The following is a 57,362-nucleotide window of genomic DNA, read 5'->3' on the forward strand; positions in this document are numbered from 1 at the left end:
AACCTTCTCCCGAATCCTTTTCTGACCTTCTCCCAGCTGCTCTGGGCTTTGCTCCCTTTTCCCTGGGTCCACGGGACAGTCTTCCCGGGTCCGGGGTTGGACGTATTGGATTCGGGAGTCCTGTGCTCCTGGCGGGAGTTCCCATTCCCTTTCCTCCATCACTTCCCCAGCTCCATCTCGAACAAACGCGGAACAGTCGCCCCGGACAAGGAGGCCATTTGGACCCATCCTGTCCATGCTAGCCCTTTCCTATCCCACCTCCCTGGACCCAGCCCAGTCCTGTAGCTCACAGCACTTGAGGTGCCGATCCAGGGACCTTCTTAAAAGGGTTCCTGCTTCCAATACCAACTTGGGCAGCGAGTCCAGACACCCACCCCTCCGCATAAAAAAACGGCTCTTCCCCATGTCCCCTCTACACCATCCACCACTCAGCCTGAATCTATATCATAGAACATAGAACATTACAGCGCAGAACAGGCCCTTCGGCCCACGATGTTGCACCGACCAGTTAAAAAAAAAAAACTGTGACCCTCCAACCTAAACCAATTTCTTTTCGTCCATGAACCTATCTACGGATCTCTTAAACGCCCCCAAACTAGGCGCATTTACTACTGATGCGGGCAGGGCATTCCAATCCCTCACCACCCTCTGGGTAAAGAACCTACCCCTGACATCGGTTCTATAACTACCCCCCCTCAATTTAAAGCCATGCCCCCTCGTGCTGGATTTCTCCATCAGAGGAAAAAGGCTATCACTATCCACCCTATCTAAACCTCTAATCATCTTATATGTTTCAATAAGATCCCCTCTTAGCCGCCGCCTTTCCAGCGAAAACAATCCCAAATCCCTCAGCCTCTCCTCATAGGATCTCCCCTCCATACCAGGCAACATCCTGGTAAACCTCCTCTGCACCCTCTCCAAAGCCTCCACATCCTTCCTGTAACGTGGGGACCAGAACTGCACACAGTACTCCAAGTGCGGCCGCACCAGAGTTGTGTACAGTTGCAACATAACGCTACGACTCCTAAATTCAATCCCCCTACCAATAAACGCCAAGACACCATATGCCTTCTTAACAACCTTATCTACTTGATTCCCAACTTTCAGGGATCTATGCACACATACACCTAGATCCCTCTGCTCCTCCACACTATTCAAAGTCCTCCCGTTAGCCCTATACTCAACACATCTGTTATTCCTACCAAAGTGAATTACCTCACACTTCTCCGCATTAAACTCCATCCGCCACCTCTCGGCCCAACTTTGCAACCTGTCTAAGTCTTCCTGCAAACTACGACACCCTTCCTCACTGTCTACCACACCACCGACTTTGGTGTCATCAGCAAATTTGCTAATCCACCCAACTATACCCTCATCCAGATCATTAATAAATATTACAAACAGCAGTGGCCCCAAAACAGATCCCTGAGGTACACCACTTGTAACCGCACTCCATGATGAATATTTACTATCAACCACCACCCTCTGTTTCCTATCCGCTAGCCAATTCCTGATCCAATTTCCTAGATCACCCCCAATCCCATACATCTGCATTTTCTGCAGAAGCCTACCATGGTGAACCTTATCAAACGCCTTACTAAAATCCATATATACCACGTCCACTGCCTTGCCCCCATCCACCTCCTTGGTCACTTTCTCAAAAAACTCAATAAGGTTAGTAAGGCACGACCTACCTGCCACAAAACCATGCTGACTATCACCTATCAATTCATTACTCTCCAAATAACTATAAATCCTATCCCTTATAATTTTTTCCAACATCTTGCCGACAACAGAAGTGAGACTCACCGGTCTATAATTCCCGGGGAAGTCTCTGTTCCCCTTCTTAAACAATGGGACAACATTCGCTAACCTCCAATCTTCTGGTACTATACCAGAGGCCAACGACGACCTGAAGATCAGAGCCAGAGGCTCTGCAATCACTTCTCTTGCCTCCCAGAGAATCCTTGGATAAATCCCATCCGGACCAGGGGATTTATCTATTTTCAGACCCTCCAGAATATCCTGCACATCCTCCTTATCAACTGTAATACTGTCTATTCTACTCCCCTGCAACCCAGTGTCCTCCTCAGCTATATTCATGTCCCCTTGCGTGAACACCGAAGAGAAATATTGGTTCAATGCTTCACCAATCTCCTCCGGTTCCACACATAACTTCCCTCTGCCATCTATAACTGGCCCTAAACTTGCCCCTGGTTCTAGAATTCTGTAAGACGTCTCACAACACCAGGTTAAAGTCCAACAGGTTTATTTGGTAGCAAATACCATAAGCTTTCGGAGCGCTGCTCCTTCATCAGATGGAGAGGATACCTGCTCTCAAACAGTGCACAGAGACACAGAAATCAAGTTACAGAATACTGATTAGAATGCGAATCTCTACAGCCAACCAGATCTTAAAGGTACAGACAATGTGGGTGGAGGGAGCATTAAACACAGGTTAAAGAGATGTGTATTGTCTCCAGACAGAACAGCTAGTGAGATTCTGCAAGCCCAGGAGGCAAGCTGTGGGGGTTACTGATAATGTGACATAAATCCAACATCCCGGTTTAGGCTGTCCTCATGTGTGCGGAACTTGGCTATCAGTTTCTGCTCAGCGACTCTGCGCTGTCGTGTGTCGTGAAGGCCGCCTTGGAGAACGCTTACCTGAAGATCCGAGGCTGAATGCCCGTGACCGCTGAAGTGCTCCCCCACAGGAAGAGAACAGTCTTGCCCGGTGATTGTCGAGCGGTGTTCATTCATCCGTTGTCGTAGCGTCTGCATGGTTTCCCCAATGTACCATGCCTCGGGATATCCTTTCCTGCAGCGTATCAGGGAGACAACGTTGGCCGAGTTGCAAGTGTGTGTACCGTGTACCTGGTGGATGGTGTTCTCACGTGAGATGATGGCATCTGTGTCGATGATCCGGCACGTCTTGCAGAGGTTGCTGTGGCAGGGTTGTGTGGTGTCATGGTCACTGTTCTCCTGAAGGCTGGGTAGTTTGCTGCGGACAATGGTCTGTTTGAGGTTGTGCGGTTGTTTGAAGGCAAGAAGTGGGGGTGTGGGGATGGCCTTGGCGAGATGTTCGTCTTCATCAATGACATGTTGAAGGCTCCGGAGGAGATGCCGTAGCTTCTCCGCTCCGGGGAAGTACTGGACGACGAAGGGTACTCTGTCCACTGTGCCCCGTGTTTGTCTTCGGAGGAGGTCGGTGCTCTCATCCATGAACCCGTCCAAGTTTTTCTTAAATGTTAAAAGTGACCCCGCATTTACCACTTTATCCGGCAGCTCATTCCACACTCCCACCACTCTCTGCGTGAAGAAGCCCCCCCTAATATTCCCTTTAAACTTTTCTCCTTTCACCCTTAACCCATGCCCTCTGGTTTTTTTCTCCCCTAGCCTCAGCGGAAAAAGCCTGCTTGCATTCACTCTATCTATACCCATCAAAATCTTATACACCTCTATCAAATCTCCCCTCAATCTTCTACGCTCCAGGGAATAAAGTCCCAACCTATTCAATCTCTCTCTGTAACTCAGCTTCTCAAGTCCCGGCAACATCCTTGTGAACCTTCTCTGCACTCTTTCAATCTTATTTACATCCTTCCTATAACTAGGTGACCAAAACTGTACACAATACTCCAAATTCGGCCTCACCAATGCCTTATATAACCTTACCATAACACTCCAACTTTTATACTCGATACTCCGATTTATAAAGGCCAATGTACCAAAGGCACTCTTTACGACCCTATCCACCTGTGACGTCACTTTTAGGGAATTCTGTCCCTGTATTCCCAGATCCCTCTGTTCAACTGCACTCTTCAGAGTCCTACCATCTACCCTGTACGTTCTACTTTGGTTTGTCCTTCCAAAGTGCAATATCTCACACTTTTCTGCGTTAAATTCCATTTGCCATTTTTTAAAAGATAAAATTGTACCCGCCTCTACTACTACCCCTGGCAGCTCGTTCCAGACACTCACCACCCTCTGTGTGAAAAAAATTGCCCCCTCTGGACACTTTTGTATCTCTCCCCTCTCACCTTAAACCTATGCCATCTAGTTTTAGACTCCCCTACCTTTGGGAAAAGATACTGATTGTCGGAAAAACCCATCTGGTTCACTGATGTCCTTTGGGGAAGGAAATCTGCCGTCCTTACCCGGTCTGGCCGACCTGTGACTCCAGAGCCACAGCAATGTGTGGTTGACACTCAACTGCCCTCCAAGGGGCAACTAGGGATGGGCAATAAATGCTGACCCAGCCAGCGACACCCGTGTCCCATGGATGAATTTTTAAAAACTGGTCAATTTAGAAACATAGAAAAACTACAGCACAAAACAGGCCCTTCGGCCCCACAAGTTGTGCCGAACATATCCCTACCTTTTAGGCCTACCTATAACCCTCCATCCTATTAAGTCCCATGTACTCATCCAGGAGTCTCTTAAAAGACCCTATTAGAACATAGAACATACAACATAGAACAGGCCCTTCGGCCCACAATGTTGTGCCGAGCTTTATCTGAAACCAAGATCAAGCTATCCCACTCCCTATCATCCTGGTGTGCTCCATGTGCCTATCCAATAACCGCTTAAATGTTCCTAAAGTGTCTGACTCCACTATCACTGCAGGCAGTCCATTCCACACCCCAACCACTCTCTGCGTAAAGAACCTACCTCTGATATCCGTCCTGTATCTCCCACCACGAACCCTATAGTTATGCCCCCTTGTAATAGCTCCATCCACCCGGGGAAATAGTCTTTGAACGTTCACTCTATCTATCCCCTTCATCATTTTATAAACCTCTATTAAGTCTCCCCTCAGCCTCCTCCGCTCCAGAGAGAACAGCCCTAGCTCCCTCAACCTTTCCTCATAAGACCTACCCTCCAAACCAGGCAGCGTCCTGGTAAATCTCCTCTGCACTCTTTCCAGCGCTTCCACATCCTTCTTATAGTGAGGTGACCAGAACTGCACACAATATTCCAAATGTGGCCTCACCAAGGTCCTGTACAGTTGCAGCATAACCCCACGGCTCTTAAACTCCAATCCCCTGTTAATAAAAGCTAACACACTATATGCCTTCTTCACAGCTCTATCCACTTGAGTGGCAACCTTTAGAGATCCGTGGATATGGACCCCAAGATCTCTCTGTTCCTCCACAGTCTTCAGAACCCTACCTTTGACCCTGTAATCCACATTTAAATTAGTCCGACCAAAATGAATCACCTCACATTTATCAGGGTTAAACTCCATTTGCCATTTTTCAGCCCAGCTTTGCATCCTATCTATGTCTCTTTGCAGCCTACAACAGCCCTCCACCTCATCCACTACTCCACCAATCTTGGTGTCATCAGCAAATTTACTGATCCACCCTTCAGCCCCCTCCTCTAAGTCATTAATAAAAATCACAAAGAGCAGAGGACCAAGCACTGATCCCTGCGGCACTCCGCTAGCAACCTGCCTCCAGTCTGAAAATTTTCCATCCACCACCACCCTCTGTCTTCGATCAGACAGCCAGTTACCTATCCAATCGGCCAACTTTCCCTCTATCCCACACCTATTGAGTTTGCCTCCACCACCACTGACGGCAGCCGATTCCACTCACCCACCACCCTCTGTGTGAAAAAACATTGCCTCCCAGTGTTGGGGAAGTTGTAATCGCTGTTATTCCATTGGGGTTTTTTTTTTGCGGGAGGGATTCGGATTGGCTGCGGATTTCGGGGATTGAGATTTCGGTCTGCCTTGGGCAGTTTGAGCTTGAATCAGACGATCTGAGTCTGTGTTATATCCTGTGTCCCCCTCCAGGAGATATCATGAGCTCTGCGATGGAGAATCTGGATAGTTTACTCAGACTGCCCACAGGGAGTGGAGACCAAAACATGGTCAAATTCGCCCCGAATGTCTTTGTGCAGAGATACCTGAATAAGACCCACCAGATCACGGCAGAAATCCAGGAAAAGGCAAATCGTCTACTGCGAATTGGTACATCAAAGTTTCCACTTGATTCCCAACTCAATTTGCTGATAAACTGTCCAGGAGTCTGTGTGTGTGCGTGTTACACTGTGTGTGTTACACTGTGTGTGTGTGTGTTACACCGTGTATGTTACACCGTGTGTGTGTGTGTGTGTGTTACACCGTGCGTGTTACACCGCGTGTGTGTGTGTGTGTTACACCGTGTGTGTTACACCGTGTGTGTGTGTGTGTTACACTGTGTGTGTGTGTGTGTGTTACACCGTGCGTGTTACACTGTGTGTGTGTGTGTTACACCGTGTATGTTACACCGTGTGTGTGTGTGTGTGTGTTACACCGTGCGTGTTACACTGTGTGTGTGTGTGTGTTACACCGTGCGTGTTACACTGTGTGTGTGTGTGTGTTACACCGTGCGTGTTACACCGCGTGTGTGTGTGTGTGTTACACCGTGTGTGTTACACCGTGTGTGTGTGTGTGTTACACTGTGTGTGTGTGTGTGTGTTACACCGTGTGTGTGTGTGTGTTACACCGTGTGTGTTACACCGTGTGTGTGTGTGTTACACCGTGTGTGTTACACCGTGTGTGTGTGTGTGTGTGTTACACCGTGTGTGTTACACTGTGTGTGTGTGTGTGTTACACCGTGCGTGTTACACTGTGTGTGTGTGTGTGTTACACCGTGCGTGTTACACCGTGTGTGTGTGTGTGTTACACCGTGCGTGTTACACCGTGTGTGTGTGTGTGTTACACCGTGTGTGTTACACTGTGTGTGTGTGTGTGTGTGTTACACTGTGTGTGTTACACTGTGTGTGTGTGTTACACTGTGTGTGTGTGTTACACTGTGTGTGTGTGTGTGTGTTACACTGTGTGTTACACTGTGTGTGTGTGTTACACTGTGTGTGTGTGTGTGTGTTACACCGTGTGTGTTACACTGTGTGTGTGTGTGTGTGTTACACCGTGTGTGTTACACTGTGTGTGTGTGTGTGTTACACCGTGCGTGTTACACTGTGTGTGTGTGTGTGTTACACCGTGTGTGTTACACTGTGTGTGTGTGTGTGTTACACCGTGTGTGTTACACTGTGTGTGTGTGTGTGTGTGTTACACCGTGTGTGTTACACTGTGTGTGTGTGTGTGTTACACCGTGTGTGTTACACTGTGTGTGTGTGTGTGTTACACCGTGTGTGTTACACTGTGTGTGTGTGTGTGTTACACCGTGTGTGTTACACTGTGTGTGTGTGTGTGTGTTACACCGTGCGTGTTACACTGTGTGTGTGTGTGTTACACCGTGTATGTTACACCGTGTGTGTGTGTGTGTGTGTTACACCGTGCGTGTTACACTGTGTGTGTGTGTGTGTTACACCGTGCGTGTTACACTGTGTGTGTGTGTGTGTTACACCGTGCGTGTTACACCGCGTGTGTGTGTGTGTGTTACACCGTGTGTGTTACACCGTGTGTGTGTGTGTGTTACACTGTGTGTGTGTGTGTGTGTTACACCGTGTGTGTGTGTGTGTTACACCGTGTGTGTTACACCGTGTGTGTGTGTGTGTTACACCGTGTGTGTTACACCGTGTGTGTGTGTGTGTGTGTTACACCGTGTGTGTTACACTGTGTGTGTGTGTGTGTTACACCGTGTGTGTGTGTGTGTTACACCGTGTGTGTGTGTGTGTTACACCGTGTGTGTTACACTGTGTGTGTGTGTGTTACACCGTGCGTGTTACACCGTGTGTGTGTGTGTGTTACACCGTGCGTGTTACACCGTGTGTGTGTGTGTGTTACACCGTGTGTGTTACACTGTGTGTGTGTGTGTGTTACACTGTGTGTGTTACACTGTGTGTGTGTGTTACACTGTGTGTGTGTGTTACACTGTGTGTGTGTGTGTGTGTTACACTGTGTGTTACACTGTGTGTGTGTGTTACACTGTGTGTGTGTGTGTGTGTTACACCGTGTGTGTTACACTGTGTGTGTGTGTGTGTGTTACACCGTGTGTGTTACACTGTGTGTGTGTGTGTGTTACACCGTGCGTGTTACACTGTGTGTGTGTGTGTGTTACACCGTGTGTGTTACACTGTGTGTGTGTGTGTGTGTGTTACACCGTGTGTGTTACACTGTGTGTGTGTGTGTTACACCGTGTGTGTTACACTGTGTGTGTGTGTGTGTTACACCGTGAGTGTTACACTGTGTGTGTGTGTGTTACACCGTGTGTGTGTGTTACACTGTGTGTTACACCGTGTGTGTTACACTGTGTGTGTGTGTGTGTTACACCGTGTGTGTTACACTGTGTGTGTGTGTGTGTGTTACACCGTGTGTGTTACACTGTGTGTGTGTGTGTGTTACACCGTGTATGTTACACTGTGTGTGTGTGTGTGTTACACCGTGTATGTTACACTGTGTGTGTGTGTGTGTGTTACACCGTGTGTGTTACACTGTGTGTGTGTGTGTGTTACACCGTGTATGTTACACTGTGTGTGTGTGTGTGTTACACCGTGTGTGTTACACTGTGTGTGTGTGTGTGTTACACCGTGCGTGTTACACTGTGTGTGTGTGTGTTACACCGTGTGTGTTACACTGTGTGTGTGTGTGTGTTACACCGTGTGTGTTACACTGTGTGTGTGTGTGTGTTACACCGTGCGTGTTACACTGTGTGTGTGTGTGTGTTACACCGTGTGTGTTACACTGTGTGTGTGTGTGTTACACCGTGTGTGTTACACTGTGTGTGTGTGTGTGTGTTACACCGTGTGTGTTACACTGTGTGTGTGTGTGTGTTACACCGTGTGTGTTACACTGTGTGTGTGTGTGTGTTACACCGTGTGTGTTACACTGTGTGTTTGTGTGTGTTACACCGTGTGTGTTACACTGTGTGTGTGTGTGTGTTACACCGTGTGTGTGTGTGTGTTACACCGTGTGTGTTACACTGTGTGTGTGTGTGTGTGTTACACCGTGTGTGTTACACTGTGTGTGTTACACTGTGTGTGTGTGTGTGTGTTACACCGTGTGTGTTACACTGTGTGTGTGTGTGTGTTACACCGTGTGTGTGTGTGTGTTACACCGTGTGTGTTACACTGTGTGTGTGTGTGTGTTACACCGTGTGTGTTACACTGTGTGTGTGTGTGTGTTACACCGTGTGTGTTACACTGTGTGTGTGTGTGTGTTACACCATGTATGTTACACTGTGTGTGTGTGTGTGTTACACCGTGTGTGTTACACTGTGTGTGTGTGTGTTACACCGTGTATGTTACACTGTGTGTGTGTGTGTGTTACACCGTGTATGTTACACTGTGTGTGTGTGTGTGTGTTACACCGTGTGTGTTACACTGTGTGTGTGTGTGTGTTACACCGTGTATGTTACACTGTGTGTGTGTGTTACACCGTGTATGTTACACTGTGTGTGTGTGTGTGTGTTACACCGTGTGTGTTACACTGTGTGTGTGTGTGTGTTACACCGTGCGTGTTACACTGTGTGTGTGTGTGTGTTACACCGTGTGTGTTACACTGTGTGTGTGTGTGTGTTACACCGTGTGTGTGTGTTACACCGTGTGTGTTACACTGTGTGTGTGTGTGTGTGTTACACCGTGTATGTTACACTGTGTGTGTGTGTGTGTTACACCGTGTATGTTACACTGTGTGTGTGTGTGTGTGTTACACCGTGCGTGTTACACTGTGTGTGTGTGTGTGTTACACCGTGTATGTTACACTGTGTGTGTGTGTGTGTGTTACACCGTGCGTGTTACACTGTGTGTGTGTGTGTGTTACACCGTGTATGTTACACTGTGTGTGTGTGTGTGTTACACCGTGCGTGTTACACTGTGTGTGTGTGTGTGTTACACCGTGTATGTTACACTGTGTGTGTGTGTGTGTTACACCGTGCGTGTTACACTGTGTGTGTGTGTGTGTTACACCGTGTGTGTTACACTGTGTGTGTGTGTGTGTTACACCGTGCGTGTTACACTGTGTGTGTGTGTGTTACACCGTGTGTGTTACACTGTGTGTGTGTGTGTGTTACACCGTGTGTGTTACACTGTGTGTGTGTGTGTGTTACACCGTGTGTGTTACACTGTGTGTGTGTGTGTGTTACACCGTGTGTGTTACACTGTGTGTGTGTGTGTGTTACACCGTGTGTGTTACACCGTGTGTGTGTGTGTGTTACACCGTGTGTGTTACACTGTGTGTGTGTGTGTTACACCGTGTGTGTTACACTGTGTGTGTGTGTTACACCGTGTGTGTGTGTGTGTTACACCGTGTATGTTACACTGTGTGTGTGTGTGTGTGTTACACCGTGCGTGTTACACTGTGTGTGTGTGTGTGTTACACCGTGTGTGTTACACCGTGTGTGTGTGTGTGTTACACCGTGTGTGTGTGTGTGTTACACTGTGTGTGTGTGTGTGTTACACCGTGTGTGTTACACTGTGTGTGTGTGTGTGTGTTACACCGTGCGTGTTACACTGTGTGTGTGTGTGTGTTACACCGTGTGTGTTACACCGTGTGTGTGTGTGTGTTACACCGTGTGTGTGTGTGTGTTACACTGTGTGTGTGTGTGTGTTACACCGTGTGTGTTACACTGTGTGTGTGTGTGTTACACCGTGTGTGTTACACTGTGTGTGTGTGTGTGTTACACCGTGTGTGTGTGTGTGTTACACCGTGTATGTTACACTGTGTGTGTGTGTGTGTGTTACACCGTGCGTGTTACACCGTGTGTGTGTGTGTGTTACACCGTGTGTGTTACACTGTGTGTGTGTGTGTTACACCGTGTGTGTTACACTGTGTGTGTGTGTGTGTTACACCGTGTGTGTGTGTGTGTTACACCGTGTATGTTACACTGTGTGTGTGTGTGTGTTACACCGTGTGTGTTACACCGTGTATGTTACACTGTGTGTGTGTGTGTGTTACACCGTGTATGTTACACTGTGTGTGTGTGTGTGTTACACCGTGTATGTTACACTGTGTGTGTGTGTGTTACACCATGTGTGTTACACTGTGTGTGTGTGTGTGTTACACCGTGTATGTTACACTGTGTGTGTGTGTGTGTTACACCGTGTATGTTACACTGTGTGTGTGTGTGTGTGTTACACCGTGTATGTTACACTGTGTGTGTGTGTGTGTGTTACACCGTGCGTGTTACACTGTGTGTGTGTGTGTGTTACACCGTGTGTGTTACACTGTGTGTGTGTGTGTGTTACACCGTGCGTGTTACACTGTGTGTGTGTGTGTGTTACACCGTGTGTGTTACACTGTGTGTGTGTGTGTGTTACACCGTGTGTGTTACACTGTGTGTGTGTGTGTGTTACACCGTGTGTGTTACACTGTGTGTGTGTGTGTGTTACACCGTGTGTGTTACACTGTGTGTGTGTGTGTGTTACACCGTGCGTGTTACACTGTGTGTGTGTGTTACACCGTGTGTGTTACACTGTGTGTGTGTGTGTGTTACACCGTGTGTGTTACACTGTGTGTGTGTGTGTTACACCGTGCGTGTTACACTGTGTGTGTGTGTGTTACACTGTGTGTGTGTGTGTTACACCGTGTGTGTTACACTGTGTGTGTGTGTGTTACACCGTGTGTGTTACACTGTGTGTGTGTGTGTGTGTTACACCGTGTGTGTTACACTGTGTGTGTGTGTGTTACACCGTGTGTGTTACACTGTGTGTGTGTGTGTGTGTTACACCGTGTATGTTACACTGTGTGTGTGTGTGTGTGTTACACCGTGCGTGTTACACTGTGTGTGTGTGTGTTACACCGTGTATGTTACACTGTGTGTGTGTGTGTGTTACACCGTGTATGTTACACTGTGTGTGTGTGTGTGTTACACCGTGTGTGTTACACTGTGTGTGTGTGTTACACCGTGTGTGTTACACTGTGTGTGTGTGTGTTACACCGTGTATGTTACACTGTGTGTGTGTGTGTGTTACACCGTGTATGTTACACTGTGTGTGTGTGTGTGTGTTACACCGTGCGTGTTACACTGTGTGTGTGTGTGTGTTACACCGTGTGTGTTACACTGTGTGTGTGTGTGTGTTACACCGTGTGTGTTACACTGTGTGTGTGTGTGTGTTACACCGTGTATGTTACACTGTGTGTGTGTGTGTGTGTTACACCGTGCGTGTTACACTGTGTGTGTGTGTGTGTTACACCGTGTGTGTTACACTGTGTGTGTGTGTGTGTTACACCGTGCGTGTTACACTGTGTGTGTGTGTGTGTTACACCGTGTGTGTTACACTGTGTGTGTGTGTGTGTTACACCGTGCGTGTTACACTGTGTGTGTGTGTGTGTTACACCGTGTGTGTTACACTGTGTGTGTGTGTGTGTTACACCGTGCGTGTTACACTGTGTGTGTGTGTGTGTTACACCGTGCGTGTTACACTGTGTGTGTGTGTGTGTTACACCGTGCGTGTTACACTGTGTGTGTGTGTGTGTTACACCGTGTGTGTTACACTGTGTGTGTGTGTGTGTTACACCGTGTGTGTTACACTGTGTGTGTGTGTGTGTTACACCGTGCGTGTTACACTGTGTGTGTGTGTTACACCGTGTGTGTTACACTGTGTGTGTGTGTGTGTGTGTTACACCGTGCGTGTTACACTGTGTGTGTGTGTGTTACACCATGTGTGTTACACTGTGTGTGTGTGTGTGTTACACCGTGCGTGTTACACTGTGTGTGTGTGTGTTACACCGTGTGTGTTACACTGTGTGTGTGTGTGTTACACTGTGTGTGTGTGTGTTACACTGTGTGTGTGTGTGTGTTACACCGTGTGTGTTACACTGTGTGTGTGTGTGTTACACCGTGTGTGTTACACTGTGTGTGTGTGTGTTACACTGTGTGTGTGTGTGTGTTACACCGTGCGTGTTACACTGTGTGTGTGTGTGTTACACCATGTGTGTTACACTGTGTGTGTGTGTGTGTTACACCGTGTGTGTTACACTGTGTGTGTGTGTGTTACACCATGTGTGTTACACTGTGTGTGTGTGTGTGTTACACCGTGTATGTTACACTGTGTGTGTGTGTGTGTTACACCGTGTATGTTACACTGTGTGTGTGTGTGTGTTACACCGTGTGTGTTACACTGTGTGTGTGTGTGTTACACCATGTGTGTTACACTGTGTGTGTGTGTGTGTTACACTGTGTGTGTGTGTGTGTTACACCGTGTATGTTACACTGTGTGTGTGTGTGTGTTACACCGTGTGTGTGTGTGTGTTACACCGTGCGTGTTACACTGTGTGTGTGTGTGTGTTACACCGTGTGTGTTACACTGTGTGTGTGTGTGTTACACCGTGTGTGTTACACTGTGTGTGTGTGTGTGTTACACCGTGTGTGTTACACTGTGTGTGTGTGTGTGTTACACCGTGTGTGTTACACTGTGTGTGTGTGTGTTACACCGTGTGTGTTACACTGTGTGTGTGTGTTGGATTGTGTGTGTGTTGGACTGTGAGTGTTAGTTACACTGTCCGTGTTACACTGTGTGTGTGTGTGTGTGTGTGTGTGCGTTAGATTGTGTGTGTGTTGGATTGTGTGTGTGTTAGACTGTGTGAATGTTAGTTACACTGTCCGTGTTACACTGTGTGTGTGTGTGTGTGTGTGTTACACCGTGTGTGTTACACCGTGTGTGTGTGTGTGTGTTACACCGTGTGTGTGCGTTAGATTGTGTGTGTGTTGGATTCTGTGAGTGTTAGACTGTGTGAATGTTAGTTACACTGTCCGTGTTACACTGTGTGTGTGTGTGTGTGTGTTACACCGTGTGTGTGCGTTAGATTGTGTGTGTGTTGGATTGTGTGTGTGTTAGACTGTGTGAATGTTAGTTACACTGTCCGTGTTACACTGTGTGTGTGTGTTGGATTGTGTGTGTGTTGGACTGTGAGTGTTAGTTACACTGTCCGTGTTACACTGTGTGTGTGTGTGTGTGTTACACCGTGTGTGTTACACCGTGTGTGTGCGTTAGATTGTGTGTGTGTTGGATTCTGTGAGTGTTAGACTGTGTGAATGTTAGTTACACTGTCCGTGTTACACTGTGTGTGTGTGTGTGTTACACTGTGTGTGTTACACTGTGCATTACAGTGTGAGTGTGTGTTGCTCTGTGTGTTACATTGTGTGTCACACTGTGTCTCTGTGCGTGAGTGAGTTATCTTGTGTTACTCAAGTCTGTGGGTCTGTGTAACACTGTGTGTGTTACTCCATGCGTCAATCTGTGTGACACTGGGCGTGTTACTCTGTGTGTGTGTTACTCTGTGTGTGTGTTACTCTGTGAGTGTGTGTGTGTGTGTGTGTGTGACACTGTGTGTGTGTGTGACACTGTGCGTGTGTGTTACTCTGTGTGTGTGTGTGTGTGTGTGACACTGTGTGTGTGTGTGTGACACTGTGTGCGTGTTACTCTGTGTGTGAGTCTGTGAGACTCTCTGTGCCCTGTTTAATCATCATTAACCCTCCCTCTCCCACACAGGATATCAGAACCAGCTGAAGTACAAACATAGTGATGGATCCTTCAGTGCGTTTGGAGCGAGTGACCCTGAGGGAAATACCTGGTACAGAACTTAATTCCTGTCCCTCTCACTCCTGCACCAGCCAGGACTTACTGGGAAATAGTGATCATAACACGGAGAGAGAGAGAGAGAGAATCGCACACACACACAGATTTACTGGGAAATAGTGATCATAATACCGAGAGTGAGAGAGCATCGCACACACACAGAGATTCACTGGGAAATAGTGATCATAATACTGAGAGAGAGAGAGCATCGCACACACACAGAGATTCACTGGGAAATAGTGATCATAATACTGAGAGAGAGAGAGCATCGCACACACACAGAGATTCACTGGGAAATAGTGATCATAATACCGAGAGAGAGAGCATCGCGCACACACAGAGATTCACTGGGAAATAGTGATCATAATACCGAGAGAGAGAGAGAGAGAGAGCATCGCACACACACAGAGATTCACTGGGAAATAGTGATCATAATACCGAGAGAGAGAGCATCGCACACACACAGAGATTCACTGGGAAATAGTGATCATAATACCGAGAGAGAGAGAGAGAGCATCGCACACACACAGAGATTCACTGGGAAATAGTGATCATAATACCGAGAGAGAGAGCATCGCACACACACAGAGATTCACTGGGAAATAGTGATCATAATACCGAGAGAGAGAGCATCGCACACACACAGAGATTCACTGGGAAATAGTGATCATAATACCGAGAGAGAGAGAGAGAGAGCATCGCACACACACAGAGATTCACTGGGAAATAGTGATCATAATACCGAGAGAGAGAGCATCGCACACACACAGAGATTCACTGGGAAATAGTGATCATAATACCGAGAGAGAGAGAGAGAGCATCGCACACACACAGAGATTCACTGGGAAATAGTGATCATAATACCGAGAGAGAGAGAGAGAGCATCGCACACACACAGAGATTCACTGGGAAATAGTGATCATAATACCGAGAGAGAGAAAGAGAGAGCATCGCACACACACAGAGATTCACTGGGAAATAGTGATCATAATACCGAGAGAGAGAGCATCGCACACACACAGAGATTCACTGGGAAATAGTGATCATAATACCGAGAGAGAGAAAGAGAGAGCATCGCACACACACAGAGATTCACTGGGAAATAGTGATCATAATACCGAGAGAGAGAGCATCGCACACACACAGAGATTCACTGGGAAATAGTGATCATAATACCGAGAGAGAGAGAGCATCACACACACACAGAGATTCACTGGGAAATAGTGATCATAATACCGAGAGAGAGAGAGAGAGAGCATCGCACACACACAGAGATTCACTGGGAAATAGTGATCATAATACCGAGAGAGAGAGAGCATCGCACACACACAGAGATTCCCTGAGAAATAGTGATCATAATACGGGATATCGATAGTCAAAGTGAGTGGGCGAGGGTCTGGTAGATGGAGCACAATGTTGGTAAATGTGAGGTCATCCATTTTGGTAGGAATAACGGCAAAATGGACTATTATTTAAACAGTAAAAAATTGCTGCTGTGCAGAGGGACCTGGGTGTCCTTGTGCAGGAATCTCAAGGAGTTGGTTTGCAGGTACAGCGGGTAATTAAGAAGGCAAATGGAATTTTGTCCTTCATTGCGAGAGGGATGGAGTTTAAAAACAGCGAGGTTATGTTGCAGCTGTATAAGGTGCTGGTGAGGCCACACCTAGAGTACTGGGTACAGTTTTGGTCTCCTGACTAGAGAAAGGATATACTGGCACTGGAGGGGGTGCAGAGGAGATTCACTAGGTTGATTCCGGAGTCGAGAGGGTTGGCTTATGAGGAGAGACTGAGTAGACTGGGGCTATACTCATTGGAATTCAGAAGAGTGAGGGGGGGATCTTATAGAAACATATAAGATTATGAAGGGAATAGGTGAGATAGAAGCAGGGAGGTTGTTTCCACTGGCGGGTGAAACTAGAACGAGGGGGCATGGCCTCAAAATAAGGGGGAGCAGATTTGGGACTGAGTTGAGGAGGAACTTCTTCACACAAAGGGGTTGTGAATCTGTGGGATTCCCTGCCCAGTTGAGGCTCCCTCGGTGAATGTTTTTAAGGCAAGGATAGATAGATTTTTGAAGGAATTAAGGGTTATGGTGAGCGGGCGGGTAAGTGGAGCTGAGTCCACGAAAAGATCAGCCATGATCTTATAGAATGGCGGGGCAGGCTCGAGGGGCCAGACGGCCCACTCCTGATCCTAGTTCTTAGATTCTTATGAGGCACAGGCACACTCAGACTCACTGGGAAAGAGTGATCATAACACGCACACACACACACACACACACAGACACACACACACACACACAGAGGGTGGGAAATATCACACAAACACAAATGAATTGACTGGGAAATCGATAATAGAGTGGTTACAGAGTGACAGACTGAGACAGGGAGAGAGAGAGGGAGTCAGAGACAGAGAGAGAGTGACAGACAGAGACAGAGAGAGGGTGTGAAAGAGAGAGAGAGACAGAGAGAGAGAGGGGGGGAGTGAAATATCTGGAGAGGGAAGGAAGGAGAGAGTGTGGAAAGGACAGGATAAAGGGATGAACTGCTGTTCCCATCCTCTCTCACACTCCTTTCTCTCTCTCCCTCTCTCAGGCTAACAGCATTTGTATTAAAATCATTTCTCCAAGCGCGTCCCTACATCTTCATCGATGAGAAAATCATCAGGGAAGCTGCCAGATTCTTCCAGAGACATCGAATGGAATCGGGCTGTTTCGGCAGCCTGGGTAGTCTGTTCAACAATGCCCTGAAGGTCAGAGGGCAAAGGGCAAGAGGGTCAGTGCTGAGGGAGTGCCGCACTGTCAGAGGGTCAGTGCTGAGGGAGTGCCGCACTGTCAGAGGGTCAGTGCTGAGGGAGTGCCGCACTGTCAGAGGGTCAGTGCTGAGGGAGTGCCGCACTGTCAGAGGGTCAGTGCTGAGGGAGTGCCGCACTGTCAGAGGGTCAGTACTGAGGGCGTGCCGCACTGTCAGAGGGTCAGTGCTGAGGGAGTGCCGCACTGTCAGAGGGTCAGTGCTGAGGGAGTGCCGCACTGTCAGAGGGTCAGTACTGAGGGAGTGCCGCACTGTCAGAGGGTCAGTGCCGAGGGAGTGCCGCACTGTCGGAGGGTCAGTACTGAGGGAGTGCCGCACTGTCAGAGGGTCAGTGCTGAGGGAGTGCCGCACTGTCAGAGGGTCAGTGCTGAGGGAGTGCCGCACTGTCAGAGGGTCAGTGCTGAGGGAGCCCCGCACTGTCAGAGGGTCAGTGCTGAGGGAGCGCCGCACTGTCAGAGGGTCAGTACTGAGGGAGTGCCGCACTGTCAGAGGGTCAGTGCTGAGGGAGTGTCGCACTGTCAGAGGGTCAGTACTGAGGGAGTGCCGCACTGTCAGAGGGTCAGTGCTGAGGGAGTGCTGCACTGTCAGAGGGTCAGTGCTGAGGGAGTGCCGCACTGTCAGAGGGTCAGTGCTGAGGGAGCGCCGCACTGTCAGAGGGTCAGTGCTGAGGGAGCGCCGCACTGTCAGAGGGTCAGTACTGAGGGAGCCCCGCACTGTCAGAGGGTCAGTGCTGAGGGAGCGCCGCACTGTCAGAGGGTCAGTACTGAGGGAGTGCCGCACTGTCAGAGGGTCAGTGCTGAGGGAGTGCCGCACTGTCAGAGGGTCAGTACTGAGGGAGTGCCGCACTGTCAGAGGGTCAGTGCTGAGGGAGTGCTGCACTGTCAGAGGGTCAGTGCTGAGGGAGTGCCGCACTGTCAGAGGGTCAGTGCTGAGAGAGTGCCGCACTGTCAGAGGGTCAGTGCTGAGGGTGTGCCGCACTGTCAGAGGGTCAGTACTGAGGGAGTGCCACACTGTCAGAGGGTCAGTACTGAGGGAGTGCCGCACTGTCAGAGGGTCAGTGCTGAGGGCGTGCCGCACTGTCAGAGGGTCAGTGCTGAGGGAGTGCCGCACTGTCAGAGGGTCAGTACTGAGGGAGTGCCGCACTGTCAGAGGGTCAGTGCTGAGGGAGTGCCGCACTGTCAGAGGGTCAGTACTGAGGGAGTGCCGCACTGTCAGAGGGTCAGTGCCGAGGGAGTGCCGCACTGTCAGAGGGTCAGTACTGAGGGAGTGCCGCACTGTCAGAGGGTCAGCGCTGAGGGAGTGCCGCACTGTCGGAGGGTCTGTGCTGATGGAGTGCCGCACTGTCAGAGGGTCAGTACTGAGGGAGTGCCGCACTGTCAGAGGGTCAGTACTGAGGGAGTGCCGCACTGTCAGAGGGTCAGTACTGAGGGAGTGCCGCACTGTCAGAGGGTCAGTGCTGAGGGAGTGCCGCACTGTCAGAGGGTCAGTGCTGAGGGAGTGCCGCACTGTCAGAGGGTCAGTGCTGAGGGAGTGCCGCACTGTCAGAGGGTCAGTGCTGAGGGAGTGCCGCACTGTCAGAGGGTCAGTGCTGAGGGAGTGCCGCACTGTCAGAGGGTCAGTGCTGAGGGAGTGCCGCACTGTCAGAGGGTCAGTGCTGAGGGAGTGCCGCACTGTCAGAGGGTCAGTACTGAGGGAGTGCCGCACTGTCAGAGGGTCAGTACTGAGGGAGTGCCGCACTGTCAGAGGGTCAGTACTGAGGGAGCGCCGCACTGTCAGAGGGTCAGTGCTGAGGGAGTGCCGCACTGTCAGAGGGTCAGTGCTGAGGGAGTGCCGCACTGTCAGAGGGTCAGTACTGAGGGAGTGCCGCACTGTCAGGGGGTCAGTGCTGAGGGAGTGCCGCACTGCCAGGGGGTCAGTGCTGAGGGAGTGCCACACTGTCAGAGGGTCAGTGCTGAGGGAGTGCCACACTGTCAGAGGGTCAGTGCTGAGGGAGTGCCGCACTGCCAGGGGGTCAGTGCTGAGGGAGTGCCGCACTGTCAGAGGGTCAGTGCTGAGGGAGTGCCGCACTGTCAGAGGGTCAGTGCTGAGGGAGTGCCGCACTGCCAGGGGGTCAGTGCTGAGGGAGTGCCGCACTGTCAGAGGGTCAGTGCTGAGGGAGTGCCGCACTGCCAGGGGATCAGTGCTGAGGGAGTGCCGCACTGTCAGAGGGTCAGTGCTGAGGGTGTGCCGCACTGTCAGAGGGTCAGTGCTGAGGGAGTGCCGCACTGTCAGAGGGTCAGTGCTGAGGGAGTGCCGCACTGCCAGGGGGTCAGTGCTGAGGGAGTGCCGCACTGTCAGAGGGTCAGTGCTGAGGGAGTGCCGCACTGTCAGAGGGTCAGTGCTGAGGGAGTGCCGCACTGTCAGAGGGTCAGTACTGAGGGAGTGCCGCACTGTCAGAAGGTCAGTGCTGAGGGAGTGCCGCACTGCCAGGGGGTCAGTGCTGAGGGAGTGCCGCACTGCCAGGGGGTCAGTGCTGAGGGAGTGCCGCACTGTCAGAGGGTCAGTACTGAGGGAGTGCCGCACTGTCAGAGGGTCAGTACTGAGGGAGTGCCGCACTGTCAGAGGGTCAGTGCTGAGGGAGTGCCGCACTGCCAGGGGGTCAGTGCTGAGGGAGTGCCGCACTGCCAGGGGGTCAGTACTGAGGGAGTGCCGCACTGTCAGAGGGTCAGTGCTGAGGGAGTGCCGCACTGTCAGGGGGTCAGTGCTGAGGGAGTGCCGCACTGTCAGAGGGTCAGTGCTGAGGGTGTGCCGCACTGTCAGAGGGTCAGTGCTGAGGGAGTGCCGCACTGTCAGAGGGTCAGTGCTGAGGGAGTGCCGCACTGCCAGGGGGTCAGTGCTGAGGGAGTGCCGCACTGTCAGAGGGTCAGTGCTGAGGGAGTGCCGCACTGTCAGAGGGTCAGTGCTGAGGGAGTGCCGCACTGTCAGAGGGTCAGTGCTGAGGGAGTGCCGCACTGTCAGAGGGTCAGTGCTGAGGGAGTGCCGCACTGCCAGGGGGTCAGTGCTGAGGGAGTGCCGCACTGCCAGGGGGTCAGTACTGAGGGAGTGCCGCACTGTCAGAGGGTCAGTGCTGAGGGAGTGCCGCACTGTCAGGGGGTCAGTGCTGAGGGAGTGCCGCACTGTCAGAGGGTCAGTGCTGAGGGTGTGCCGCACTGTCAGAGGGTCAGTGCTGAGGGAGTGCCGCACTGTCAGAGGGTCAGTGCTGAGGGAGTGCCGCACTGCCAGGGGGTCAGTGCTGAGGGAGTGCCGCACTGTCAGAGGGTCAGTGCTGAGGGAGTGCCGCACTGTCAGAGGGTCAGTGCTGAGGGAGTGCCGCACTGTCAGAGGGTCAGTACTGAGGGAGTGCCGCACTGTCAGAAGGTCAGTGCTGAGGGAGTGCCGCACTGCCAGGGGGTCAGTGCTGAGGGAGTGCCGCACTGTCAGAGGGTCAGTACTGAGGGAGTGCCGCACTGTCAGAGGGTCAGTGCTGAGGGAGTGCCGCACTGCCAGAGGGTCAGTGCTGAGGGAGTGCCGCACTGCCAGGGGGTCAGTGCTGAGGGAGTGCCGCACTGTCAGAGGGTCAGTGCTGAGGGAGTGCCGCACTGTCAGAGGGTCAGTGCTGAGGGAGTGCCGCACTGCCAGGGGGTCAGTGCTGAGGGAGTGCCGCACTGTCAGAGGGTCAGTACTGAGGGAGCGCCGCACTGTCAGAGGGTCAGTACTGAGGGAGTGCTGCACTGTCAGAGGGTCAGTACTGAGGGAGTGCCGCACTGTCAGAGGGTCAGTGCTGAGGGAGTGCCGCACTGTCAGAGGGACGATGCTGCCGGTGTTCTTTCCGTGTTGAAGTTTCTCTCTGTCTGATCTCTCCGTGTTGTCCATCCACAGGGAGGTGTCGATGATCACATTACCCTCTCGGCGTACGTGACCTCAGCTTTACTGGAACAGGGGAATAACGATCGGAAATTGGTGAGGAAGCTTCCTCTTCACTGAGGGTGAATCTCAGGAGCGGAGAGGGAGAGGAGAGATCGAGGAGGGGGAGGAGTGATCGGGGGAACAGGAGGGACAGACTGGTGTGAGAGAGACAGGAGGGACAGACTGGTGTGAGAGAGAGAGACAGGAGGGACCGTCTGGTGTGAGAGAGAGAGAGACAGGAGGGACAGACTGGTGTGAGAGAGAGAGAGACAGGAGGGACAGACTGGTGTGAGAGAGAGAGACAGGAGGGACAGACTGGTGTGAGAGAGAGACAGGAGGGACAGACTGGTGTGAGAGAGAGAGACAGGAGGGACAGACTGGTGTGAGAGAGAGAGACAGGAGGGACAGACTGGTGTGAGAGAGAGACAGGAGGGACAGACTGGTGTGAGAGAGACAGGAGGGACAGACTGGTGTGAGAGAGAGAGACAGGAGGGACAGACTGGTGTGAGAGAGAGAGACAGGAGGGACAGACTGGTGTGAGAGAGAGAGACAGGAGGGACAGACTGGTGTGAGAGAGAGAGACAGGAGGGACAGACTGGTGTGAGAGAGAGAGACAGGAGGGACAGACTGGTGTGAGAGAGACAGGAGGGACAGTCTGGTGTGAGAGAGAGAGACAGGAGGGACAGACTGGTGTGAGAGAGACAGGAGGGACAGTCTGGTGTGAGAGAGAGAGACAGGAGGGACAGACTGGTGTGAGAGAGAGAGACAGGAGGGACAGACTGGTGTGAGAGAGAGAGACAGGAGGGACAGACTGGTGTGAGAGAGAGAGACAGGAGGGACAGACTGGTGTGAGAGAGAGAGACAGGAGGGACAGACTGGTGTGAGAGAGAGAGACAGGAGGGACAGACTGGTGTGAGAGAGAGACAGGAGGGACAGACTGGTGTGAGAGAGAGAGACAGGAGGGACAGACTGGTGTGAGAGAGAGAGACAGGAGGGACAGACTGGTGTGAGAGAGAGAGACAGGAGGGACAGACTGGTGTGAGAGAGAGAGACAGGAGGGACAGACTGGTGTGAGAGAGAGAGAGACAGGAGGGACAGACTGGTGTGAGAGAGAGACAGGAGGGACAGACTGGTGTGAGAGAGAGAGACAGGAGGGACAGACTGGTGTGAGAGAGAGAGACAGGAGGGACAGACTGGTGTGAGAGAGAGAGACAGGAGGGACAGACTGGTGTGAGAGAGAGAGACAGGAGGGACAGACTGGTGTGAGAGAGAGAGAGACAGGAGGGACAGACTGGTGTGAGAGAGAGAGACAGGAGGGACAGACTGGTGTGAGAGAGAGAGACAGGAGGGACAGACTGGTGTGAGAGAGAGAGACAGGAGGGACAGACTGGTGTGAGAGAGAGAGACAGGAGGGACAGACTGGTGTGAGAGAGAGAGACAGGAGGGACAGACTGGTGTGAGAGAGAGAGAGAGACAGGAGGGACAGACTGGTGTGAGAGAGAGACAGGAGGGACAGACTGGTGTGAGAGAGAGAGACAGGAGGGACAGACTGGTGTGTGAGAGAGAGACAGGAGGGACAGACTGGTGTGAGAGAGAGAGACAGGAGGGACAGACTGGTGTGAGAGAGAGAGACAGGAGGGACAGACTGGTGTGAGAGAGAGACAGGAGGGACAGACTGGTGTGAGAGAGAGAGACAGGAGGGACAGACTGGTGTGAGAGAGAGAGACAGGAGGGACAGACTGGTGTGAGAGAGAGAGACAGGAGGGACAGACTGGTGTGAGAGAGAGAGACAGGAGGGACAGACTGGTGTGAGAGAGAGACAGGAGGGACAGACTGGTGTGAGAGAGAGAGACAGGAGGGACAGACTGGTGTGAGAGAGAGAGACAGGAGGGACAGACTGGTGAGAGAGAGAGACAGGAGGGACAGACTGGTGTGAGAGAGAGACAGGAGGGACAGACTGGTGTGAGAGAGAGAGACAGGAGGGACAGACTGGTGTGAGAGAGAGAGACAGGAGGGACAGACTGGTGTGAGAGAGAGAGACAGGAGGGACAGACTGGTGTGAGAGAGAGAGACAGGAGGGACAGACTGGTGTGAGAGAGAGAGACAGGAGGGACAGACTGGTGTGAGAGAGAGAGACAGGAGGGACAGACTGGTGTGAGAGAGAGAGACAGGAGGGACAGACTGGTGTGAGAGAGAGAGACAGGAGGGACAGACTGGTGTGAGAGAGAGACAGGAGGGACAGACTGGTGTGAGAGAGAGAGACAGGAGGGACAGACTGGTGTGAGAGAGAGAGACAGGAGGGACAGACTGGTGTGAGAGAGAGAGACAGGAGGGACAGACTGGTGTGAGAGAGAGACAGGAGGGACAGACTGGTGTGAGAGAGAGAGACAGGAGGGACAGACTGGTGTGAGAGAGAGAGACAGGAGGGACAGACTGGTGTGAGAGAGAGAGACAGGAGGGACAGACTGGTGTGAGAGAGAGAGACAGGAGGGACAGACTGGTGTGAGAGAGAGAGACAGGAGGGACAGACTGGTGTGAGAGAGAGAGACAGGAGGGACAGACTGGTGTGAGAGAGACAGGAGGGACAGACTGGTGTGAGAGAGAGAGACAGGAGGGACAGACTGGTGTGAGAGAGAGAGACAGGAGGGACAGACTGGTGTGAGAGAGAGACAGGAGGGACAGACTGGTGTGAGAGAGAGAGACAGGAGGGACAGACTGGTGTGAGAGAGAGAGAACAGGAGGGACGGACTGGTGTGAGAGAGAGAGACAGGAGGGACAGACTGGTGTGAGAGAGAGAGACAGGAGGGACAGACTGGTGTGAGAGAGAGACAGGAGGGACAGACTGGTGTGAGAGAGAGAGACAGGAGGGACAGACTGGTGTGAGAGAGAGAGACAGGAGGGACAGACTGGTGTGAGAGAGAGACAGGAGGGACAGACTGGTGTGAGAGAGAGAGACAGGAGGGACAGACTGGTGTGAGAGAGAGAGACAGGAGGGACAGACTGGTGTGAGAGAGAGAGACAGGAGGGACAGACTGGTGTGAGAGAGAGAGACAGGAGGGACAGACTGGTGTGAGAGAGAGAGAGACAGGAGGGACAGACTGGTGAGAGAGAGAGACAGGAGGGACAGACTGGTGTGAGAGAGAGACAGGAGGGACAGACTGGTGTGAGAGAGAGAGACAGGAGGGACAGACTGGTGTGAGAGAGAGAGAGACAGGAGGGACAGACTGGTGTGAGAGAGAGAGAGACAGGAGGGACAGTCTGGTGTGAGAGAGAGACAGGAGGGACAGACTGGTGTGAGAGAGAGAGACAGGAGGGACAGACTGGTGTGAGAGAGAGAGAGACAGGAGGGACAGACTGGTGTGAGAGAGACAGGAGGGACAGACTGGTGTGAGAGAGAGAGACAGGAGGGACAGACTGGTGTGAGAGAGAGAGACAGGAGGGACAGACTGGTGTGAGAGAGAGAGACAGGAGGGACAGACTGGTGAGAGAGAGAGAGACAGGAGGGACAGACTGGTGTGAGAGAGAGAGAGACAGGAGGGACAGACAGACAGGAGGGACAGACTGGTGTGAGAGAGAGAGACAGGAGGGACAGACTGGTGTGAGAGAGAGAGACAGGAGGGACAGACTGGTGTGAGAGAGACAGGAGGGACAGACTGGTGTGAGAGAGAGAGACAGGAGGGATAGACTGGTGTGAGAGAGAGAGACAGGAGGGACAGACTGGTGTGAGAGAGAGAGACAGGAGGGACAGACTGGTGTGAGAGAGAGAGACAGGAGGGACAGACTGGTGTGAGAGAGAGAGACAGGAGGGACAGACTGGTGTGAGAGAGAGAGACAGGAGGGACAGACTGGTGTGAGAGAGAGAGACAGGAGGGACAGACTGGTGTGAGAGAGAGAGACAGGAGGGACAGACTGGTGTGAGAGAGAGAGACAGGAGGGACAGACTGGTGTGAGAGAGAGACAGGAGGGACAGACTGGTGTGAGAGAGAGAGACAGGAGGGACAGACTGGTGTGAGAGAGAGAGACAGGAGGGACAGACTGGTGTGAGAGAGAGAGACAGGAGGGACAGACTGGTGTGAAGAGAGAGACAGGAGGGACAGACTGGTGTGAGAGAGAGAGACAGGAGGGACAGACTGGTGTGAGAGAGAGAGACAGGAGGGACAGACTGGTGTGAGAGAGAGAGACAGGAGGGACAGACTGGTGTGAGAGAGAGAGACAGGAGGGACAGACTGGTGTAGAGAGAGACAGGAGGGACAGACTGGTGTGAGAGAGAGAGACAGGAGGGACAGACTGGTGTGAGAGAGAGAGACAGGAGGGACAGACTGGTGTGAGAGAGAGAGACAGGAGGGACAGACTGGTGTGAGAGAGAGAGACAGGAGGGACAGACTGGTGTGAGAGAGAGACAGGAGGGACAGACTGGTGTGAGAGAGAGAGACAGGAGGGACAGACTGGTGTGAGAGAGAGACAGGAGGGACAGACTGGTGTGAAGAGAGAGACAGGAGGGACAGACTGGTGTGAGAGAGAGAGACAGGAGGGACAGACTGGTGTGAGAGAGAGAGACAGGAGGGACAGACTGGTGTGAGAGAGAGAGACAGGAGGGACAGACTGGTGTGAGAGAGAGAGACAGGAGGGACAGACTGGTGTGAGAGAGAGAGAGACAGGAGGGACAGACTGGTGTGAGAGAGAGAGACAGGAGGGACAGACTGGTGTGAGAGAGAGAGACAGGAGGGACAGACTGGTGTGAGAGAGAGAGACAGGAGGGACAGACTGGTGTGAGAGAGAGAGACAGGAGGGACAGACTGGTGAGAGAGAGACAGGAGGGACAGACTGGTGTGAGAGAGAGAGACAGGAGGGACAGACTGGTGTGAGAGAGAGAGACAGGAGGGACAGACTGGTGTGAGGAGAGAGACAGGAGGGACAGACTGGTGTGAGAGAGAGAGACAGGAGGGACAGACTGGTGTGAGAGAGAGAGACAGGAGGGACAGACTGGTGTGAGAGAGAGACAGGAGGGACAGACTGGTGTGAGAGAGAGAGACAGGAGGGACAGACTGGTGTGAGAGAGAGAGACAGGAGGGACAGACTGGTGTGAGAGAGAGAGACAGGAGGGACAGACTGGTGTGAGAGAGAGAGACAGGAGGGACAGACTGGTGTGAGAGAGAGAGACAGGAGGGACAGACTGGTGTGAGAGAGAGAGACAGGAGGGACAGACTGGTGTGAGAGAGAGAGACAGGAGGGACAGACTGGTGTGAGAGAGAGACAGGAGGGACAGACTGGTGTGAGAGAGAGAGACAGGAGGGACAGACTGGTGTGAGAGAGAGAGACAGGAGGGACAGACTGGTGTGAGAGAGAGAGACAGGAGGGACAGACTGGTGTGAGAGAGAGAGACAGGAGGGACAGACTGGTGTGAGAGAGAGAGACAGGAGGGACAGACTGGTGTGAGAGAGAGAGACAGGAGGGACAGACTGGTGTGAGAGAGAGAGAGAGACAGGAGGGACAGACTGGTGTGAGAGAGAGACAGGAGGGACAGACTGGTGTGAGAGAGAGAGACAGGAGGGACAGACTGGTGTGAGAGAGAGAGACAGGAGGGACAGACTGGTGTGAGGAGAGAGAGAGACAGGAGGGACAGACTGGTGTGAGAGAGAGAGAGACAGGAGGGACAGACTGGTGTGAGAGAGAGAGACAGGAGGGACAGACTGGTGTGAGAGAGAGAGACAGGAGGGACAGACTGGTGTGAGAGAGAGAGACAGGAGGGACAGACTGGTGTGAGAGAGAGACAGGAGGGACAGACTGGTGTGAGAGAGAGACAGGAGGGACAGACTGGTGTGAGAGAGAGAGACAGGAGGGACAGACTGGTGTGAGAGAGAGACAGGAGGGACAGACTGGTGTGAGAGAGAGAGACAGGAGGGACAGACTGGTGTAGAGAGAGACAGGAGGGACAGACTGGTGAGAGAGAGAGAGACAGGAGGGACAGACTGGTGTGTGAGAGAGAGAGAGACAGGAGGGACAGACTGGTGTGAGAGAGAGAGAGACAGGAGGGACAGACTGGTGTGAGAGAGAGACAGGAGGGACAGACTGGTGTGAGAGAGAGAGACAGGAGGGACAGACTGGTGTGAGAGAGAGAGACAGGAGGGACAGACTGGTGTGAGAGAGAGAGACAGGAGGGACAGACTGGTGAGAGAGACAGGAGGGACAGACTGGTGTGAGAAGAGAGAGAGACAGGAGGGACAGACTGGTGTGAGAGAGAGAGACAGGAGGGACAGACTGGTGGAGAGAGAGAGAGACAGGAGGGACAGACTGGTGTGAGAGAGAGACAGGAGGGACAGACTGGTGTGAGAGAGAGAGACAGGAGGGACAACTGGTGTGAGAGAGAGAGACAGGAGGGACAGACTGGTGTGAGAGAGAGAGACAGGAGGGACAGACTGGTGTGAGAGAGACAGGAGAGACAGACTGGTGTGAGAGAGAGAGACAGGAGGGACAGACTGGTGTGAGAGAGAGAGACAGGAGGGACAGACTGGTGTGAGAGAGAGAGACAGGAGGGACAGACTGGTGTGAGAGAGAGAGACAGGAGGGACAGACTGGTGTGAGAGAGAGAGAGACAGGAGGGACAGACTGGTGTGAGAGAGACAGGAGGGACAGACTGGGGTGAGAGAGAGACAGGAGGGACAGACTGGTGTGAGAGAGAGAGACAGGAGGGACAGACTGGTGTGAGAGAGAGAGACAGGAGGGACAGACTGGTGTGAGAGGAGAGAGACAGGAGGGACAGTCTGGTGTGAGAGAGAGAGACAGGAGGGACAGACTGGTGTGAGAGAGAGAGACAGGAGGGACAGACTGGTGTGAGAGAGAGACAGGAGGGACAGACTGGTGTGAGAGAGAGAGACAGGAGGGACAGACTGGTGTGAGAGAGAGAGACAGGAGGGACAGACTGGTGTGAGAGAGAGAGACAGGAGGGACAGACTGGTGTGAGAGAGAGAGACAGGAGGGACAGACTGGTGTGAGAGAGAGAGACAGGAGGGACAGACTGGTGTGAGAGAGAGAGACAGGAGGGACAGACTGGTGTGAGAGAGAGACAGGAGGGACAGACTGGTGTGAGAGAGAGAGACAGGAGGGACAGACTGGTGTGAGAGAGAGAGACAGGAGGGACAGACTGGTGTGAGAGAGAGAGACAGGAGGGACAGACTGGTGTGAGAGAGAGAGACAGGAGGGACAGACTGGTGTGAGAGAGAGAGACAGGAGGGACAGACTGGTGTGAGAGAGAGAGACAGGAGGGACAGACTGGTGTGAGAGAGAGAGAGAGAGAGAGACAGGAGGGACAGACTGGTGTGAGAGAGAGACAGGAGGGACAGACTGGTGTGAGAGAGAGAGACAGGAGGGACAGACTGGTGTGAGAGAGAGAGACAGGAGGGACAGACTGGTGTGAGAGAGAGAGAGAGACAGGAGGGACAGACTGGTGTGAGAGAGAGAGAGACAGGAGGGACAGACTGGTGTGAGAGAGAGAGACAGGAGGGACAGACTGGTGTGAGAGAGAGAGACAGGAGGGACAGACTGGTGTGAGAGAGAGAGAGAGACAGGAGGGACAGACTGGTGTGAGAGAGAGAGACAGGAGGGACAGACTGGTGTGAGAGAGAGAGACAGGAGGGACAGACTGGTGTGAGAGAGACAGGAGGGACAGACTGGTGTGAGAGAGACAGGAGGGACAGACTGGTGTGAGAGAGAGAGACAGGAGGGACAGACTGGTGTGAGAGAGAGAGACAGGAGGGACAGACTGGTGTGAGAGAGAGAGACAGGAGGGACAGACTGGTGTGAGAGAGAGACAGGAGGGACAGACTGGTGTGAGAGAGAGAGACAGGAGGGACAGACTGGTGTGAGAGAGAGAGACAGGAGGGACAGACTGGTGTGAGAGAGAGAGACAGGAGGGACAGACTGGTGAGAGAGAGAGACAGGAGGGACAGACTGGTGTGAGAGAGACAGGAGGGACAGACTGGTGTGAGAGAGAGAGACAGGAGGGACAGACTGGTGTGAGAGAGAGACAGGAGGGACAGACTGGTGTGAGAGAGAGAGACAGGAGGGACAGACTGGTGTGAGAGAGACAGGAGGGACAGACTGGTGAGAGAGAGAGAGACAGGAGGGACAGACTGGTGTGAGAGAGAGAGAGACAGGAGGGACAGACTGGTGTGAGAGAGACAGGAGGGACAGACTGGTGTGAGAGAGAGAGACAGGAGGGACAGACTGGTGTGAGAGAGAGACATGAGGGACAGACTGGTGTGAGAGAGAGAGACAGGAGGGACAGACTGGTGTGAGAGAGAGAGACAGGAGGGACAGACTGGTGTGAGAGAGAGACAGGAGGGACAGACTGGTGTGAGAGAGACAGGAGGGACAGACTGGTGTGAGAGAGAGAGAGACAGGAGGGACAGACTGGTGTGAGAGAGAGAGAGACAGGAGGGACAGACTGGTGTGAGAGAGAGAGACAGGAGGGACAGACTGGTGAGAGAGAGAGAGACAGGAGGGACAGACTGGTGTGAGAGAGAGAGACAGGAGGGACAGACTGGTGTGAGAGAGAGAGACAGGAGGGACAGTCTGGTGTGAGAGAGAGAGACAGGAGGGACAGACTGGTGTGAGAGAGAGAGACAGGAGGGACAGACTGGTGAGAGAGTGAGAGACAGGAGGGACAGACTGGTGTGAGAGAGAGAGACAGGAGGGACAGACTGGTGTGAGAGAGAGACAGGAGGGACAGACTGGTGTGAGAGAGAGACAGGAGGGACAGACTGGTGTGAGAGAGACAGGAGGGACAGACTGGTGTGAGAGAGAGACAGGAGGGACAGACTGGTGTGAGAGAGAGAGACAGGAGGGACAGACTGGTGTGAGAGAGAGAGACAGGAGGGACAGACTGGTGTGAGAGAGAGAGACAGGAGGGACAGACTGGTGTGAGAGAGAGAGACAGGAGGGACAGACTGGTGTGAGAGAGAGAGACAGGAGGGACAGACTGGTGTGAGAGAGAGAGACAGGAGGGACAGACTGGTGTGAGAGAGAGAGACAGGAGGGACAGACTGGTGTGAGAGAGAGAGACAGGAGGGACAGACTGGTGTGAGAGACAGAGACAGGAGGGACAGACTGGTGTGAGAGAGAGAGACAGGAGGGACTGTCTGGTGTGAGAGAGAGAGACAGGAGGGACAGACTGGTGTGAGAGAGAGAGACAGGAGGGACAGACTGGTGTGAGAGAGAGAGACAGGAGGGACTGTCTGGTGTGAGAGAGAGAGACAGGAGGGACAGACTGGTGTGAGAGAGAGAGACAGGAGGGACAGACTGGTGTGAGAGAGAGACAGGAGGGACAGACTGGTGTGAGAGAGAGAGACAGGTGGGACAGACTGGTGTGAGAGAGACAGACAGGAGGGACAGACTGGTGTGAGAGAGAGAGACAGGAGGGACAGACTGGTGTGAGAGAGAGAGACAGGAGGGACAGACTGGTGTGAGAGAGACAGGAGGGACAGACTGGTGTGAGAGAGAGAGACAGGAGGGACAGACTGGTGTGAGAGAGAGAGACAGGAGGGACAGACTGGTGTGAGAGAGAGAGACAGGAGGGACAGACTGGTGTGAGAGAGAGAGACAGGAGGGACAGACTGGTGTGAGAGAGAGAGACAGGAGGGACAGACTGGTGTGAGAGAGAGACAGGAGGGACAGACTGGTGTGAGAGAGAGACAGGAGGGACAGACTGGTGTGAGAGAGACAGGAGGGACAGACTGGTGTGAGAGAGAGAGACAGGAGGGACAGACTGGTGTGAGAGAGAGAGACAGGAGGGACAGACTGGTGTGAGAGAGAGAGACAGGAGGGACATACTGGTGTGAGAGAGAGACAGGAGTGACAGACTGGTGTGAGAGAGAGAGACAGGAGGGACAGACTGGTGTGAGAGAGACTGGAGGGACAGACTGGTGTGAGAGAGAGAGACAGGAGGGACAGACTGGTGTGAAAGAGAGACTGGAGGGACAGACTGGTGTGAGAGAGAGAGAGAGACAGGAGGGACAGACTGGTGTGAGAGAGAGAGACAGGAGGGACAGACTGGTGTGAGAGAGAGAGACAGGAGGGACAGACTGGTGTGAGAGAGACAGGAGGGACAGACTGGTGTGAGAGAGAGAGACAGGAGGGACAGACTGGTGTGAGAGAGAGAGACAGGAGGGACAGACTGGTGTGAGAGAGAGAGACAGGAGGGACAGACTGGTGTGAGAGAGAGAGACAGGAGGGACAGACTGGTGTGAGAGAGAGACCGGAGGGACAGACTGGTGTGAGAGAGAGAGACAGGAGGGACAGACTGGTGTGAGAGAGAGACAGGAGGGACAGACTGGTGTGAGAGAGAGAGACAGGAGGGACAGACTGGTGTGAGAGAGACAGGAGGGACAGACTGGTGTGAGAGAGAGAGAGACAGGAGGGACAGACTGGTGTGAGAGAGAGAGACAGGAGGGACAGACTGGTGTGAGAGAGAGAGACAGGAGGGACAGACTGGTGTGTGAGAGAGAGACAGGAGGGACAGACTGGTGTGAGAGAGAGAGACAGGAGGGACAGACTGGTGTGAGAGAGAGAGACAGGAGGGACAGACTGGTGTGAGAGAGAGAGAGACAGGAGGGACAGACTGGTGTGAGAGAGAGAGAGACAGGAGGGACAGACTGGTGTGAGAGAGAGACAGGAGGGACAGACTGGTGTGAGAGAGACAGGAGTGACAGACTGGTGTGAGAGAGAGAGACAGGAGGGATAGACTGGTGAGAGAGAGAGACAGGAGGGACAGACTGGTGTGAGAGAGAGAGACAGGAGGGACAGACTGGTGTGAGAGAGAGACAGGAGGGACAGACTGGTGTGAGAGAGAGAGACAGGAGGGACAGACTGGTGTGAGAGAGAGAGACAGGAGGGACAGACTGGTGTGAGAGAGAGAGACAGGAGGGACAGACTGGTGTGAGAGAGAGACAGGAGGGACAGACTGGTGTGAGAGAGAGAGACAGGAGGGACAGACTGGTGTGAGAGAGAGAGAGACAGGAGGGACAGACTTTGATTGGAATTCGATTTGATTTATTATTGTCACATGTATTAACATACAGTGAAAAGTATTGTTTCTTGCGCGCTATACAAAGCATACCGTTCATAGAGAAGGAAAGGAGAGGGTGCAGAATGTAGTGCTACAGTCACAGCTCGGGGTGTAGAGAAAGATCAACTTAATGCGAGGTCGGTCCATTCAAAAGTCTGACGGCAGCAGCAGGGAAGAAGCTGTTCTTGAGTCGGTCGGTACGTGACCTCAGACTTTTGAATCCTTTTCCCGACGGAAGAAGGTGGAAGAGAGAATGTCCGGGGTGCGTGGGGGGGGGTCCTTAATTATGCCGGCTGCTTTTCCCCGAGGGCAGCAGGAAGTGTAGACAGAGTCAATGGATGGGAGGCTGGGTTTGCGTGATGGATTGGGCTACATTCACGACCCTTTGTAGTTCCTTGCGGTCTTGGGCAGAGCAGGAGCCCCAGACCAAGCTGTGATACATCCGGGAAGGATGCTTTCTATGGGGCATCTGTAAAAGTTGGTGAGAGTCGTAGCGGACATGCCAAATTTCCTTGATGTGAGGGGAGGGGTGAGTGAGACAGGAGGGCCTTTTATAACCTCCTTCATCATAACCTCGCAGCAATTTCCCTCGGAGCGACGTTACGCTAACTGGCCTGTAGTTTTTCTTCTTTCTGTCTCCCTCCCAACTTGAATATGGGGAGGGGGGCGGTGAGGGATATGGGGTGAGGGAGCGAGGGATATGGGGAGAGGGGAGTGAGGCATATGGGGAGGAGGGAGTGAGGGATATGGGGAGTGGTGAGTGAGGGATAGGAGGAGAAGGAGTGAGGGATATGGAGAGGGGGAGTGAGGGATATGGGGAGGTGGGAGCGAGGGATATGGGGAGGGGGGAGCGAGGGATATGGGGAGAGGGGAGTGAGGGATATGGGGAGGAGGGAGTGAGTGATATGGGGAGGGGGAGTGAGGGATGTGGGGAGAGGGGAGTGAGGGATGTGGGGAGGGGGAGTGAGGGATGTGGGGAGGGGGAGTGAGGGATATGGGGAAAGGGAAGTGGGGATATGGGGAGAAGGAGCAAGTAATATGGGGATGGGTAGTGAGGGATATTCGGAGTGAGGGATATGGGGAGGAGGATGTGAGGGATATGGGGAGGAGGGAGTGAGGGATATGGAGAGGGGGGAGTGATTGATATGGGGAGCAGGGAGGGATATGGGGAGTGAGGGATATTGGGGGGGAGTGCGGGATATGTGGAGTGAGGGGTATGGGGAGGGGGGAGTGAGGGATATGGAGAGATGAGAGCTGGGGGATATGGGGAGGGGGAAGTGTGGGATACAGGAAAGGGGGAGTGAGGGATATGGGGTGGAGTGAGAGATATGGGGAGGGGGGATAGTGAGAGATATGGGGAGGGGGAGTGAGTGATATGGGGAGAGGGATAGATGGATATAGGGAGTGGGGAGTGAGGGATATTGGGATGAGGAGTGGGGACATGGGGAGGGGAAGTGGGTATAGGGGGAGGGGGGAGTGAGGGATATTGGGATTGGGAGTGAGGGATATGGGGAGGGGGGTGAGGGATATGGGGAGGGGGAGTGAGGGATTATGGGGAGGGGGAGTGAGAGATAAGCGGAGGGGGAGTGAGGGATATGGGGAGGGGGATTGATGGATATGGGGAGGAGGGGGTGAGGGATATGGGGCGGGGGATGTGAGGGATATGGGGAGGGGGTGAGGGATATGGGGAGAGGGAGTGAGGGGTATGGGGAGGGGGGGTGAGGGATATGGGGAGGGGGGGGTGAGGGATATGGGGAGGAGGGGGTGAGGGATATGGGGAGGGGGAGCGAGGGATATGGGGAGAGGGAGTGAGGGGTATGGGGAGGGGGGTGAGGGATATGGGGAGGGGGAGTGAGGGATTATGGGGAGGGGGAGTGAGAGATAAGCGGAGGGGGAGTGAGGGATATGGGGAGGGGGATTGATGGATATGGGGAGGAGGGGGTGGGGGATATGGGGAGGGGATAGTGAGGGATAATGAGGTGTGGTGTGATTTCTGGAGTGTGTGAATGATATCTGAGCTCCATGTGTGAGTGAGTGAGCCTCTGTCTGTGCCTAACTCTCTCTGTCTGCCTCATGTCTAGACGGGAGTGACAGACAGGGCCCTGAAATGTCTGCGAGATGCCTTGGAGACGGTGAACAGTACCTACAGCCTCTCACTCCTGGCGTACACATTCACACTGGCTCAGGACCAGGTCACCAGGGACAAAATACTCCACCGTCTTGAGGAGCTGGCCATCAAAGAAGGTAGAGCCTCGTTCAGCCGCCTTCCCTCCACTCCCCCTCACCCTCCATCACTCCCTCCACCCTCGCTGGAGTGCGGGACATTGGACCATGTGGTGACGCGTAACTAACGTCGAGTCTCCAATCTTTGGCTTGCAGACGGCCTGACTCACTGGCGCCGCGAGCAGGAGCCTGAGGAAGAGCACGACTACTGGTGGAGAGCTCCCTCGGCAGAGGTGGAGATGACCGCCTACGTCCTCCTGGCCCTGCTGTCCCAGCCCCAGGTCCCCACCTCCGACCTGGACCGGGCCATTCCCATCGTCCGCTGGCTGGTGAAACAGAGGAATTCCTACGGAGGGTTCGCCTCGACCCAGGTGAAGAGTGGGGCTCGGTACCGCACTGAGAGGGGGATTGGGGAAGCTCAGAGAGAGGCCCACGTTTCTTCAGGAGGGTCGATAAAGGGGGATCAGTAGATGCACTGTACCGGCATTTACAAAACATAGAAACATAGAAACATAGAACAGTACAGCACAGAACAGGCCCTTCGGCCCACGATGTTGTGCCGAGCTTTGTCTGAAACCAAGATCAAGCTATCCCACTCCCTATCATCCTGGTGTGCTCCATGTGCCTATCCAATAACCGCTTAAATGTTCCTAAAGTGTCTGACTCCACTATCACTGCAGGCAGTCCATTCCACACCCCAACCACTCTCTGCGTAAAGAACCTACCTCTGATATCCTTCCTGTATCTCCCACCACGAACCCTATAGTTATGCCCCCTTGTAATAGCTCCATCCACCCGAGGAAATAGTCTTTGAACGTTCACTCTATCTATCCCCTTCATCATTTTATAAACCTCTATTAAGTCTCCCCTCAGCCTCCTCCGCTCCAGAGAGAACAGCCCTAGCTCTCTCAACCTTTCCTCATAAGACCTACCCTCCAAACCAGGCAGCATCCTGGTAAATCTCCTCTGCACTCTTTCCAGCGCTTCCACATCCTTCTTATAGTGAGGTGACCAGAACTGCACACAATATTCCAAATGTGGTCTCACCAAGGTCCTGTACAGTTGCAGCATAACCCCACGGCTCTTAAACTCCAACACCCTGTTAATAAAAGCTAACACACTATAGACAGAGAGAGAGAGTCAGAGAGACAGAGAGAGAGACAGAAAGGGAGAAACACAGAGAGAGACATAGAGAGAGAGAGACAGAGACACAGAGAGAGAGAGAGAGACAGAGAGAGACAGGGTGCGAGAGACACATAGAGTGAGACAGACAGAGAGAGAGACAGAAAGGGAGAAACACAGAGAGAGACATAGAGAGACAGAGAGAGACAGAGACACAGAGAGAGACAGAGAGAGACAGAGAGAGAGAGACACAGAGAGAGACAGAGAGAGAGAGACAGAGAGAGAGACAGAGAGAGAGAGAGACAGAGAGAGAGACAGAGACAGAGAGAGAGAGAGACAGAGAGAGAGACAGAGAGAGAGACAGAGAGAGAGACAGAGAGAGAGACAGAGAGACAGAGAGACAGAGAGAGAGAGAGAGACACACAGAGAGAGAGAGAGAGTCACAGAGACAGAGAGACAGAGAGTCATAGAGAGACAGAGAGAGAGACACAGAGTCAGAGAGACAGAGTCAGAGAGACAGAGTCAGAGAGACAGAGAGAGAGACAGAGAGAGAGACAGAGAGAGAGACAGAGAGAGAGACAGAGAGAGAGACAGAGAGAGAGACAGAGAGGCAGAGCGAGACAGAGAGAGACAGAGAGGCAGAGCGAGACAGAGAGAGACAGAGAGAGAGAGAGAAACTTGAGGGACTTGATGGTTTGAGTTATAAGGAGAGGCTGGATAGACTGGGACTTTTTTCTCTGGAGCGTAGGAGGCTGAGGGGTGACCTTATAGAGGTCTATAAAATAATGAGGGGCACAGATCAGCTAGATAGTCAACATCTTTTCCCAAAGGTAGGGGAGTCTAAAACTAGAGGGCATAGGTTTAAGGTGAGAGGGGAGAGATACAAAAGTGTCCAGAGGGGCAATTTTTTCACACAGAGGGTGGTGAGTGTCTGGAACAAGCTGCCAGAGGCAGTAGTAGAGACGGGTACAATTTTGTCTTTTAAAAAGCGTTTAGACAGTTACATGGGTAAGATGGGTATAGAGGGATATGGGCCAAATGCGGGCAATTGTGACTCGCTTAGGGGTTTAAAAAAAAAAGGGCGGCATGGACAAGTTGGGCCGAAGGGCCTGTTTCCATGCTGTAAACCCTCTATGACTCCATTATTTTATAGACCTCTATAAGATCACCCCTCAGCCTCCTACGCTCCAGAGAAAAAAGTCCCAGTCTATCCAGCCTCTCCTTATAACTCAAACCATCAAGTCCGGGGAACATCCTAGTAAATCTTTCCTGCACTCTTTCTAGTTTAATAATATCCTTTCTATAATAGGGTGACCGGAACTGTACAGCAGTGGATGGGGTTGACTCTTCGAGGATGGGAGGCGGGGGGTGTGGGGGGATGTGGGGGGGGGGCTGTTTCCAGAGTGACTGACGCTGTTCCCCGTCTCCCCCTCCCCACCTCAGGACACAGTGGTGGCCCTTCAGGCCCTCTCCCTCTACGCAGAGTTGATCTACGTCGCTGACCCCCACAGCTCGGTGACTGTGAGCTCCGAGAGCGGATTCCACGAGGAATTCCACATCGACTCCTCCAACCAGCTCCTGCTCCAGAGCCGGCCCTTGCCGGAGGTTCCCGGAGAATACAGCGCGGACGTCACCGGCTCCAGCTGCCTCCTCCTCCAGGTCAGTTTGCTTCACCGCCTGACCCCCAAGTCAAAGCATCCAGAGCTGCCGGGGAGAGCAACATTCCGGGTGGGGGAGCGAGGGATACTCAGGAGGGGGGAGCGAGGGATACTCAGGAGGGGGGAAGCGAGGGATACTCAGGAGGGGGGAGCGAGGGATACTCAGGAGGGGGGAAGCGAGGGATACTCAGGAGGGGGGAGCGAGGGATACTCAGGAGGGGGGAGCGAGGGATACTCAGGAGGGGGGAAGCGAGGGATACTCAGGATGGGGGAGCGAGGGATACTCAGGATGGGGGAGCGAGGGATATTCAGGAGGGGGGAAGCGAGGGATACTCAGGAGGGGGGAGCGAGGGATACTCAGGAGGGGGGAGCGAGGGATACTCAGGATGGGGGAGCGAGGGATACTCAGGATGGGGGAGCGAGGGATACTCAGGATGGGGGAGCGAGGGATACTCAGGAGGGGGGAAGCGAGGGATACTCAGGAGGGGGGAAGCGAGGGATACTCAGGAGGGGGGAGCGAGGGATACTCAGGAGGGGGGAAACGAGGGATACTCAGGAGGGGGGAGCGAGGGATACTCAGGAGGGGGGAGCGAGGGATACTCAGGAGGGGGGAGCGAGGGATACTCAGGAGGGGGGAGCGAGGGATATTCAGGATGGGGGAGCGAGGGATACTCAGGATGGGGGAGCGAGGGATACTCAGGAGGGGGGAGCGAGGGATACTCAGGAGGGGGGGAGCGAGGGATACTCAGGAGGGGGGAGCGAGGGATGCTCAGGATGGGGGAGCGAGGGATACTCAGGAGGGGGGAGCGAGGGATACTCAGGAGGGGGGAGCGAGGGATACTCAGGAGGGGGGAGCGAGGGATACTCAGGAGGGGGGAAGCGAGGGATACTCAGGATGGGGGAGCGAGGGATACTCAGGATGGGGGAGCGAGGGATATTCAGGAGGGGGGAAGCGAGGGATACTCAGGAGGGGGGAGCGAGGGATACTCAGGAGGGGGGAGCGAGGGATACTCAGGATGGGGGAGCGAGGGATACTCAGGATGGGGGAGCGAGGGATACTCAGGATGGGGGAGCGAGGGATACTCAGGATGGGGGAGCGAGGGATACTCAGGAGGGGGGAAGCGAGGGATACTCAGGAGGGGGGAGCGAGGGATACTCAGGAGTGGGGAGCGAGGGATATTCAGGATGGGGGAGCGAGGGATACTCAGGATGGGGGAGCGAGGGATACTCAGGATGGGGGAGCGAGGGATATTCAGGATGGGGGAGCGAGGGATACTCAGGATGGGGGAGCGAGGGATATTCAGGAGGGGGGAGCGAGGGATACTCAGGATGGGGGAGCGAGGGATACTCAGGAGGGGGGAAGCGAGGGATACTCAGGAGGGGGGAGCGAGGGATACTCAGGAGGGGGGAAGCGAGGGATACTCAGGAGGGGGAGTGAGGGATACTCAGGAGGGGGGAGCGAGGGATACTCAGGAGGGGGGAGCGAGGGATACTCAGGAGGGGGGAAGCGAGGGATACTCAGGAGGGGGGAGCGAGGGATACTCAGGAGGGGGGAGCGAGGGATACTCAGGAGGGGGGAAGCGAGGGATACTCAGGAGGGGGGAGCGAGGGATACTCAGGAGGGGGGAGCGAGGGATACTCAGGAGGGGGGAGCGAGGGATACTCAGGAGGGGGGAAGCGAGGGATACTCAGGATGGGGGAAGCGAGGGATACTCAGGAGGGGGGAGCGAGGGATATTCAGGAGGGGGGAGCGAGGGATACTCAGGATGGGGGAGCGAGGGATACTCAGGAGGGGGGAGCGAGGGATACTCAGGAGGGGGGAGCGAGGGATATTCAGGATGGGGGACTGAGGGATACTCAGGATGGGGGAGCGAGGGATATTCAGGATGGGGAGCGAGGGATATTCAGGATGGGGGAGCGAGGGATATTCAGGATAGGGTGAGCGAGGGATATTGGAAGTTGGTGATATGGGGAGGTGGGAGTGAGAGGTATGGGGAGGGGGCTTTGAGAGGTATGGAGATGGGGAGTGAGGGTATGGGTAGGGGGATATGGGGAGTGAGGGATAAGGGTAGTGAGGGAGATTGCGGGTGGGAGTGAGGGATGAGGAGTGAGGGATATGAGTAGTGAGGGATATGGTTGGTGAGGGGTATGGGGAATGAGGGATATGGGTAGTGTGGGAGATTGCAGATGGGAGTGAGGGATATGGTGAGTGAGGGATATGGTGAGTGAGGGATATGGTGAGTGAGGGATATGGTGAGTGAGGGATATGGTGAGTGAGGGATATGGTGAGTGAGGGATATGGTGAGTGAGGGATATGGTGAGTGAGGGATATGAGGAGTGAGGGATATGGGGTTTGAGGGATATGGGGAGCGAGGTATATGGGGAGTGATGGATATGGATGATGAGTGGTGTGGGGAATGAGTGACATGGCTAGTGAGGGAGATTGCGGATAGGAGTAAGGGATATGGGTAGTGAGAGATATGGGGAGTGAGGGATATGTGTAGTGATGGATATGCATAATGAGGGATTATGGGAAGTGAGGGATATGGGGAGTGAGGGATATGGGTGGTGAGAGAGAGGGCAGATGGCAGTGAGGGATATGGAGAGTGACAAATATGGCGAGTGAGGGAGATTGTGGTTGGGATTGAGGGATATGGGTATTGAGAGATATGGGGAGTGAGGGATATGGGGAGTGAGGGATGTAGGGTGTGAGGGATCTGGGGAGCGAGGGATAAGGGGAGCGAGGGATAAGGGGAGCGAGGGATAAGGGGAGCGAGGGATAAGGGGAGTGAGGGATCTGGGGAGCGAGGGATATGGGGAGCGAGGGATATGGGGAGCGAGTGATATGGGGAGCGAGGGATACGGTGAGTAAGGGATTTGGGGAGTGAGGGATATGGGGAATGAGGGATTTGGGGAGTGAGGGATTTGGGGAGTGAGGGATATGGGGAGTGAGGGATATGGGGAGTGAGGGATATGGGGAGTGAGGGATATGGGGAGTGAGGGATATGGGGAGTGAGGGACGTGGGGAGCGAGGGACATGGGGAGCGGGGGATATGGGGAGTGAGGGATATTCAGGATGGGGGAGCGAGGGATATTCAGGATGGGAGTGAGGGATATTCAGGATAGGGTGAGTGAGGGATATTGGAAGTTTGTGATATGGGGAGGTGGGAGTGAGAGGTATGGGGAGGGGGCTTTGAGAGGTATGGAGATGGGGAGTGAGGGTATGGGTAGGGGGATATGGGGAGTGAGGGATATGGGTAGTGAGGGAGATTGTGGAAGGGAGTGAGGGATGAAGAGTGAGGCATATGAGTAGTGAGGGATATGGTTGGTGAGGGGTATGGGGAATGAGTGATATGGCTAGTGAGGGAGCTTGCGGATAGGAGTGAGGGATATGGGTAGTGAGGGATATGTGGAGTGAGGAATATGTGTAGTGATGGATATGCATAATGAGGGATTATGGGGAGTGAGGGATATGGGGAGTGAGGGATATGTGGAGTGAGGAATATGTGTAGTGATGGATATGCATAATGAGGGATTATGGGGAGTGAGGGATATGGGGAGTGAGGGATATGGGTGGTGAGAGAGATGGCAGATGGCAGTGAGGGATATGGAGAGTGACAGATATGGCGAGTGAGGGAGATTGTGGTTGGGAATGAGGGATATGGGTATTGAGAGATATGGGGAGTGAGGGATATGGGGAGTGAGGGATGTAGGGTGTGAGAGATATGGGGAGTGAGAGATATGGGGAGTGAGGGATATGGGGAGTGCGGGATGTAGGGTGTGAGGGATTTGGGGAATGAGGGATTTGGGGAGTGAGGGATAAGGGGAGCGAGGGATATGCGGAGCGAGGTATATGGGGAGTGATGGATATGGATGATGAGTGGTGTGGGGAATGAGTGACATGGCTAGTGAGGGAGATTGCGGATAGGAGTAAGGGATATGGGTAGTGAGAGATATGGGGAGTGAGGGATATGTGTAGTGATGGATATGCATAATGAGGGATTATGGGGAGTGAGGGATATGGGGAGTGAGGGATATGGGTGGTGAGAGAGATGGCAGATGGCAGTGAGGGATATGGAGAGTGACAAATATGGTGAGTGAGGGAGATTGTGGTTGGGAATGAGGGATATGGGTATTGAGAGATATGGGGAGTGAGGGATATGGGGAGTGAGGGATGTAGGGTGTGAGGGATATGGGGAATGAGGGATCTGGGGAGCGAGGGATCTGGGGAGCGAGGGATCTGGGGAGCGAGGGATATGGGGAGCGAGGGATATGGGGAGCGAGGGATATGGGGAGCGAGGGATATGGGGAGCGAGGGATCTGGGGAGCGAGGGATACAGGGAGCGAGGGATATGGGGAGCGAGGGATACGGGGAGCGTGGGATACGGGGAGCGAGGGATCTGGGGAGTGAGGGATCTGGGGAGCGAGGGATCTGGGGAGCGAGGGATATGGGGAGCGAGGGATACGGGGAGCGTGGGATACGGGGAGCGAGGGATCTGGGGAGCGAGGGATCTGGGGAGCGAGGGATCTGGGGAGCGAGGGATATGGGGAGCGAGGGATATGGGGAGCGAGGGATATGGGGAGTGAGTGATATGGGGAGCGAGGGATATGGGGAGTAATGGATTTTGTGGATGGGCGTGTGGGATACAGTACGTGAATTCTTCTGACACTCCATGCATCCAGTAATTTAATATGTTTCACTTACAGATATCTCTGCGTTATAACACACCACTCAGAAAGAAAGACTCGGCTTTCAGAGTCTCTGCAGAGCTGGTGCCGAATTTGGAGAATGGAAAAGTGTATGAAGGATCACAGCACAGGATTAATATGAATGTCAGGTGGATGAGTTCAATGTTTCCAGTGCCACAGGGTGGCATAGCGGGCACAGTGGGTTAACACTGCTGCCTCACAGCGCCAGGGGACCCGGGTTCGATTCCCGGCTCGGGTCACTGTCTGTGCGGAGTCTGCGCCTTCTCCCCGTGTCTGCGTGGGTTTTCCCCCGGGTGCTCCGGTTTCCTCCCACGGTTCGAAAGGCGTGCTGGTTAGGTGGATTGGCCGTGCTAAATTGCCCCTTAGTGTCTGGGGGACGAGCTGGGGTAAATACGGGGATAGGACCTGGGAAGGATTGTTGTCGGTGCAGGGTCGATTGGCCGAATGGCCTCGAATGGCACTGGAGGGGGGTGCCGAGGAGATTCACGAGGTTGATTCCGGAGTTGAGAGGGTTGGCTTATGAGGAGAGACTGAGTAGACTGGGGCTATACTCATTGGAATTCAGAAGAATGAGGGGGGGATCTCATAGAAACATATAAGATTATGAAGGGAATAGGTAAGATAGAAGCAGGGAAGTTGTTTCCACTGGCGGGTGAAACTAGAACGAGGGGGCATGGCCTCAAAATAAGAGGGAGCAGATTTAGGACTGAGTTGAGGAGGAACTTCTTCACACAAAGGGTTGTGAATCTGTGAGATTCCCTGCCCAGTTGAGGCTCCCTCGGTGAATGTTTTTAAGGCAAGGGTAGATAGATTTTTGAAGGAATTAAGGGTTATGGTGAGCGGGCGGGGAAGTGGAACCGAGTCCACGAAAAGATCAGCCATGATCTTATTGAATGGCGGGGCAGGCTCGAGGGGCCAGATGGCCGACTCCTGCTCCCAGTTCTTATGTTCTTCTGCACTGTAGGTTTCTATGGTTCGATGGAGTCAGTGTTTACCGGGTGTGAGGGTCAGTATTTACCGGGTGTGAGGGTCAGTATTTACCCCGTGTGAGGGTCAGTATTTACCGGGTGTGAGGGTCAGTATTTACCCCGTGTGAGGGTCAGTATTTACCGGGTGTGAGGGTCAGTATTTACCGGGTGTGAGGGTCAGTATTTACCGGGTGTGAGGGTCAGTATTTACCCCGTGTGAGGGTCAGTATTTACCCCGTGTGAGGGTCAGTATTTACCCCGTGTGTGGGTCAGTATTTACCCCGTGTGAGGGTCAGTATTTACCCCGTGTGAGGGTCAGTATTTACCCCGTGTGAGGGTCAGTATTTACCCCGTGTGAGGGTCAGTATTTACCCCGTGTGAGGGTCAGTATTTACCGGGTGTGAGGGTCAGTATTTACCAGGTGTGAGGGTCAGTATTTACCGGGTGTGAGGGTCAGTATTTACCGGGTGTGAGGGTCAGTATTTACCGGGTGTGAGGGTCAGTATTTACCCCGTGTGAGGGTCAGTATTTACCGGGTGTGTGGGTCAGTATTTACCCCGTGTGAGGGTCAGTATTTACCCCGTGTGAGGGTCAGTATTTACCGGGTGTGAGGGTCAGTATTTACCGGGTGTGAGGGTCAGTATTTACCGGGTGTGAGGGTCAGTATTTACCGGGTGTGAGGGTCAGTATTTACCGGGTGTGAGGGTCAGTATTTACCGGGTGGGAGGGTCAGTATTTACCGGGTGTGAGGGTCAGTATTTACCCCGTGTGAGGGTCAGTATTTACCGGGTGTGAGGGTCAGTATTTACCGGGTGTGAGGGTCAGTATTTACCGGGTGTGAGGGTCAGTATTTACCCCGTGTGAGGGTCAGTATTTACCCCGTGTGAGGGTCAGTATTTACCGGGTGTGAGGGTCAGTATTTACCCCGTGTGAGGGTCAGTATTTACCCCGTGTGAGGGTCAGTGTTTACCGGGTGTGAGGGTCAGTATTTACCGGGTGTGAGGGTCAGTATTTACCGGGTGTGAGGGTCAGTATTTACCCCGTGTGAGGGTCAGTATTTACCCCGTGTGAGGGTCAGTATTTACCCCGTGTGAGGGTCAGTATTTACCGGGTGTGAGGGTCAGTATTTACCCCGTGTGAGGGTCAGTATTTACCCCGTGTGAGGGTCAGTATTTACCGGGTGTGAGGGTCAGTATTTACCGGGTGTGAGGGTCAGTATTTACCCCGTGTGAGGGTCAGTATTTACCCCGTGTGAGGGTCAGTATTTACCCCGTGTGAGGGTCAGTATTTACCCCGTGTGAGGGTCAGTATTTACCGGGTGTGAGAGTCAGTATTTACCGGGTGTGAGGGTCAGTATTTACCGGGTGTGAGGGTCAGTATTTACCCAGTGTGAGGGTCAGTATTTACCCCGTGTGAGGGTCAGTATTTACCCCGTGTGAGGGTCAGTATTTACCCCGTGTGAGGGTCAGTATTTACCGGGTGTGAGGGTCAGTATTTACCCCGTGTGAGGGTCAGTATTTACCGGGTGTGAGGGTCAGTATTTACTGGGTGTGAGGGTCAGTATTTACCCCGTGTGAGGGTCAGTATTTACCCCGTGTGAGGGTCAGTATTTACCCGGTGTGAGGGTCAGTATTTACCCCATGTGAGGGTCAGTGTTTACCGGGTGTGAGGGTCAGTATTTACCGGGTGTGAGGGTCAGTATTTACCGGGTGTGAGGGTCAGTATTTACCCCGTGTGAGGGTCAGTATTTACCGGGTGTGAGGGTCAGTATTTACCGGGTGTGAGGGTCAGTATTTACCCCGTGTGAGGGTCAGTATTTACCGGGTGTGAGGGTCAGTATTTACAGGGTGTGAGGGTCAGTATTTACCCCGTGTGAGGGTCAGTATTTACCGGGTGTGAGGGTCAGTATTTACCCCGTGTGAGGGTCAGTATTTACCCCGTGTGAGGGTCAGTATTTACCCCGTGTGAGGGTCAGTATTTACCGGGTGTGAGGGTCAGTATTTACCCCGTGTGAGGGTCAGTATTTACCGGGTGTGAGGGTCAGTATTTACCCCGTGTGAGGGTCAGTATTTACCGGGTGTGAGAGTCAGTATTTACCGGGTGTGAGGGTCAGTATTTACCCCGTGTGAGGGTCAGTATTTACCGGGTGTGAGGGTCAGTATTTACCCCGTGTGAGGGTCAGTATTTACCCCGTGTGAGGGTCAGTATTTACCCCGTGTGAGGGTCAGTATTTACCGGGTGTGAGGGTCAGTATTTACCCCGTGTGAGGGTCAGTATTTACCGGGTGTGAGGGTCAGTATTTACCCCGTGTGAGGGTCAGTATTTACCGGGTGTGAGAGTCAGTATTTACCGGGTGTGAGGGTCAGTATTTACCCCGTGTGAGGGTCAGTATTTACCCCGTGTGAGGGTCAGTATTTACCCCGTGTGAGGGTCAGTATTTACCGTGTGTGAGGGTCAGTATTTACCGGGTGTGAGGGTCAGTATTTACCGGGTGTGAGGGTCAGTATTTACCCCGTGTGAGGGTCAGTATTTACCCCGTGTGAGGGTCAGTATTTACCGGGTGTGAGGGTCAGTATTTACCCCGTGTGAGGGTCAGTATTTACCGGGTGTGAGGGTCAGTATTTACCCCGTGTGAGGGTCAGTATTTACCGGGTGTGAGGGTCAGTATTTACCCCGTGTGAGGGTCAGTATTTACCGGGTGTGCGGGTCAGTATTTACCGGGTGTGAGGGTCAGTATTTACCCCGTGTGAGGGTCAGTATTTACCCCGTGTGAGGGTCAGTATTGACTGGGTGTGAGGGTCAGTATTTACCGGGTGTGAGGGTCAGTATTTACCGGGTGTGAGGGTCAGTATTTATCCCGTGTGAGGGTCAGTATTTACCCCGTGTGAGGGTCAGTATTTACCGGGTGTGAGGGTCAGTATTTACCGGGTGTGAGGGTCAGTATTTACCCCGTGTGAGGGTCAGTATTTACCGGGTGTGAGGGTCAGTATTTACCCCGTGTGAGGGTCAGTATTTACCCCGTGTGAGGGTCAGTATTTACCGGGTGTGAGGGTCAGTATTTACCCCGTGTGAGGGTCAGTATTTACCGGGTGTGAGGGTCAGTATTTACCGGGTGTGAGGGTCAGTATTTACCCCGTGTGAGGGTCAGTATTTACCGGGTGTGAGGGTCAGTATTTACCCCGTGTGAGGGTCAGTATTTACCGGGTGTGAGGGTCAGTATTTACCGGGTGTGAGGGTCAGTATTTACCGGGTGAGAGGGTCAGTATTTACCGGGTGAGAGGGTCAGTATTTACCCCGTGTGAGGGTCAGTATTTACCGGGTGTGAGGGTCAGTATTTACCCCGTGTGAGGGTCAGTATTTACCCCGTGTGAGGGTCAGTATTTACCCCGTGTGAGGGTCAGTATTTACCGGGTGTGAGGGTCAGTATTTACCCCGTGTGAGGGTCAGTATTTACCCCGTGTGAGGGTCAGTATTTACCGGGTGTGAGGGTCAGTATTTACCGGGTGTGAGGGTCAGTATTTACCGGGTGTGAGGGTCAGTATTTACCCCGTGTGAGGGTCAGTATTTACCGGGTGTGAGGGTCAGTATTTACCGGGTGTGAGGGTCAGTATTTACCGGGTGTGAGGGTCAGTATTTACCCCGTGTGAGGGTCAGTATTTACCCCGTGTGAGGGTCAGTATTTACCCTGTGTGAGGGTCAGTATTTACCGGGTGTGAGGGTCAGTATTTACCGTGTGTGAGGGTCAGTATTTACCGGGTGTGAGGGTCAGTATTTACCGGGTGTGAGGGTCAGTATTTACCCCGTGTGAGGGTCAGTATTTACCCCGTGTGAGGGTCAGTATTTACCGGGTGTGAGGGTCAGCATTTACCGGGTGTGAGGGTCAGTATTTACCGGGTGTGAGGGTCAGTATTTACCGGGTGTGAGGGTCAGTATTTACCGGGTGTGAGGGTCAGTATTTACCGGGTGTGAGGGTCAGTATTTACCGGGTGAGAGGGTCAGTATTTACCCCGTGTGAGGGTCAGTATTTACCGGGTGTGAGGGTCAGTATTTACCGGGTGTGAGGGTCAGTATTTACAGGGTGTGAGGGTCAGTATTTACCGGGTGTGAGGGTCAGTATTTACCCCGTGTGAGGGTCAGTATTTACCGGGTGTGAGGGTCAGTATTTACCCCGTGTGAGGGTCAGTATTTACCGGGTGTGAGGGTCAGTATTTACCCCGTGTGAGGGTCAGTATTTACCGGGTGTGAGGGTCAGTATTTACCCCGTGTGAGGGTCAGTATTTACCCCGTGTGAGGGTCAGTATTTACCGGGTGTGAGGGTCAGTATTTACCCCGTGTGAGGGTCAGTATTTACCCCGTGTGAGGGTCAGTATTTACCGGGTGTGAGGGTCAGTATTTACCGGGTGTGAGGGTCAGTATTTACCCCGTGTGAGGGTCAGTATTTACCCCGTGTGAGGGTCAGTATTTACCGGGTGTGAGGGTCAGTATTTACCCCGTGTGAGGGTCAGTATTTACCGGGTGTGGGGGTCAGTATTTACCGGGTGTGAGGGTCAGTATTTACTGGGTGTGAGGGTCAGTATTTACCCCGTGTGAGGGTCAGTATTTACCCCGTGTGAGGGTCAGTATTTACCCCGTGTGAGGGTCAGTATTTACCGGGTGTGAGGGTCAGTATTTACCCCGTGTGAGGGTCAGTATTTACCCCGTGTGAGGGTCAGTATTTACCCCGTGTGAGGGTCAGTATTTACCCCGTGTGAGGGTCAGTATTTACCGGGTGTGAGGGTCAGTATTTACCCCGTGTGAGGGTCAGTATTTACCGGGTGTGGGGGTCAGTATTTACCGGGTGTGAGGGTCAGTATTTACTGGGTGTGAGGGTCAGTATTTACCCCGTGTGAGGGTCAGTATTTACCCCGTGTGAGGGTCAGTATTTACCGGGTGTGAGGGTCAGTATTTACCCCGTGTGAGGGTCAGTGTTTACCCGTGTGAGGGTCAGTGTTTACCGGGTGTGAGGGTCAGTATTTACCGGGTGTGAGGGTCAGTATTTACCCCGTGTGAGGGTCAGTATTTACCCCGTGTGAGGGTCAGTATTTACCCGGTGTGAGGGTCAGTATTTACCCCGTGTGAGGGTCAGTATTTACCGGGTGTGAGGGTCAGTATTTACCGGGTGTGAGGGTCAGTATTTACCGGGTGTGAGGGTCAGTATTTACCGGGTGCGGGGGTCAGTATTTACCGGGTGTGAGGGTCAGTATGTACCCCGTGTGAGGGTCAGTATTTACCCCGTGTGAGGGTCAGTATTTACCCCGTGTGAGGGTCAGTATTTACCGGGTGTGAGGGTCAGTATTTACCGGGTGTGAGGGTCAGTATTTACCGGGTGGGGTCAGTATTTACCCCGTGTGAGGGTCAGTGTTTACCCCGTGTGAGGGTCAGTATTTACCGGGTGTGAGGGTCAGTATTTACCCCGTGTGAGGGTCAGTGTTTACCCGTGTGAGGGTCAGTATTTACCGGGTGTGAGGGTCAGTATTTACCGGGTGGGTGGGTCAGTATTTACCGGGTGTGAGGGTCAGTATTTACCCCGTGTGAGGGTCAGTATTTACCCCGTGTGAGGGTCAGTATTTACCCCGTGTGAGGGTCAGTATTTACCCCGTGTGAGGGTCAGTATTTACCGGGTGTGAGGGTCAGTATTTACCGGGTGTGAGGGTCAGTATTTACCGGGTGTGAGGATCAGTATTTACCCCGTGTGAGGGTCAGTATTTACCGGGTGTGAGGGTCAGTATTTACCCCGTGTGAGGGTCAGTATTTACCGGGTGTGAGGGTCAGTATTTACCCGGTGTGAGTGTCAGTATTTACCGGGTGTGAGGGTCAGTATTTACCCCGTGTGAGGGTCAGTATTTACCGGGTGTGAGGGTCAGTATTTACCGGGTGTGAGGGTCAGTATTTACCGGGTGTGAGGGTCAGTATTTACCGGGTGTGAGGGTCAGTATTTACCGGGTGTGAGGGTCAGTATTTACCGGGTGTGAGGGTCAGTATTTACCGGGTGTGAGGGTCAGTATTTACCCCGTGTGAGGGTCAGTATTTACCGGGTGTGAGGGTCAGTATTTACCGGGTGTGAGGGTCAGTATTTACCGGGTGTGAGGGTCAGTATTTACCCCGTGTGAGGGTCAGTATTTACCCCGTGTGAGGGTCAGTATTTACCCCGTGTGAGGGTCAGTATTTACCCCGTGTGAGGGTCAGTATTTACCCCGTGTGAGGGTCAGTATTTACCCCGTGTGAGGGTCAGTATTTACCCCGTGTGAGGGTCAGTATTTACCCCGTGTGAGGGTCAGTATTTACCCCGTGTGAGGGTCAGTATTTACCCCGTGTGAGGGTCAGTATTTACCCCGTGTGAGGGTCAGTATTTACCCCGTGTGAGGGTCAGTATTTACCCCGTGTGAGGGTCAGTATTTACCCCGTGTGAGGGTCAGTATTTACCCCGTGTGAGGGTCAGTATTTACCGGGTGTGAGGGTCAGTATTTACCCCGTGTGAGGGTCAGTATTTACCCCGTGTGAGGGTCAGTATTTACCGGGTGTGAGGGTCAGTATTTACCCCGTGTGAGGGTCAGTATTTACCGGGTGTGAGGGTCAGTATTTACCGGGTGTGAGGGTCAGTATTTACCCCGTGTGAGGGTCAGTATTTACCGGGTGTGAGGGTCAGTATTTACCCCGTGTGAGGGTCAGTATTTACCGGGTGTGAGGGTCAGTATTTACCGGGTGTGAGGGTCAGTATTTACCGGGTGAGAGGGTCAGTATTTACCGGGTGAGAGGGTCAGTATTTACCCCGTGTGAGGGTCAGTATTTACCGGGTGTGAGGGTCAGTATTTACCCCGTGTGAGGGTCAGTATTTACCCCGTGTGAGGGTCAGTATTTACCCCGTGTGAGGGTCAGTATTTACCGGGTGTGAGGGTCAGTATTTACCCCGTGTGAGGGTCAGTATTTACCCCGTGTGAGGGTCAGTATTTACCGGGTGTGAGGGTCAGTATTTACCGGGTGTGAGGGTCAGTATTTACCGGGTGTGAGGGTCAGTATTTACCCCGTGTGAGGGTCAGTATTTACCGGGTGTGAGGGTCAGTATTTACCGGGTGTGAGGGTCAGTATTTACCGGGTGTGAGGGTCAGTATTTACCCCGTGTGAGGGTCAGTATTTACCCCGTGTGAGGGTCAGTATTTACCCTGTGTGAGGGTCAGTATTTACCGGGTGTGAGGGTCAGTATTTACCGTGTGTGAGGGTCAGTATTTACCGGGTGTGAGGGTCAGTATTTACCGGGTGTGAGGGTCAGTATTTACCCCGTGTGAGGGTCAGTATTTACCCCGTGTGAGGGTCAGTATTTACCGGGTGTGAGGGTCAGCATTTACCGGGTGTGAGGGTCAGTATTTACCGGGTGTGAGGGTCAGTATTTACCGGGTGTGAGGGTCAGTATTTACCGGGTGTGAGGGTCAGTATTTACCGGGTGTGAGGGTCAGTATTTACCGGGTGAGAGGGTCAGTATTTACCCCGTGTGAGGGTCAGTATTTACCGGGTGTGAGGGTCAGTATTTACCGGGTGTGAGGGTCAGTATTTACAGGGTGTGAGGGTCAGTATTTACCGGGTGTGAGGGTCAGTATTTACCCCGTGTGAGGGTCAGTATTTACCGGGTGTGAGGGTCAGTATTTACCCCGTGTGAGGGTCAGTATTTACCGGGTGTGAGGGTCAGTATTTACCCCGTGTGAGGGTCAGTATTTACCGGGTGTGAGGGTCAGTATTTACCCCGTGTGAGGGTCAGTATTTACCCCGTGTGAGGGTCAGTATTTACCGGGTGTGAGGGTCAGTATTTACCCCGTGTGAGGGTCAGTATTTACCCCGTGTGAGGGTCAGTATTTACCGGGTGTGAGGGTCAGTATTTACCGGGTGTGAGGGTCAGTATTTACCCCGTGTGAGGGTCAGTATTTACCCCGTGTGAGGGTCAGTATTTACCGGGTGTGAGGGTCAGTATTTACCCCGTGTGAGGGTCAGTATTTACCGGGTGTGGGGGTCAGTATTTACCGGGTGTGAGGGTCAGTATTTACTGGGTGTGAGGGTCAGTATTTACCCCGTGTGAGGGTCAGTATTTACCCCGTGTGAGGGTCAGTATTTACCGGGTGTGAGGGTCAGTATTTACCCCGTGTGAGGGTCAGTATTTACCCCGTGTGAGGGTCAGTATTTACCCCGTGTGAGGGTCAGTATTTACCCCGTGTGAGGGTCAGTATTTACCGGGTGTGAGGGTCAGTATTTACCCCGTGTGAGGGTCAGTATTTACCGGGTGTGGGGGTCAGTATTTACCGGGTGTGAGGGTCAGTATTTACTGGGTGTGAGGGTCAGTATTTACCCCGTGTGAGGGTCAGTATTTACCCCGTGTGAGGGTCAGTATTTACCGGGTGTGAGGGTCAGTATTTACCCCGTGTGAGGGTCAGTGTTTACCCCGTGTGAGGGTCAGTGTTTACCGGGTGTGAGGGTCAGTATTTACCGGGTGTGAGGGTCAGTATTTACCCCGTGTGAGGGTCAGTATTTACCCCGTGTGAGGGTCAGTATTTACCCGGTGTGAGGGTCAGTATTTACCCCGTGTGAGGGTCAGTATTTACCGGGTGTGAGGGTCAGTATTTACCGGGTGTGAGGGTCAGTATTTACCGGGTGTGAGGGTCAGTATTTACCGGGTGCGGGGGTCAGTATTTACCGGGTGTGAGGGTCAGTATGTACCCCGTGTGAGGGTCAGTATTTACCCCGTGTGAGGGTCAGTATTTACCCCGTGTGAGGGTCAGTATTTACCGGGTGTGAGGGTCAGTATTTACCGGGTGTGAGGGTCAGTATTTACCGGGTGGGTCAGTATTTACCCCGTGTGAGGGTCAGTGTTTACCCCGTGTGAGGGTCAGTATTTACCGGGTGTGAGGGTCAGTATTTACCCCGTGTGAGGGTCAGTGTTTACCCCGTGTGAGGGTCAGTATTTACCGGGTGTGAGGGTCAGTATTTACCGGGTGGGTGGGTCAGTATTTACCGGGTGTGAGGGTCAGTATTTACCCCGTGTGAGGGTCAGTATTTACCCCGTGTGAGGGTCAGTATTTACCCCGTGTGAGGGTCAGTATTTACCCCGTGTGAGGGTCAGTATTTACCGGGTGTGAGGGTCAGTATTTACCGGGTGTGAGGGTCAGTATTTACCGGGTGTGAGGATCAGTATTTACCCCGTGTGAGGGTCAGTATTTACCGGGTGTGAGGGTCAGTATTTACCCCGTGTGAGGGTCAGTATTTACCGGGTGTGAGGGTCAGTATTTACCCGGTGTGAGTGTCAGTATTTACCGGGTGTGAGGGTCAGTATTTACCCCGTGTGAGGGTCAGTATTTACCGGGTGTGAGGGTCAGTATTTACCGGGTGTGAGGGTCAGTATTTACCGGGTGTGAGGGTCAGTATTTACCGGGTGTGAGGGTCAGTATTTACCGGGTGTGAGGGTCAGTATTTACCGGGTGTGAGGGTCAGTATTTACCGGGTGTGAGGGTCAGTATTTACCCCGTGTGAGGGTCAGTATTTACCGGGTGTGAGGGTCAGTATTTACCGGGTGTGAGGGTCAGTATTTACCGGGTGTGAGGGTCAGTATTTACCCCGTGTGAGGGTCAGTATTTACCCCGTGTGAGGGTCAGTATTTACCCCGTGTGTGGGTCAGTATTTACCCCGTGTGAGGGTCAGTATTTACCCCGTGTGAGGGTCAGTATTTACCCCGTGTGAGGGTCAGTATTTACCCCGTGTGAGGGTCAGTATTTACCCCGTGTGAGGGTCAGTATTTACCCCGTGTGAGGGTCAGTATTTACCCCGTGTGAGGGTCAGTATTTACCCCGTGTGAGGGTCAGTATTTACCCCGTGTGAGGGTCAGTATTTACCCCGTGTGAGGGTCAGTATTTACCCCGTGTGAGGGTCAGTATTTACCCCGTGTGAGGGTCAGTATTTACCGGGTGTGAGGGTCAGTATTTACCCCGTGTGAGGGTCAGTATTTACCCCGTGTGAGGGTCAGTATTTACCGGGTGTGAGGGTCAGTATTTACCCCGTGTGAGGGTCAGTATTTACCGGGTGTGAGGGTCAGTATTTACCGGGTGTGAGGGTCAGTATTTACCCCGTGTGAGGGTCAGTATTTACCGGGTGTGAGGGTCAGTATTTACCCCGTGTGAGGGTCAGTATTTACCGGGTGTGAGGGTCAGTATTTACCGGGTGTGAGGGTCAGTATTTACCGGGTGAGAGGGTCAGTATTTACCGGGTGAGAGGGTCAGTATTTACCCCGTGTGAGGGTCAGTATTTACCGGGTGTGAGGGTCAGTATTTACCCCGTGTGAGGGTCAGTATTTACCCCGTGTGAGGGTCAGTATTTACCCCGTGTGAGGGTCAGTATTTACCGGGTGTGAGGGTCAGTATTTACCCCGTGTGAGGGTCAGTATTTACCCCGTGTGAGGGTCAGTATTTACCGGGTGTGAGGGTCAGTATTTACCGGGTGTGAGGGTCAGTATTTACCGGGTGTGAGGGTCAGTATTTACCCCGTGTGAGGGTCAGTATTTACCGGGTGTGAGGGTCAGTATTTACCGGGTGTGAGGGTCAGTATTTACCGGGTGTGAGGGTCAGTATTTACCCCGTGTGAGGGTCAGTATTTACCCCGTGTGAGGGTCAGTATTTACCCTGTGTGAGGGTCAGTATTTACCGGGTGTGAGGGTCAGTATTTACCGTGTGTGAGGGTCAGTATTTACCGGGTGTGAGGGTCAGTATTTACCGGGTGTGAGGGTCAGTATTTACCCCGTGTGAGGGTCAGTATTTACCCCGTGTGAGGGTCAGTATTTACCGGGTGTGAGGGTCAGCATTTACCGGGTGTGAGGGTCAGTATTTACCGGGTGTGAGGGTCAGTATTTACCGGGTGTGAGGGTCAGTATTTACCGGGTGTGAGGGTCAGTATTTACCGGGTGTGAGGGTCAGTATTTACCGGGTGAGAGGGTCAGTATTTACCCCGTGTGAGGGTCAGTATTTACCGGGTGTGAGGGTCAGTATTTACCGGGTGTGAGGGTCAGTATTTACAGGGTGTGAGGGTCAGTATTTACCGGGTGTGAGGGTCAGTATTTACCCCGTGTGAGGGTCAGTATTTACCGGGTGTGAGGGTCAGTATTTACCCCGTGTGAGGGTCAGTATTTACCGGGTGTGAGGGTCAGTATTTACCCCGTGTGAGGGTCAGTATTTACCGGGTGTGAGGGTCAGTATTTACCCCGTGTGAGGGTCAGTATTTACCCCGTGTGAGGGTCAGTATTTACCGGGTGTGAGGGTCAGTATTTACCCCGTGTGAGGGTCAGTATTTACCCCGTGTGAGGGTCAGTATTTACCGGGTGTGAGGGTCAGTATTTACCGGGTGTGAGGGTCAGTATTTACCCCGTGTGAGGGTCAGTATTTACCCCGTGTGAGGGTCAGTATTTACCGGGTGTGAGGGTCAGTATTTACCCCGTGTGAGGGTCAGTATTTACCGGGTGTGGGGGTCAGTATTTACCGGGTGTGAGGGTCAGTATTTACTGGGTGTGAGGGTCAGTATTTACCCCGTGTGAGGGTCAGTATTTACCCCGTGTGAGGGTCAGTATTTACCGGGTGTGAGGGTCAGTATTTACCCCGTGTGAGGGTCAGTATTTACCCCGTGTGAGGGTCAGTATTTACCCCGTGTGAGGGTCAGTATTTACCCCGTGTGAGGGTCAGTATTTACCGGGTGTGAGGGTCAGTATTTACCCCGTGTGAGGGTCAGTATTTACCGGGTGTGGGGGTCAGTATTTACCGGGTGTGAGGGTCAGTATTTACTGGGTGTGAGGGTCAGTATTTACCCCGTGTGAGGGTCAGTATTTACCCCGTGTGAGGGTCAGTATTTACCGGGTGTGAGGGTCAGTATTTACCCCGTGTGAGGGTCAGTGTTTACCCCGTGTGAGGGTCAGTGTTTACCGGGTGTGAGGGTCAGTATTTACCGGGTGTGAGGGTCAGTATTTACCCCGTGTGAGGGTCAGTATTTACCCCGTGTGAGGGTCAGTATTTACCCGGTGTGAGGGTCAGTATTTACCCCGTGTGAGGGTCAGTATTTACCGGGTGTGAGGGTCAGTATTTACCGGGTGTGAGGGTCAGTATTTACCGGGTGTGAGGGTCAGTATTTACCGGGTGCGGGGGTCAGTATTTACCGGGTGTGAGGGTCAGTATGTACCCCGTGTGAGGGTCAGTATTTACCCCGTGTGAGGGTCAGTATTTACCCCGTGTGAGGGTCAGTATTTACCGGGTGTGAGGGTCAGTATTTACCGGGTGTGAGGGTCAGTATTTACCGGGTGGGGTCAGTATTTACCCCGTGTGAGGGTCAGTGTTTACCCCGTGTGAGGGTCAGTATTTACCGGGTGTGAGGGTCAGTATTTACCCCGTGTGAGGGTCAGTGTTTACCCCGTGTGAGGGTCAGTATTTACCGGGTGTGAGGGTCAGTATTTACCGGGTGGGTGGGTCAGTATTTACCGGGTGTGAGGGTCAGTATTTACCCCGTGTGAGGGTCAGTATTTACCCCGTGTGAGGGTCAGTATTTACCCCGTGTGAGGGTCAGTATTTACCCCGTGTGAGGGTCAGTATTTACCGGGTGTGAGGGTCAGTATTTACCGGGTGTGAGGGTCAGTATTTACCGGGTGTGAGGATCAGTATTTACCCCGTGTGAGGGTCAGTATTTACCGGGTGTGAGGGTCAGTATTTACCCCGTGTGAGGGTCAGTATTTACCGGGTGTGAGGGTCAGTATTTACCCGGTGTGAGTGTCAGTATTTACCGGGTGTGAGGGTCAGTATTTACCCCGTGTGAGGGTCAGTATTTACCGGGTGTGAGGGTCAGTATTTACCGGGTGTGAGGGTCAGTATTTACCGGGTGTGAGGGTCAGTATTTACCGGGTGTGAGGGTCAGTATTTACCGGGTGTGAGGGTCAGTATTTACCGGGTGTGAGGGTCAGTATTTACCGGGTGTGAGGGTCAGTATTTACCCCGTGTGAGGGTCAGTATTTACCGGGTGTGAGGGTCAGTATTTCGCCCGTGTGAGGGTCAGTATTTACCCCGTGTGAGGGTCAGTATTTACCGGGTGTGAGGGTCAGTATTTACCGGGTGGGTGGGTCAGTATTTACCGGGTGTGAGGGTCAGTATTTACCGGGTGTGAGGGTCAGTATTTACCCCGTGTGAGGGTCAGTATTTACCGGGTGTGAGGGTCAGTATTTCGCCCGTGTGAGGGTCAGTATTTACACCGTGTGAGGGTCAGTATTTACCGGGTGTGAGGGTCAGTATTTACCCCGTGTGAGGGTCAGTATTTACCGGGTGTGAGGGTCAGTATTTACCCCGTGTGAGGGTCAGTATTTACCCCGTGTGAGGGTCAGTATTTACCCCGTGTGAGGGTCAGTATTTACCGGGTGTGAGGGTCAGTATTTACCGGGTGTGAGGATCAGTATTTACCCCGTGTGAGGGTCAGTATTTACCCCGTGTGAGGGTCAGTATTTACCCCGTGTGAGGGTCAGTGTTTACCGGGTGTGAGGGTCAGTATTTACCCCGTGTGAGGGTCAGTATTTACCGGGTGTGAGGGTCAGTATTTACCCCGTGTGAGAGTCAGTATTTACCGGGTGTGAGGGTCAGTATTTACCGGGTGTGAGGGTCAGTATTTACCCGGTGTGAGGGTCAGTATTTACCGGGTGTGAGGGTCAGTATTTACCCCGTGTAAGGGTCAGTATTTACCGGGTGTGAGGGTCAGTATTTACCGGGTGTGAGGGTCAGTATTTACCCCGTGTGAGGGTCAGTATTTACCGGGTGTGAGGGTCAGTATTTACCGGGTGTGAGGGTTCAGTATTTACCGGGTGTGAGGGTCAGTATTTACCGGGTGTGAGGGTCAGTATTTACCCCGTGTGAGGGTCAGTATTTACCCGTGTGAGGGTCAGTATTTACCCCGTGTGAGGGTCAGTATTTACCGGGTGTGAGGGTCAGTATTTACCCCGTGTGAGGGTCAGTATTTACCGGGTGTGAGGGTCAGTATTTACCGGGTGTGAGGGTCAGTATTTACCGGGTGTGAGGGTCAGTATTTACCGGGTGTGAGGGTCAGTATTTACCGGGTGTGAGGGTCAGTATTTACCCGGTGTGAGGGTCAGTATTTACCGGGTGTGAGGGTCAGTATTTACCCCGTGTGAGGGTCAGTATTTACCTGGTGAGGGTCAGTATTTACCGGGTGTGAGGGTCAGTATTTACCCCGTGTGAGGGTCAGTATTTACCGTGTGTGAGGGTCAGTATTTACCGGGTGTGAGGGTCAGTATTTACCCCGTGTGAGGGTCAGTATTTACCGGGTGTGAGGGTCAGTTTTACCGGTGTGAGGGTCAGTATTTACCGGGTGTGAG

General features: G+C 53.0%; 1 protein-coding gene across 1 annotated transcript; it reads left to right on the forward strand.

Moving 5' to 3' along the window:
- Nucleotides 1-5,802: 5,802 nt before the first annotated feature.
- LOC144489644 (alpha-1-inhibitor 3-like) lies at nucleotides 5,803-42,098 on the forward strand (the record flags this gene model as incomplete). The annotated part of the gene is made up of 8 exons (XM_078207501.1): nucleotides 5,803-5,974; nucleotides 14,380-14,461; nucleotides 17,061-17,217; nucleotides 21,174-21,254; nucleotides 34,344-34,506; nucleotides 34,642-34,856; nucleotides 37,051-37,266; nucleotides 41,973-42,098. Coding segments are annotated over exons 1-8 (1,209 nt in total), but the record flags the coding sequence as incomplete, so codon positions are not given.
- Between the last annotated feature and the right edge of the window lie 15,264 nt (nucleotides 42,099-57,362).

This window comes from Mustelus asterias, unplaced genomic scaffold, assembly GCF_964213995.1.
Source record: "Mustelus asterias unplaced genomic scaffold, sMusAst1.hap1.1 HAP1_SCAFFOLD_2385, whole genome shotgun sequence".
Taxonomy (NCBI): domain Eukaryota; kingdom Metazoa; phylum Chordata; class Chondrichthyes; order Carcharhiniformes; family Triakidae; genus Mustelus; species Mustelus asterias.